Raw genomic sequence first — 72,089 nt, 5'->3', positions numbered from 1 at the left:
AGCTTATAAAAGGATAACTGTCAGTTTTATTTTGGATGAACAAAGGCGGCAACGTAAAAAGCACTTTATTGTAAAAGCATACTGTGCAATCCAATAAATATGCCATATAAATATAAAAGAGAAGAAAGTTCATAATTATCTGATGACTTAAATGTAATTTAAGTAATACTTTTAAAATGCATCTAACAGTGAAGTACTCTTTTTTGGTTGGGTTCCGAGTTCTAGCCTCTAAGCCCCCATTAGGTGATAACTTAAATCTCTCTCTCTCTCTCTCTCTCTCTCTCTGATATTGTAAGGACTTGAATGGATTAGTCATGGTCCTGTTTTTAATATCTCTCAGAATGATACAGAAAGGAGTATGTGTGGAAAGCATTAGCAAAATTTTAACAACCATTTAATGGTGCAAGCTTTTCAAAATGATTTGTTCTTGTCTGCATGGTATTCAATTGTTTCACATCCTGTCATTGCTCCTATAAGACAGTTTTGAATTTGAATCTAACTGTATTGTCACTTGAAATAGCATTTCCAAGTGTTTTGTGTTTGTTAGGTAAATCTATCAGCATCGTAATTGCTGGACTTTCTAAGTCAGGGGTATTTGTTACTTTGTTACTTTCTATGGGAGGATACTTGCACCCTTCCTTATATCTAGAAATATATATATATATATATACACACACACACACACAAACGTATATGTATATGAAATATATATATGTATATATATAAATGTGTATATACACACAGACACACAATTTTAGAAAGTTGACTTTTAACTGTAAATGCTAAATATATAACCTTATTTTCAAATGTATTTCCTAGGCAGCAAACTTGAGCCTGAAAAATGCTGCAGAGAGGACTCTTTGACAAGTTTTAAAAATCTACAGTTTGAACTGTCTATTAAAGAAAGTATTCAGATCCAGCAAATGGAAAACATATGTAAATTTTCAGAATAGGGAAAAAACATCTCCAGAACTCAGTTTTTCTATAATTTATGTTTCTACACATATCTGTACACATCTAGGCACAGACAGTTAGCTCCCTGCAAATAGAAGGTACTTGATAAATATTTGTTGATTAAGGTTAAAATATAAAAAGAAAAATATCCCAATCAGTAAAACTCTGTTTTCTGTTTTGTCGCCTGACAAAGAGATACTCATCTCTTATTAAATAGAGGAATAGACATTTTCCCCAGACTCAGGCCTTTTTAAGATTCAAAAAAACTTCAGTTGAAGTCAAGTAACCAGCCTAATTCATTCCCCCACACTGTTGTCGCTTATAAAATTATATTAATGTTCGTAACATTTCTAAGAAATAATCTTCATTTATTTTAAAACTGTAAATATGACACCTTGTAATAAAAAATCAATTCATAACTTTATTTGTAACATCATTTTGCTAGCGACTGATTTCTCTTCACTATTGTACATGACGCCTAATTCATTAAAATAACATCCTCATTTCAGTGGGTTTCGTCCAGACTCTGTAGAAAACAGACCTCAGTCTGCTGCTACTCTCTGATATACCCCATTTTCTCATCCCTCCTTTCTCTTGGCCTGTTTGGGAACACTCTCATTTTGAAAGTACAAGGAAAATTATAAAAGAAATTTAATAACAACAGAACTTCTGAGATTTCAGAAACGTGGAATTCTTAAGTTATTGAACTATGGGAAAAGCCGTAATTTATAACCAGCAAGTTAGTATGTTGTACACATCTGTGTACTGTTTCAGAAAATAAAGGTTGTTACTATAGCAACTGCCACATAATATGGAACATACGTTATTTGTGAGATGCCAGGCTTTGTGTTAAAAAAAACAACAACTCCCTCCTCATGGCTGCTCACTGATGTTTCAAGGATTTCCACCTTTTCCTTTACTATTGTAAGGGATTCTCATTTTAATACTGTTATTTAAAATATTTTTTCTTATTTTCAGTTTCCTATGCTTTCAGAGTTTGTTGGCTAAATTACTAAGTTTGCAAAGAATACTTCCAGATTTGGTGACCACTACTGAGACATTCTCTCCATCTTATTTTGATTTTTAAGGAATTCTAATTCATTTTTTAGATAGAGCAATAAGTGTGTAGTAAGGATACATATAGCTACTATGACTAGTACATACAGCTACTATGACATACTAGACAGGTGGTATGTCTATTAATAGTTTATTTGGCCCTTTTAGGGTTTCATAATTATGTATTGTACAACCATTGTGATATTTGACCTCCTTTTTGTAAAAGTAAAAATGTCACAAAGTATGTATCTACTTTATGGATATCATATTTCATCCGAAAATGTGTTTGTATGTCAATGTTGCATGTCATACTTAATTTCATTTGAAACAGTTGTTCAGACAGCACTGGTCATTTTATGATGACAAAACTTAACTCCTTTGTGAAGGATAGATTTCCAGTCTTTCTTGGTAAATGGTGTGTCAAAGAAGAAGAAAGTTGACCCAAAATTCAGAAATTTCAATTTTGGGAGAGATCCTTTTAGTTTTATAGCCAGAATAATGAATCCATAAAAGAAACAAGGTAATAATGTAAGAAAGGAGCTCCTTTGACATGTCTGGACAAGGCTTCAGGATGTCCGACTAGTTTGAAGTAGAAGTCTGAAAACAACTTGACACTTCGAGCAATGGTTTTTTGACTCTTACTGGGTCTCCTTTGTGGCAGAGATTTTTGATATGTAGATCTGATATTTTGATCTGTAGTCTGATATGACTGACTTTCTTGTGCGTGGTGACTTCTTAGTCTAGAATTAATATATAATTATGATCATCATATATGTATCTTGTCACCTTGGAGGTTCTTGGGGGCAGTTTCTGAGTTCCCTGTTGCACCAGAGGGGATGCTGAGGACTAGCTCTCCTTAGAGACAATGACTTCTCTATCTTCAAAATGTTCTGTGTCATCAAAATATACCATATCAAGCCTAAAAACAAAACAGTTCCAGTGAAAATGGCAGAATGAATAATTCTTTCCCCTTTTTTGGGAAAAAAAAAAACAAAAAAAAACCCCAAAACAAAAACTTGATAGTTTAATCAATAAACATGTATTAACCATTCACCAAGTTCCAGACACCATTTGGGGGCTATAAAGATGAGTAAGAGCGTCCTTGTCTCCGGGGGACGGACGAGCCTCATCAGGGACAGAGGCATCCCACCAGAAGAGAAGCAGCCCAGCGAGGTCCACGCTGGGACCTCGTTCTTGTGGGCCTCAGCAGTCAATATCAGTGCCTCGACAGCAGAACAGTAACTTTTTGACTGACTCAGGTGCCTTTGTAATTTAATCCACACAACACCGGTGTGAGGATTTTACTGGCAAGAAACTGAGGCTGGGAACGACATAGTCACTTGCCTGCCATGACCCAGCCAAGTGGGGAGTCTCAAGCGGGTTATACCTGAGACATTCCATCTTGACTCCTTGTCCCCATCTGCGCCGCTAGCAACCTTACTCAAGGCACCTTCCTCTCTCACAGGGCTCAGCGGCTTCTGTCTAATCGTTGTCCCTGCTGCCACTTGGTCCCCGCAGTGCTCTCCACAAGGCTCCCCAAATGAAGAACATGAAGCAGATCATGCGGCTCCCTTGTCGGGACCTTTCCAGGGCTTTCTATCACATGGGGGATAGAATCCAAGTTTGTAGTGTCTGCTGTTTGCTGCCTGCCAGCACCCCTTCAGCTCAGTTTCTGCTGCTTTCACCCAGCTTGTGCACCGGCCTTTAAACCAGAGGTCGGCCCGCTTTCTGTAAAGGGCTTGATAGAATTCTCACAGGTTTTTCAGGCCATAAAGTCCCTGTGGCATCTACCTGCTCAACTCTGCTATTATAGCTTGAAAGCTGCTACAGATGAACCGATGAGGGTGGCTGTGTTCCAATAAAACTTTATTTAATGAACAGGTAGCTGGCTGGATTTGGCCCCCACACCATAGTTCGCTGACCGTTATTTGGACTTACTGTCCTTCCTTTGTTCCTCTAATGTGCCAAATCTTCCTACCTGAGGGTCCCACACTCTGTTCCCAGATCTTCCGTGGCTATTAGCTCTCACTGTGAATGAGAGACTTTAACTTGGCCACCATATGTAAGTAGCTCTCTCTACCCCATCTGGACACCATATCATCTACATTATTGCCTTCACAGCTCCTAAACAGGCAAGACCCCATTGATTTATTTTCTTGTTTATTATCTGTGCCCCCTTTCTAAGGTAGCTCTACCGGAGGAGGAATCATATTTGCCTTGTTCACTGTGGTATTTCCACTGACTAGAGCAGAGCCTGAGGCAGAGGATAGATGCCTAGTAAATACTTTTAGTGGAAGTACAAACCTGTCTGAAACCAAAGCTTGTGTGTTTTTTTTTTAAAGATTTTATTTATTTATTTGACAGAGAGAGATCACATGTAGATAGAGAGGCAGGCAGAGAGAGAGAGAGGGAAGCAGGCTCCCTACAGAGCAGAGAGCCCGACGCGGGACTCGATCCGAGGACCCCGAGATCATGACCTGATCCGAAGGCAGCGGCTTAACCCACTGAGCCACCCAGGCGCCCCAACCAAAGCTTGTGTTTTTAATGATGTCTCAGTATTCCCTTTCTGTAAACATAAAGTCACACCAATGATAATCTGAGGAATTGAGCCCATCAGACCCATAGAGGACCTCTGTGTCCTGGCAAAACCCCACCTCCCAAGTATTTCTGGTGGACCCAAGGAATATTTCCCATGGGGATGGGGGTAAGTCCAGCATCTCACCCTGTGGCGTCTGCTGAGTCCTGACCCTTCCTATGTGGCCATCACTGCCTCTGCTGACACAGTTACCTTGTCCGCTGGGTAGCTTCACTTCAACCAGGCTCCTGCTGTCACTCACATTGCTCTGCACTCACTGGCCATCTTGGATGTCTTGTGACCTTACCTCTGGGTACCACAAAGCCCACACGGTGATGGCCACGGCTCCTGATGGTCACTACTGCTGTCTGCTGAGACTCCATCTCTCTGAGCGCCCCTGTCCCTGTCAAGCCCAGGAGCCTTCTGTTTCCAGTCCCACTAGATGCCACCACTTCAAAGTGCCGTGCTGCTTCTGGTCAATGGTAGAGGTGGGAAGAACACCTAGTTTTTGTTTTCTCTCAACTTAGTGGTTCCAAGTTAGTGCTGCATGTGCCCTAAGGCCTTATAGCATTTTCAATTTTTTACTTAACTGTCATCTCTCTTCCCAAGTATAATAGCTGGTGCTTATTATATGATACTTATTGTGTGACAGGCGCTGCTGGGGGCTTCGTGTTCATTAACTTGTATAATTCTCATGACAGAACCATGAGGTAGGAATGCTATTATTACCATCTCCACTGAAGCTAGAGAGGTTAACTGACTCACTCAAGGCAACTCGTATGTAACAGAATTGAAATTTGAATGCAGGCACTGAGCTTTAGAATTCACACTCTCAATGCCAGTTCATATGACCGAGACATGTATCCATGGGGGTGGAGTGGGGACAGGTGCAGGAGACCAGTCCCACACTGTCCTCTGATCTTCCTTCCCCTTGTCATCCCGGGGTTGTTACCTACTCAATGACCCCTCTCAGTGCCCCGTGTGCATAATTCCTGGGTGCACACCATTGAATTTTAGACCTCTGCAGATAGATGTGACCATAAGCTTGAGGGAGAACTGCTTTCCCCACACCCTTGGTCAAATAAGATGTTAAAAGTAGATGCTTGAAATGTGTCTGTAACACAAAGGAAGAATCATGAACTCTTCAGGGAAGGAAGGGAATTTGAACTAGACACTGAAAGATGAATATTGTTTTGCCATTCAGAGACTTTGGATAAAAGGGCACAACTAGACCAAGCACAGACTACAAGATATATAAGGGGTCAGCCTATGACAGGTGAGAGGTAAGGTGGGGAAAGGAGAGTGGGGTGGATCTGGAAGGGTCCTTGATGCGTGCTAGGAACCTAGGACATTATTTGGTAGGCAAGGGTGGGTGGGGATGGAAAGACAAGAGAGATGACAACAGCTTGACCCCTGAGTGCAGGAGAAAAGAGCTCTCTAATGTTCTATCAAGTGGAAGGTTTCAACTTACAGTTTAAAGTCTACTTGATGTCTGCTTGGTCTGTGGACTAACTTTTGTAGTATTGGTTGGCACAAGGCTGTATCTGCATGTTCTAATGTGAGCTAAATACTTGCAACGCCCTTTTTCAGAATCAGTTCCCTTTCGCTCATTCCTTGTGATAAAGTTTCCTTTCATTTTATGCCTGCTCCCACCCTGCCTCGGCAGGAGTGGGGGTGATTCCTGAGTATTCTATCCTTTTTATTTTTTCTAAAGATTTTATTTATTTAAAATAAATAAATATGACAGAGAGTTCAAAGGAGAGCATAAGTGGGGAGGGGAGGAGAAGCAGAGGAGTAGCAGACTCCCTGCTGAGCATGGATCCTGATGTGGGACTCTATCCTAGGACCCTGGGGTCATGACCTGAGCTGGAGGCAGAGGCTTAACTGACTGAGCCACCCAGGTGCCCTGGGTAGTATTCTATTCTACTAGTATGACCTCAAGAAATTCTAGGACTACTGTAACAGAGGACCTCAACCATGGGGGTGATGTCACACTTGGTTGCCTTGAATGGCTTCATCCAGGTTAACGAGTCTTCTGGGGACCTAAGTGGAATCTCCCAGCTACCTTCCTGCTGTGAAGGTTATGAAAGCACCAATTCTTAGTCTGAGAAGCTGCCTGCCTGGCACGGTCATCTCTAACGACTTTGGAGGCTCTTCAGTTTTCATGGACACCTAATTAAGCAGTTATTTACATTTCATTTTACTTACTCTTGTGACTCCCTTATAACCTGCACACTAATGAAGTTCTTCTGTGACATCACAATGCTCCACTGATGAAGTATGTCTTCCCTTTGGGAATCAAACGCCTATTCGAAATTAATGAGTCTCTTAGACACAAACTACTTGTGAATTTTGTCAGCTCTGTCTGTGAGAACTATTTAGACTTGCCTGACTCTTGTCAGAACAGAGATCTTAGTTTTTTGTCAAATTTACACAAAATTTTAAGGAGAGTAACCCAATCAATGTGATCTATGTGTCTCTCCCACCCCGCAAGGAGCAGGGGGTATGGGGAGTGGGAAAAGATTTCCAAGGTCACAGAGACCAGAATAGAGCTGAATGAGCCTTTTGAGGAATCAAAAAAGAAATGATCAGCCTGAAGAAACATTTACCATTCTTATAGTTGTTCTGTTTTCCCAGGGTCAATCTAGGAACATGAATTTTTCTATTCCCATGATTTTCCAAGTTTTAAAAACAGGGGGATCCTTTTATTTAAAAAATGGATTCTTCAGGGGCACCTGGGTGGCTCAGTGGTTTAAGCCTCTGCCTTCGGCTCAGGTCATGATCTCAGGGTCCTGGGATCGAGCCCCGCATCAGGCTCTCTGCTCAGTGGGGAGCCTGTTTCTCCCTCTCTCTCTCTGCCTGTTTCTCTGCCTACTTGTGACCTCTCTCTCTGTCAAATAAATAAATAAATAAAAAAATAGATTCTTCAATGATTCCCATACATAGAAAACAGGGAACGATGGAGTTGCAGTGGTCGGAGAGGATGGTGGAATTCCCAGGAGCTTGTCCCATAATGCCTTTTTCCTTACCTTACAGCTCCTCCCCCCTGCCTCCAGCTACTACAGGGCTCTGAAGAATTTGATGTGAATACCCCTGCTCTATCCCATCCATTCATTCTAACAGTTGCTCTAGGAGGTATAGCTCACATGGGAAAGGGTTTTAAGAAATATTCTAAGAATGTTCTGTTTTCTCTTCATAGTGAATTACTCTAGAGTTCCCTTGAATACCATTTTAAATGGTGTGACTTCTTCAAAATACTACAAAGTACATCAAAATGCCATGGTTCTCAGAAGCATCCCTCCTATAGGTCTTTGTCTTCTTCCAGTCTATTCATTATTCTTATATTACCTTTATTATTCTTCCCACCAAGAGGGGGAAAGAGTGCCTTTGCTCCAGCACTAATTATTGCTCTATTTTCAGTCTTGAGGGTGGGAGAGGCCCTGAATCATACAGAATATATATTCTAGAACCATGTATAAGTGAAAACCAACTTAAGGCAATTCTTAGACTAATCCAGCCTTTTTTTTTTTTTTTAAAGATTTTATTTATTTGACAGACACAGATTATAAGTAGACAGAGAGGCAGGCAGAGAGAGGAAGGGAAGCAGGCTCCCTGCTGAGCAGAGAGCTCGATGTGGGGCTCGATCCTCCATCCCAGGACCCTGGGATCATGACCTGAGTCAAAGGCAGCGGTTTTAACCCACTGAGCCACCCAGGCGCCCCTAATCCAGCCTTTCTAGAGGACTGGAAATATGACGCTTTAAAATCATCTACATTTCAAACTCAGAAGAAAAGACAAAAAACTTTATGTAAAGACAGTAAATAATGATATAATAGATTTCTATGCTGCTGTAGTTAGTTCAGTCGGTGAGAGACAGGAGAAGCGGGGTGTATGGGTGGCACAGTTGGTTGACCCCTGACTCTTGGCTTTGGCTCAGGTCCTGATATCAGGCTTGTGAAATCGAGCCCTTCGTTGGGTTTCCTGTTCAGTGTGGATTCTGCTTGGATTCTCTCTCCCTCCCCTTCTGCCCCTCCCCACCACCTCTCAAATAAATAAGTAAATCTTAAAAAAAAAAAAAAAGAGTCAGGAGGAGAGAAGAAGGGCTGGGAGAGGGGGGAGAAGGAGGGAGGGAGAGGAAGCACAACATATGGAGTGCATGGAGCATGGGGAGAGGAGGATGGCTGCCTGTTCAGGCACCTTCATTTGCTTCCAGCTCTGGGGGACTCCATCCAGAGTCTCCTTCGTGGGTAGCCCTTACCTGATGGTGGCCTCACCCCAATCCTGCCCTGATGTGACCTTCTGAGCCACTCGAAACAACTTGCACCATGTCTACCATTTGTCAAGGTTCTTCTTTATCCCTGCCTCTCTTGGCTGCTTGTGAGGTACCTTCTGGAAGAATTCCCCATGTTCCTGAGAACGCCTGCTCTGAGTCTACTCTCTGCATATCAAGGAAAAATCACTGTGCTGTGGTGCTTTTCCTCTTTTTGAGAAATGTTTTCCATGCATCCAGGAGAGAAGTAAAAAGTAAACTAGTTTTTTCTTTCTTCAAGTTTTAATTTTCTTTAAAAATTGTGTGAAAAATGCCTTTCTTTTTTAAAATTAAGAACTCATCCCTGATAGAGAAATGATTTCTCTTTGATGACTTTGCTATGCCTGCATACCATCTGTGATATTTTCCTCCACATTTTTCTTTAAAGCAAGTTAAAAGGCAATAATTCTAAGTAATAAAATTGGTGAAATCAAGCATTTGATGTGATATTATGTTTTAAAAAATAAATAGATAACAATGTAAATATTTGGATGGGAGGCAACGAAAATGATCCCCCTAGTGGTAAATGTTCTACAATTTGGGAAATACCATTCATTCTAGTAAGTGGTCTGCTTCTGGCTTATAACTTTGAATATAAACTTAGGGTCTGGTACAATATTCTACAGTGCACCAAGAAGAAAAGAAATGGGAAAGCTGGTGGACCTGGAGGTTGCCAGGAGCCGATAGGTCCCAGTATAAAATTCATTAAAATACTGGAATTTTTTCAGTATAAGTAAAATGAATGTGTATCCAACATAAATAAAATATCTACATAGATATGTATTTTTAATTCATACCTGAGTTTTGAGTGATAAGGTTATTCTAGGTCTATGGTATAGAAGATGACTGTGCACAAGAACATCATTTCAGTAATTTTCTTGTTACTTTCAGCCTGTAACTCCACACAGCAGCTCATTGTCCTGAAGGTGGTGTGATGGTCCGCTCATTGTCCCATAAATAGACAGGGTTTCTATGATTAAAAAAAAAAAAAATCATGCTACTTAATAATACTCTCAATCAACAGAGCACCTTTGTAGTTTCTCAGGAAAAAGATACAATAAGGTTATATTATTCCTTTATGTTTTTCTGTTTGCCATAGAATTTCCTTTTCAGATTCCAGGGCAAATAGAACAAAGGATCGGTTTTTATGATTTTTTTTTTCCTAAGTATTTTCTGGTGTCTCATTATTTGGAGATTGCTGTGAAAACTAGGATCAAAAACATAGATAGGAATAGTTAATTGTGTAATTCATAATAATAGCAAATTTTTCCTGTTCATAGGTCTTTTTGGATGCATTTTTTTTCTTCTGAGAAAGACTGAATGGAATAATTTTCTCCTTTTTCTCTCCTTTTCAAAACTATTGATGCGACACAATGCATGTTACATAATAATCACAGTTACCATGACTTTGGGGAAGCAGGGTTTTAAGTACACATGCTGTACAAAGGATTTTATGAAAATTTGGATTCTCATGTTTGAAGAGAATAAAAGGATTCCTTTGCTTCTTAGAAAGAAACCCTGAAAACAAACGAACAAACCGACTCAGGGCACGAACACCTAGCCAAGCCCACATCTGGGGAGAATGACGTGCCTTCAGCATGAAGTAGCTACAAGAAAAAGACATGTAATTAAGGAGGGGAAAAAATCAGAAACTGGAGCCATTAAAGAGACTGTGAGATGAGGAACACATTGTACAGGAGATGTGACCACAGATCTCAGATCTGAGAGCTGAAAGGAAATGAAACTAGTTAAAATTCCACTGCTCATTCACTCCACAAGAGAAAGAACCTTCCTGTTCAATGCCACTTGCCACTTCAGTTTTAGAAACAATTAAAAGATGCAAATATTTGTGAATTGTGGCGTATGCTGTAATCCCGTTTTGAAAACCAACAGTGCCTTGTACCTGAGGTCCTCACTGCTGGTTTTGTTGGGATTCAGGGCTTAAAGCAAACCCTTCAGAATGAGTTCACTCCTGCTACTCAGACAAAGGGACGCAACTCTGAGTCTGCGTTCTGTTTGCCTGCAAGCTGTTGCCTATGCCAAATGAGCATTTTAAAAACCATTCAAATTAAGTTGAAAATTTGTAATTATATTTTCCCTTTTAATTGTAACTTATGCAAATGTTATATTCCAGCTGTACAAATAATTTTCGCTTCAGACTACAACATCCACATTAAATCTAGCATGTAACACCCTGATAGAAGATTCTTCCCAAGCTGTAGTTGCAGATTTAGAAGGCTGGAGTCGGCGCTGTTAGTTATGGCTTTCGTTGCTGTTACCCCGCAGTTAAGTATAGATTGCAAAGTGGCAATAGAGAGGAGAGACACCTTTGCTCTAATTTGCTGGAGACAATTTATGAAGAGAGCACCGAGAAAGAGAATAGGAAGGCAAACAAACAAACAGAAAGGCACGAGGTCTAAGAAACCTGGCTGTTTGAGAAAGTGGATATTGTATCCTTGCTGTAATTGATGAAGCTGGCTTGCAGTGCATTAGTTACAGGAAGAGGTTGCCTGTGATTCATTTGTTAATTGTCACGCATTTTAAACTACTTAGTGCAAACAGAAATTGAGTATTTTCCATTTTCAATGGAAATTTCACTTGGGGAAATCATGTACAAAACCATTAAAATTTTTAACCAAGGGTGAAAGAAGCATGGATTGTTTTAAACACACACACACACACACACACACACACACACACACACACACACACACGGGATCAGGCATACATGAGAAATGAAAAAGAAAAATCCCCTCCCTCCCAAATGCAGCATACTGTTCTGATTACAAAAGTGCTTTCTATACATTAATTTGGGAAGGTTTTCATACGCTTGGTAGGCAAACACGCGGAACCCTGATGCGGAACCAGTTGATCTGTTTTTTGTGTTTAACTGTTCTGGAAGCGATGGAAGAGACGGAAGAAGAAAGTTTACTTCACATCCTCAAGTTATTCACAACCTTGTTGAGAAACAAGGCAAACTTATGGAATGAGATGGACTATAATAAATAATTCTGTGTGTTTATAGAACTAGCGGAGAGATCAACACTTCATCTCTCGGGGGGGGGGGCAAACAGCTCTAGTGTGGCTTAGTGATTTGTTCAAGGTCACAACTAATAGTGGTGAAAACATGTTTCAAACTTAGGAGGTCTAACTTCTTGTTCTTTGTCTTTTTCCATCATGAAGGCATCTGTTAATTGAAAGCTGTGCAACTAAAGAATCTATTTGCTAAGCATGGGTCCTTCCTATATTTGCCCATGAAATGAACTTCGACTCAGTTGGAAATTGTGTAGGTTTTAAAATACTTTCATAGGTCCTAGATAAAGATTGGAAGGTTTTGTTGATCTCTAATTAGCTCTGATTGTTAAGATTGATTTTTAAACTGGGAAAATCCAAGATAAAGATCCCATAGCCCTGAAAAGTATGCTGTAAATCCATACGCTTTAGGTCAAAGAGCAAGTGATTAAAAGTCCGGATTGATTCTTGCGTAAAGGGCACTGTGAGAAAATGCTAAAAACGAATGTGCATGGACAAAAACCCTGGTGGTGTGTGTCACTAGCTGGGAATGCTCATTAGACCTCATTTACTACTGCTCTTGGCACAGTCTGTTACATAGGCAGCTATGACAATGACTATACTTTATAATGCGGAGCCTGGGAACCGATGTCTACGAAAAGGACTGATGATGGTAGGATTGGTGTGTTGGTCTACATGCAGTGATTTCCTGCAGGTAAGTATGGGTGTGCTTAGTTCTTTATACACCGATTGATTCATTCAGCAGTTAATGTATGTACTGACTCATTCATCATGCATCTATGGGGGGCCTTTACCATGGTTCAGGCAAAATTACATTTACCACTGGGAGTACAGATTGGCAAAGTAAAAATGAAATAACTTATTTAATGGATATCCACTACAGGGCAGTTGCTGTCTGATGGATCCAGAAATTCTTAACTTCTGCTCTCGGCTCCCATCCAGAAAGCCAGCTGTGCTGCCTATATCCAAAGCCATGTTCGTTTCCCCAGATCTCTCAGCAGCTCTCATCTAGCCAAACTGAGTGTCAGCCATAGATGTTGACTCTTCTTCCTGTATATCTTCCCAGAAGGTCAGTTTTTAAGCCTACTCCACTGGAGGGTTCCAGCATCTTCTGTACTAGGATAGTGGGTAAAAGCATAGACCTTAGGGTTAGTTGTATGTGGCTGGTTCCACCACTCACAAGATGAAGGTCCTTACCACATATTTAGTTTTCTCATCAGGAAAATGAGTGTAATCTGGAAAGTTTGCAGCGAGGATAAAATTTAAATAAATTAATGCTTGACACTTAATAAGGCCTGACAATGGGGGCTAACCAGTGACATTTTGCTAAAATTTGTTCTTCTCTCAATACTCCTTTCCATCTGCAAGTGATGTCTCTTGCCTGCCATGTATTAGCTTCATAGGCTCATGACATTTTGCAGTGTGAGTGGTAACTTGGACATCAGGAGTGGGCAAGAATTTTCTGGCTCCCTTTGACTACTTTGATACTCTGCTAACTGATTTTCTAGTGGTGGACATGAGTGGGGCTACTGAGCTCATTTATGGCTACTTTCTGGAGGGCATCTGGAAATGTGGCCTTGCAGAAGGCTGACCTATGCTGGCTTCCATCCACAGGATCAGGGTGATTTCTGGCATGTAAATTGCTTCAGAGTTCCTTGATCCCTTCTTCCCCTCTTCTTCTCCACCTTCTCTTTCTGCTTTCATCTCTCTTTCTCTTCCTCTTCTTTCCATCTAGTCTTTGGGACATTTACAAATACACACAAACTCCACAGTTCCTGACTCAGGCATTATCTTTATTAACATTTGCAGTTTGTGAAGATAAGAGGTTTTCATGACCTCTGCAGAGCCCCAGGGGAGGCCACAGCCCTGTATTTGTAGAGTGTTCTACTTTGATGAAATGCAGATAAATTGAAAAATCTGCCAAGAATCGTTGTCCTCAGGATATTGGGAAACAAGCACTTCATAGTTAATCGTGTGTGCGTTTTTAATTGTGGCCTAATAAATTAGCTTTTCTTTTTTATGTCTTCAAATTCACTCTCAGAAAAAAATCTCAGAATATTAACATTTTTGCCTCCCATGTGGTCAGCTAATTATCCTCAGAGTAGGTGCTGGACTGGGGAGAGCAAATAACAAAATCAGGTGGAGGAGGCAGGGATTTTTTGTAAGTAGGAAGTAGGAGAAATTCTTTTCCTTCAAACCTAGAAACTCTATGAGGCTGTGGGGTAAAGAAAAATCACATACAACACACTAGCAGCCCAGGGGACTAAGATTCACAACATGTTTTGTCCAGCTTGCTAACTTTTTTTTTTTTTTTTTTCCTGGGCAAAAGGTCTCTACCCAGAGCTTCTGGATCTTTAGGGCACATAAGAATCACTGGGGTGGCTATTAAAATGCTGAATCCCAGAGAGTCTGAGTCACTGGATGACTCAGTTCGTCGGCTCTCACCCAGAAAGTCAGCTATGCTGCCCATGTCCAAATCCAGGTTAGTTTGGGATTGGATGAGTTGGGACCTGGCAGCCTGCGTCTAAGAGCATGATGAGGTACGGGGTCTGCTTTCTTCTCCCCTTTGGTTTCCACTCTTGGCTCTGCCCATCTTGGCAGGCTTGGCTAAGAAAGCCTGCGCGAGAGGAGGTGCCTGGTGAAACAGATGCAGCCGTGTCAGAAGTGTTTATTCAGAACTCACAGCACTGCCTAATACACAGTGCCATCGGGTTGTTGCTCGGGGAGACACCTATGATTCCATTAATTATTTAGGGATCCAAAGTAGCCACCATTAATGAATCTGAATGTATTACAATGATCCTAATCAGAGTAACAGATGCAAAATGACAATATGATACACACAATTTTCCCCCAGCGAGTTACACACTATTAAGGTCTGTTGCAGTCAATGAATCCAGATGCTTCCACACTCTTACTGACCATGAAAGATCCTAGTTTCATTACATGAAAGAAAATAAGTTCATCCTGTCATCTTGCAGAGTTAAAGCGGGCTCCAATTCAGCAGCTGGTAAGGCATCATAAGTTGGTTTGCAATAATCCTGCTTCCATTTCAGGATTGACTGAGTGGAAGAATTCTATTGCATCTGGGCTTATCATTCCCTTTATATTATTTTTATGCTTCCCCAGATGAGATGGTTTATTCTAACTAAGAAAGCCTCCGATGGACTAAACAAGTTTTATACACACACTAGGTGAGAAGAGAGTGAACTATTTTTATCGAGGGTAAATTCATTGAAACCAGAGTGACAAAACCAAAGTCAACCATGATAAAATGGGAAGCATAAAGCTTCTCAAGAGTATGTCAAAATTCTGATATGCATGAGGCCGTGCATGGCAGCACTCCCCCACTTGTCTTAAGGATCATACAAAAGGAAAAGAGAGAGAGAGAAAAAAAAAAACCCTAACCAGGAGACAAATATAAGCCACAGACTGTAACACCTGTGAGAGCTGCCAAGAGAAGCTGAAACTGTGTAGTAGTTGTAGAGGAGGAAACAAAAAGAAGCATCACAGATGGCAGCGAGACATCCTGGGGATGGTAGAATGTGGGGAGTGCCGGCAAGAATACTCTTCCTGAAGGCGAAGGGCTCACTTGAAGAAGTGCTAATGTTAACAGAATTGTTGAGGAATTCAGGTTAGCAGGGCTGGCATGGAAATTTGTCTCCTCTCCTGAGTTGGCTCTGACAGATACAGTAAAGGGCTGAACAAAGGATCCGAAGATGAGCTGTATTTGCAGAGAAAGGCCTAATTCTAGGGCAGCAGGGAAGGACAATGAAGCCTAGAAGGTCATTGAGGCCCGACCCCAGGAAAAGAACCTCTGGAAAATAGCTGATTTGGGAAACTGTAACTCATTCACTGATGAGAAGTTACAAAGGAAAAGGCATGGATAGAAAGATCCTGTAATGAAAACATGTGGGAAAAAGCAACAAAACTAACCAGCAGATGGAGAACACTCCTAAGTAGATAAAAATCTTGTCCTAACAATTTTCCATGAATTAAAATAAAAATATACTCAATGAAGCAATTACCTTGATGAATGAAGACCACAAAGCAGAAATAGAAGAACACAGAAGGGAGGTGGGAAGTTACTGAAAAACATGAAAATGAGCTGAAATGCAATAACTTTGCTGAGTCCTCATAGATAATAACTGACAAATTATTTTATTTAAAGCTGAGAGAGAAAGTAGTAAATGTGAAATGCTTATTTAGCAGTACAAAGATGACAAACAGAAAAATAATAATATACCACTGGGTGATGGAGGGGAGAGAGAAATAAGGAGGAGGACAAAGAGAGAGAGAGTAAGAAAACAGCAGAGGTGTTTCCTTAGGTGTTTCTTAGGTGTTACCTACGTGTTACCTAGGGCCTCATCTGAATGACTGGAGGCTGGAAACATCTGGGAGATTCTTCACTCGCATGGTTGGTTCATGGGCTGAGATGATCCAAGGCTGGGTTCAGCTGGGACTTGACCAGAGTCCCAAGGTGTGATATCTCATGTTGCCCGAGCTTCCTCATGGCATGGTGGCTTCGGGATCACCAGACTTCTTACACTGGCAGTCCAAGAGCAAGTGTTCCCAGAAACAAGGAGAAAGCTGCATGGCCCTTGCTGAGCTGGCCCTGGAGTCACATAGCATCACTTTCACTGTAGTCTGTGGGCTAACGTAGTCCAGGTCCACCCAGACTCAAGACAAGAGGCAAAGACACCACTTCTCTAGAGGAAAAAGTATCTAAGAATTTGTGCTCAGGTTTTAAGTCTGTCACAGTGTTAAAGGATTCCAATTTCGGTCTAAAAAAGCAGTTACTCAATAATATAAAAATAGACTATTATTTCCTTAATATAATAAAATATATTTGGCTCAGTGGAAATGCCAGAATCAAGCTGAATGGCAAACAGCAGAGGCATTCCTTTTAAAGAGAAGAAAAAGTCAAGGATATCTGCTATTACTAATATTACTTACCATTCCTTGAGAAGTACTAGCCAAAGCAAGTACCTGAAAAGAAGGAAATAAAGCTAACATTATTTGCAGATAATATATAATCTTTTACCTGGAATTTTCAACAGAATTAGTTGAAAAAATGCTACAAATTGAGAATTTAGCAATTAGTGAGAACAAACTTAGTACAAAGAAATTAATAGTTTTCATATACAAACAGAAGAGAGGATGGAAAAAAACACCCCATATAGTAGCAACTCATAATACTAAATACCTAAGAATCCACGTTAAAATGGTCTATTTGAAAGACAATAAAAATAATAACAAACTTTAAAACAGTCCTCAGAAAATGGAAACAACTTCGAAAACCTTGAACAGGTTGATAGAAATACTTAACATCATAAAGATGTCATTTCCCACCTAAGTTAATTCTAATCAAACTAAGAATTTGGTTTTTGAAACAAATGGTTCAATTTCAAAGTTCACACTGAAAATTAAGAGTAGCCAACAAAACTCTGGAAGGAAGAACAATGGTGGTGGTGTTGGGAGGGAAATTAGTCAGGTGATACCATGTATCAACCCATATTATAAAGCTTAAGTAGATGAAACAGTGTGGTAGGTAAATGAGTAGAAATAGATTAATGAAACAAAGCAGAAAATCACCACATAGCCAGATATCCACAAAAATAGACCTCAATGTATATGGGAATTTAATACATGGTGAAAGTAGACTATTCTAAAATTAATGTTTCAAACTGTAATGTGAAAATTCTGGGGAAAAAATTTAGATCTTCTCAACCATTATAGTAGAATACATTCCAAATGGATCAAAGATTTCAGGTACGAAAGGAAGTGTTGACAGTACTGGAAGAAAACACAAGGGGCGAAGGAAATTCCTTTAAGTCCTTAGATTGGAAAATCTTTCTGACAATAAGGTAAAATCTAAAAGAAAAGCCTGATGAATTCAACTACGTTAAGAAAAACTTTTGCATGTATAAAACACCATAATCAAAGTCAAAAGACAATATTAGTTGCAAAATTTTTCAACTTCTAAAGGGTTAATCACTCTAATATATACAAGGAAGAAATGGATAAGAAACAGGCCAATGTTATAGTCAAAAATGGAAAAAGGATATATGTAGACTACCAAAAAAAAAAAAAAAAAGAAATCCCAATAGCTCTTCAACATATAAAAATATCCTAGACTTTGTGCACAAAAAATGCAAATTAAATCTGCTCTGAGATGACATTTTTTAACCTTTCAGACTGGCAAAATTCCTTATGTTTGATGATACACCATGTTGATGAAATTGTAGAGAATCTCATCAATTGCTTGTGGAAGATGAATACAAATATTGTAACTACTATTTCGTTCTCAACTCAGTGTCTAAGAAAAGAAACTCTATACCCTCTTCTTGATCTTTTTAAAATATTTTGAAGCGAGTAAAATTCTGAAGTTTTTATTAGCTCTTCTGTATGATGATGAATTGCTAACTTAGTCATTATACCACAATGGATGAAAACCCTAGACCCTACTGGAGTAAATATGACCCTAGGAAGTCACTCTGACCTCAGTTTTCTCATTCAGGAAATGGACATGGTAACCACTTCATAAGTTTGTGTTGGGAATTAATAAGAGTTTTGAAGCACGATAGGATGAAATAAATGCTAGCTAATAATAATATTATTTCATATGATATATGTATATCATAAGACAGGTTTTTTTGAGGGGAGGAGGGAGGCAGGCTTTAAAACCTTACTAAAAATACCCCTTAGAAGATTTCTTATCAAAAAGTCTTTTTTTAAGCCTTAAAAAAAGTTATTATATAAAAATTTTATGTATAGTAATGGGCAATTTAAATGGCTATGGCAGAAAAAAAAATGAAATGATAAAAATACTATGTTACTTCTCCTTAGCTCTTATTCTACCAATGGGTTATGCGTGGCTGGGTGGACTAGAGGAAAGGACTATTTTTCCAATAGGTACGCTTTCTCTCTGCTATTTTCAATCTCATCCTCTTCTCTGTTTCCCTTTGGTCAAAAAAATCATGATGTTCATGTCTTCCTTGCCTTGGACAACATCCTCCTTTCATCTCATTGTCTCATGGAGCTGTCTTTCTTTTGGAGCTCACTAGGAAACTTTTTGGAGGAGTGTGCTACCTTTGCCACCACAGGACCATCTCCTTACTTCTTGCGGCCTGCATCCTAGCTCCCCTCCTCACACTGCAGCTGCAACTGTTGACTCCAAGGAGCCAACCACCCAATGACCAAATCAAAAGCTCTTGCGGTTGTCTTCCTCCTGGACTGCACCTGCGTTTAGCGGTTGATTATCCTTCTATTGATACACATTTTGTCCTGTTTCTCCCACCTTTCTGTCCATTTCTTCCCTCTTTTTCTGACTTTGCTTGCTTTTCATTCTTCACCCATCACATATGCACATCCCAAAGTGTAGTACTTATCGTTCTGTGTTGTTTTTTTTTTTTTTCTTCCTTGGAGATTTTCCTCAGTCTCACCATTTCAACTCCTGGAATATGATAGAATATTCTCCACAAGGAATCAGCTTCTCTCTTTAAAACTATAAACCCTCCAAGTTAAAGGCAGGGAGAAGAACTTTAAAAGGTGACTTTCTTTTGGGTAAGGTAGCTATATACATATCCCTGGTTCTTGTTCCTCTTTCCCTGTTTTTCTTAAGTTTCCTCTAAATGTTTTCTTCTTCTTTAAACATATCCATACCTGGGGTTTTCCACCATAGGGAGAGTTTTCAAGAAAAGATATTTGCAAAATTCCAAAAAGAAAAATAAGGAAGATTATAGAAACTCTATACGGCATAAGAACAAGTCAGTTTTAAAAAGACAGATTTCCAAATTTGATATTATATAAAAGAAATATATCCTTATTCAGATAGCTAGGCTTGGTTGAGATGATGGAGACTGGCATCAAAGCAGGAGAGAGGGAACAGTGAAGTAAAGGTGGATTTGTGACGTATTTATTGGAGGGAGGACTGTGATTGATTTCACTGTGCCAGTGAAGGCAAAGCAGGTGTTGAAGATGACTCCAAGATGACTCACTTGGGCAACCAAGAGAATGGTGATGATATTAATCAAAATGGATGTACCAGTAAAAGGAATTCACTCTGTAGGGAGGATATTGAGTTTGATTTAGGACAACTTGAACTTAAGCTACCGGTAGGGTCTTTGGAAGTAAGAGTCTAGGGGTGATATTATTAAAATTTATTTTGTAATTCTTCCCTTCTTGGGAGTAGAAGATCTCATTCATTTTCATAGTTTCACTACTGTCTACATAACAGTGATTCCTGTGGCAGTCATCAGTACTGGTCATCCAATGTTTTGGGTTTCTGCTTCCCAGACACATTATGGTAGGATGTACTTGCTGCTTTTTGAAATTAGGTATGACCATGTGGCTTGCTTCACTGATAAAACCCAAGAAGTGACATGTGTAACTTCAGTGTGGAGGCTTAAGAGACAATACGTTATTCTCCACATTTCCTCCTCAGTGACAAAGGGATTGTGAAAATACTTTCTGAAGCACAGCCTTCCTTAGCCAAGTGTCCTAGCAAATATGGCACAGAATACCTGCACAAGTCTTGATTTTGAAAAGTAAACCTTTGTGATTTCAAGCTGGGTGTTTGTCACCACGCCATAGCCTACCGTTTCAACTAATTAATTCCTAAATCTTTATCTTCAACCCCTCCTCTACTTAGTGATCATAAATCCACTAATTTTGCAGAGCAGACCTCACTTCATGTAATTTTCTCCTTTCCAAAAGGGTCAGTTACAAAATATAAGAGTGGATGTGATTTGCTTTTTATGTGCCTTCATAAGATCTTAGAACAACGGCTTTAAAAGTCTTTCAACCGTGATACAGAGTAGGAAATAATTTTACATTAGGACTAGTAGACACATCAGTCAGAAACAAAAACTACATGAAACAATACTGTTACTATGTGTGAAGCATGGCAGTTTTTTATTTCACTTAAAACAATTATCGCAAGCCTCTAAGTAGATGTTATGACCCAGTAATGAATCTTAACCTATAGTTTGCAAAACCCTGACTTAGGGTGCATGCTTTGGGGTTGGAATATCTAAGTTCAGTCTTGACTCTTCTACTTACTACTACTGCTGTGTAACAATCAGTAAGATGTATAACCAGTGAGCCTCAGTTATGTCTTTTGTAAAATGGGGTACCAATCACTTATTTTGTAATTAAATCAAATTAAGTGCAAACATATAAATATATAATCATTTCATAGATATATAAATATATCAATAAAATTATGTATATATATAATATACATGTATACATATACATTTATATAATATACTATATACATATACAATTATGTATATGTATAATATACACATTTAAATGTGTATATTATACACATTAAAATTGGTGGGCATATTTCCTGAAACATTTTAAGTGGTCATAAAACCCAAACCTTATTTTTGGCTGGGAAGATAAGTCCTGGTAAGATTACCTGGTAAGGTCATCCTGGTCTGAGGACTCAGCTTTTCAGGAGTGCAGTGGGACAGATGTATCTCTTGCTGACATAGCTCACCTCACTGGTCTACTTGTTCCCACAGTGGTTTGACCTCCCCGGTATATGCTCGCTTAACACAGTTCTTTTGTGCAAGTTGAGTCTGGGGCTCCCTGTGGATGTGGGACTTGTATACAGGGATCCAGTGCATGATGGGGACCGGTCTGGAATGCACTTGGGGACATTCTGCTCTTAGGACCATGTCGTATTCCTTTCTCAGCCTTCTTGCTGGTCACTTTGTTATGAAAGAAAACCTCCTTGCCTCAGGACCTAGCTCTTAATAACCCTTAACCTGATACCAATCATCAACACCCTGTGTGTCTTTTTGATGGCTGGGTTGTCTTATCTCCCCACCCTATTATCAGCTCCTAGAAGTTGTGGATAGTAGGTGCTTACTGATGGGGACGTCCTGTAATACTCTCTACCTATTTGTTTTCCTGGACACTGCCTATAGAGCTTTCAGTTCTTTGCTTAAAAACCACTTCCTCAGGGCACTTGGTGGCTCAGCTGTTAAGCATCTGCCTTCAGCCCAGGTCATGATCCCAGCATTTTAGGATTGAGACCCGCCTCAGGTTCCTTGCTCAGCGGGAGGCCTGCTTCTCCTTCCTCCACTGTCCCGGCTTGTGATTCCTCTCTAGCTGTGTATCTCTCTGTCAAATAAATACAATCTTTAAAAAATAAAAAAAATCCTTTAAAAAAATATCACTCCCTCTGTGTGCACCTATCTCGAGCTCTCAAGGTCCCTCTTGGCTTTCTTATCTTTTAATACTTTCCAAACAATTATGAAATTCCTGTCTTTCCTGCTGGAATATGGGTTTTGAGAGGGCTAGAGATGTTCTGATTGGTTGTAACCTAGGACGTACTTTTTATTAAGGAGCATTTTGGTATATATCATTCTAGACCAGACATCACATGCTTGAATGTCTGGAAGGACGACACAGCTCACATACGTGAGGCAAGTCAGCTGGTGGGGTTTGGGGATTTGGTGGGCTTTACCCAAAGGGGTAGCTACTACTTTACATCAACAGAACATTACCCAGAGGAAGTAGCCTCTCATGGCTAAAAGTTCTGATTTTTTTTCTTAAATTTGAGATCTTCTGGATTTTAAACGTTGGCAACTAACATTTTTTGGAGTAAAAAACAAAACAAAACAACCCTATAGGCTGCCTGTTAACAATTTACATTACGTATAATGAATAAATGCATACATGTAAAATATATATTTTGGGGGCACCTTGTCGCGGCCGGTGAGACAAATCGACCAGGAAACGTGAGGGTAAGAGGATGGTGAAAAGAAGTTAAAGAGACAAAGAGATGGGGCAGGAGGAACACTGAGGAGGATGTCCAACAGTGCCGAGTTTATTCAGGGAAGGGAGGCATTATATAGCCAATAGTAACTATCTTCAGCTGGTTACAGAGAAGACTTTGCTACGTGCACAAAAACCCTCCAGACCAGGCCTGTTTTGCCCACTTCGGATCAACACCTGTAGGCAATGGCTGATGTTAGTACAATTGTCTCGTAAGAAGTAAAACCTGAGAGTGATTTAGGAGCTGTGCTGGAACAGCAAGGACCAGTTAAGAGCTTATGACCCCAACCAGTTGGCTCTCATCTAACTAGTAAACGTGTGGGAAGTCACGTAGGCGAGCGCACAACACAGAGCACAGACCCTTTCTCAGTGCAACTCAACTTTTCCATCCTAATAAGCCTTTTGTTAGGCTATTCGGACTTTAAAGGAGACACAAGTCAGGCCTGGTTTGGTCCTTGTCTCAAGCCTTATCGTGGCCTCCCACAGCACCTGCGGGGGGGGGTCAATCAGTTAAACATCTGACTCTTGGTTTCGGCTCAGGGTTGTGAGATGGAGCCCCACGTTGGGCTTTGTGCTTGGTGTGGAGCCTGTTTTAAGATTCTCTCTCCTCGGGGCACCTGGGTGGCTCAGTGGGTTAAGCCTCTGCCTTCAGCTTGGGTCATGATCTCAGGGTCCTGGGATCGAGCCCCACATGGGGCTCTCTGCTCAGCAGGGAGCCTTCTTCCTCCACTCTCTCTATCTGCCTCTCTGCCTACTTGTGATCTCTCTGTCAAATAAATAAATAAAATCTTAAAAAAAAAAAGATTCTCTCTCCTCAGTAGACAAACCATAAGAGACGCTAAATCATAGGAAATAAACTGAGGGTTGCTGGAGGGGAGGGAAGTGGGGGGATGGGGTAACTGGGTGATGGGCATTAAGAAGGGCATGTGATGTAATGAGGACTGAGTGTTCTATAAGACTGATGAATCTGACCTCCACCTGAACTACTAATACACTATGTTAATTGAATTTAAATAAAAAAGTAAAAAACCAAAGATTCTCTCTCCTCCTCTACTCCTCTCCCATCTTTCTCTCTCTCTCTCTGTCTTAATGTATTTGTTTAATCTGATTTTTAAAACTTCTTTCTGAGCATCTTTCTCAGTCAATCTTACATATAATTTTCAGTTCCCTTATTTGTCAGGTGGGGATAAGATGCTATTTCATAGGACTGTTGTGAGGATCAAGAGAAATTGACCATGGAAAGCCCAGCGAGGAAAGCTGGGTCCACAGTACGTGATTCACAAATGGGGTCCCTCTTCCCTCTCTTGTTCCATCTTGTCAGAGAATCAGTAGCTCGAGACCTGGCTACAGAGAGTGTGTTCCCTGGGATGCTCTGGGAGGTCTTAATACATATCAGGGTGGCAGGGCTCCTATGGGCAAAGAAATTTGGAGATTGTGACCTGAATCAATTTAAGCATATGTCTTTACAAAGGACTTCTTAGAGCTTTAATATGCTAATGTGCCTCCTAACTCTTCAAAAAGGGAAAAGAGATGCAATATTCCTCACATTTAATTGAACTGAATGAGTGTCTTACAAAGTATACTCCGTGAAATGCTGAATCCACTGGAGTCTGGCTTTAAGCCTTCCTGGGGTGCAGTGGCCACAGCCCAGGAAACAAGCTTCCACCGTGTGGGCAGCGTTGCCCAGCTGCCTGCCTCACCAGCCTGCATTGGGTTGACCCTCGAGTTCTACAGAGTCAGAAATCCAGGGCCCTCAAACAACTTCATTGATTCCGCAATGCTTTTGTAGGGAAGCCATAAACAAATGTACCCACGGAACAGCAGTAAGTTGATGCTGTCTAGTGAACCCACCCTCTCCCTAGCATCGATTTGTATCTTTAACTAGCTTTTCTCCCCGAAGAACCAATGGAGGCGATTTTATTTCTGTGGATTCCATTCTTAAGATCGTTATGTTGATTATGTGTATTCTCTTTTTTCGTGTAGATGTTTGAAATTTCCCTAGGAAACATTTTCTTCTGCCTAAGATTGCACAGAGCATCGTTTTAACACATAGTAAATGTTGCTGAGTAGAAAAATGCATGCGTTACCACGTATTTTTGCAAAGTAAGAGGTTTATATCTTTGTAATTATTTTCAATGTGTGTTTATTGATTTTTATAATACAGGGATATTAACTTGAAAGAGAACAAATTACATACAACAAATTAAGCACTTGCATGGATTAGAAAATGAAGGTAATGCACTCAAGGCATGACTAACACGTGAGTGTTGCAACATAGAAAAACTGTGTGGTTTCATCGCATCTGGGAGGGTTTCATCCAGCCACTCGTCTGAAAGGCTCTTTAACTAGAATGCAGGTGCAGGATGGAATGCATTCATGGAATCATAGTATTTGAGAACCTCATCTAGGGAAACTGAGGACAAGATGAGTTAAGACCTCATACACAAGGTCACAGAATATTGAAGCATGGCCAGAGTGAGAAGCTAGGTTTGGGGACACTGGCCCCATGTTGACTTTCCAATCACACATGGTGTCTTTCCCCAAGGTCCGGTGTTACCGCTTATCAGCTGTGTGTCCTTGGGCAAGTCACTCTTTCTTTGTTCATAGAATAAGAGCAATACCTGACTGATGGGATAATGTGCATGGACACAGCTTTAGGTTTAGTGCAAATTAATGCCCTTTGAATAACACTTCATTCATTTATCTGAGATGTATTTATTGAGTCTCTACTAAGTTTCAGGCATTAGTTTCTTGGAGAACAGATTTTTCCTTCCAGTATGGATATTTGCTGAAAGCTTTAACATAACTTCCATGGCACATTTTTAAGTGTGTAGGCATAATATGTCACATTTGAATAAAAACCTGTAAAGAGGATACATTTAATAATCTCCAAATTCTAAAACCCCAAGACTTATAATATGATCCTAGAACCCCTTGGACTGAAGTTGCTATATAAACTACCTCATTAATGTCACTAACATTGCCATCCCCTGATGTTTTTTTAAAAAGGGCCGTGATAAGTGACTCTTACCCTCCTAAATACTGGATCAAATTTCCTGGAAGGTGGAGTGCAGCTATCCCAGTGGGGCAGTGCTTTCAAATGGTCGAGTTTAGGGATTTCCTATTTATGCTATATCATAGAGTTTTTCTTTCAACTTGCTTTCCTCTCAGTTCAGTGACCTTGTTTCATTTATAGGTGAGGGTTTTGGGAAAGATGATTTCAAAATGGGGGATAAAAATTCATCAGGATCCTGGAAAGATTCATTACATGGTGACCATACCCTGCATCTGCTTCTCTGTAGAGGCTGGAGTTGAATTTGTAGAAATAGAAGACATGGGGAGTAGCGATCATTTAGGTCATATATCATTTGTTCATCAGTGGTGGGCACTTAAACCAAAGATGATCTTAGATCTGCTTGTGGTTTTTTAGAGCTCAAAGATAGGGTTGGAAGGAGTAGGGTGTGGGAAACAGTATTAGATTCTTTTGAACATCCTCTTCAGCAGGACCTGATGTGTCCTTTAATTTCTTAATGTGACAGGTTGGTCCATGACATATCTTGGCTAACTCTGGGCAGGGGAAGTTCTGCTCCAGGACTATAAGAGAGTGAGTGGGAGTCCCTGGAATTGCCTTACAGTTTCAGCCTGAGAACTGGGGGATTTCAAGCAGACCACACCTACTCTTTAGAGGAAGGTCATCTCTAGATCTTTCTGGTTGATTTCATTTTTGATTGCCCTTCTGGGTTCTAAATGCACAGAAATAGTGCTGGTTCCTAGAACACTTTTTCTTAAGTTGTTTTGAGCAAGTGTCAACTTTACTAATAAATTGGACGGATTTATTCTTCAATTCATATTTGGCAACCCTGGTATTTCAATCAGTTTCATAGAGAGTCAATAATTACTCATTGGTACTTGCTGTCACCGGATTCTTGGCTATGTTTCCCTCCCTTTCATTAAATATGAAAATATATTTTCTAAACTTTATTGTATTGCCTCAAATCTTTTTTTAAAGATTTTATTTACTTATTTATATGAGAGTGAGTGTGTACAAGTATGAGTAGGGGCAGGGGTAGAAGGAGAGACAATCCCAAGCAGACTCCTTCCTGGGTTCAGAGCCTGATGGGGCACTTGATCCCACAACCCTGACATCATGCCTGAGCCAAAACCAAGAGTCAGACGCTCAACCGACTGATCCACCAAGATGCCCCATTGCCTCAAGTCTTATATATTATGTTGGTAAATGTGATGTCTTCTACAGGATAGTCTCCAACTTATAGATTATTCCTTCCCTATAAATTTACTTATTTATTTTTTAAATGCTTATTTTGTTCTTAGAAAGCACTTTTCCCAAAGAAATATCATACATATGGAGAGTTTGCCATATAACTATGTTCATCTATAATGCACCTGAAATACTGTACATTTATATTGAAAAGTAGAGGACACAATTACTGAAATAGCAAATAAAACTAAAAATGTAAAAATTGAAAAAGAAATCAGTATTTATTTACATTAATTGCTGCATGTAGGGAAAAAGGATTTTAATTAACAGGGAATTTTTAAAACTTCAGAACAGCACCTGAAAGGGGTTTTCAGGATCATTAAAAGGGTTCATTATGTGGGTTCTTTAATACATCAGCTTTTGTTTTTCGATCGTTTTATATATGTACTAGCAACATTATTCTTATATGACCTCAGCTATGCCCAGGTCAACTCTTTGGCTTCATATATCAATTGAAGAGATGGGATGTGATAGGAATCCATAAAAGAATTCTCATTGAGGGGGCGCCTGGGTGGCTCAGTGGATTAAGCCGCTGCCTTCGGCTCAGGTCATGATCTCGGGGTCCTGGGATCGAGCCCCGCATCGGGCTTCTGCTCCGCAGGGAGCCTGCTTCCTCCTCTCTCTCTGCCTGCCTCTCTGCCTACTTGTGGTCTCTCTCTGTCAAATAAATAAATAAGATCTTTAAAAAAAAAAAAAAAGAATTCTCATTGAGCCTTGAAGATCCTGAAAAGAATGTACCTCAAGGATTAGAAATAGGGCTGCTATGGACTGAATTGTATCTCCTTCCCCCCACCTCACCCCTTCATATGTTGAAGCCCTAACTTCCAATATGATGGTATTTAGAGATGGAACTTTTGAGCAATACTTAGAGTTAGATGAGGTCATGAGGCTTTACTGTGATATTTATATTTGGAATTTGAAGCTTTATGTTTGTTTGTTTTTCCATGTAAAACCCATGGCTTTTCGATTTCTCTCTTTTTTACACTAGAACATTATGAAATAAGGGTGCCTGGGTGGCTCAGTGAGTTAAGCCTCTGCCTTTGGCTCAGGTCATAATCTCAGGGTCCTGGGATCGAGCCCCGCATCAGGCTCTCTGCTCGGGAGGGAGCCTGCTTACACCTCTCTCTGCCTGCCTCTCTGCCTACTTGTGATCTCTCTCTCTCTGTCAAATAAATAAATAAAATCTTGAAAAGAAAAAAGAACGTTATGAAATTGCTTTTAGGACCCTGTAATAGGACACTGTGGGATGTGCCGTTCTTTTGTTTAATGGTTTTTCTAAGCTTTGGTTCCTCTCTCTGGATAACTTTCATATTTCGTGCTTAAATGAGGCATCACAGAGTCTTATGTGATTGTGTAATAAAGTAGCCTTATTTAATTAATTTAATAAACTAGCTATTTGTATTACAAGAAAAGAAGTCAAAGCCATGGAAGATTCATTGTAGTCGAACGTGAATCTGTTGGACCCAGGATAAGATGTTGCTGAAACAGCCTTCCCACACCTCCCCTGTGAGTTTGGAGGGGAGTGACTGTGGATGGGTTTTCAGAATTTTTTCTCAACATTTTATAGGTGTTCCCAAATGTCTTTGGCTGCTCTAACATATGCATGCTTTTTTCCATTTGTCTCCTAAGGTTCTTTTAGGGATCAAGTGAGATAATGCTCATCATGTAAGCACCTTGTAAATGGTCAAGTTCTATGCATGCGTTAATTCTTCTCTGCTTTGCTACTTAGATACAATGGCTGTACTCAAAACGAATGCACCATGCACCGAGGGCAACTTCCAGGACCATGAGCTACCGCTCTGCAGTCTCTCCTGCTACACTCCCGGGCTTACTTCTTAGTGAATGCTAAATGCATGTGGCAGGATCCTGACCCCAAATCATTACAATGGATAGACTGTGCGCGCAGAGCTTAAACTATACGTGTGCTTGCTGCAACATGATGGATATAACTGCTTGCTGAGAATTTGATTTATTTTCCAATAGTTTAGCATCCCTCTGCTTTTATCTGATATGACTATTTTACAAGCGTGTGTACCAAGCATGGCTTCAAAATTGCAGGTTATGAAATACAGAAAATGGAACAATTGCCGTGCATAGCAGAAATCTTCCTGTTCAGCCTGTGTGCTGTATATTTTAAAGTAAGATGGACTGCTGAATGGTGATGGGGGCTTGCCTTGGGCTTCATCATTTTTCCCCCTACAGGTAAAAGGAAATGCAAGACTTTCTTCTTCATTTTCGACTTCATATTGTTAGTTGGTTTTTCACAGGTTGGTTTGTGATGATGGGTTTTTGCCTTATCATTTGTTGGTATAATAAAAATGACATGATGATGGGGGAAGAGAGCAGTTCCCTTTTAGGATGGAACAGAGCAGCTGATACTAGCGATGAAAACGTAGCCGGCTGATGGGGATGCCTCCCCCTTTCCCATTTCACCACAACCCAAATCTCTATTTTTTTCAATAATACACTTGCTGGCGGAGAAATGCACATCAGAAACTCGCTGCTATTATGTATATGCCTATGTTTGTGTGTAGAAGAGGCTGGCTGGTTGGCAGGCTGTGTAGCTGTTGTACCAGAATAGGGACACAGGTCCTAGCAGGATAGCTTACTTTGTTGGAGGTTGTATTTATTTCAGGGTTCTTACCTCAAATATCCCTTCTTTCCCCCTGGTCAAAACGGACTCTGGGTTGCAAGTAATTGGCATCTAAGAACATAACAGATCGAGAGCTGGGTTGACTCTGATAACACCAGTACTCTGCTGGAGGTTTCCTTCAGGTGAGCTGTGCGGAAGGGATTGCTGGGCAGTGTGGGACTGTGATTGGCATCATTCAGTTCAGACTTAGGCAGAAGCCAAGCGTGACAGACCTGGGGAACGTGTGCTGGTGTAGCGGAGGGAAGGTGCGTTAATGGACAGTGCAGGGGCTACAGAGATCAGGTGTGCACCTGCTCATTGGATGTATCTGGGATGTCAGTCCCCTGGGACCTTTCACCTGGCCCAAGTCTTCACCTCTGCATTAAAACCCTTGCTGAAAACTCAGATGCAGACCTGAAGGATAGCTATCCCGCTTTCGTGGTTAGACAGCATCCTGTTAAGTATCTTTCGTCCCATGCTTTGTCACTCCTGAGTTTCTTCTGCTTTAAGGACAAGAGTATCTCTTTCCATTGTTCTGCTGTTACCTTGGATGACAGATCCCTTGATTACTTGAAGTAAGTTAAGTCTATACAGAGAAGTTAGCAGTTATTTTGGAGAAGCAGATGGTTTCCCATTTCTTTTTGATAATGGTGCCTTCAGTAGCTTTTCATATAAAATACATGCTTAGGGGTGTCTGTTTGGCTCAGTTGTTAAGCGTCTGCCTTCAGCTCAGGTCATGATTCAAGGGTCCTGGGGTTGAGCCCCGCCTTGGGCTCCCTGCTCAGAGGAAGGCCTGCTTCTCCCTCTCCCACTCCCCCTGCTTGTGTTCTCTCTCTCCCTGTCTCTCTCTCTCTGTCAAATAAATAAATAAAATCTTTTTTAAAAGCCACATGTTTAAACTTTATTGAGCATTTACTATGTTTCAGACACTACTCTAAGCCTTTTACATGGTCTTCATTACACTTCGATGAAGTAGATGCAGTAATTATCTCCATTTGCGAAAAGGAAACTAGGCCATAGAGAGTGTCTAAGGTCACACATCTGTGAATGGTAGAGAGGGATTTAAATCGGACCATTTTGAACTTGGGGTCTGAATTCTTCACCCCTACTTGAGATTCCTTGTAATGCTATTTGTCAGGCACAACTAATGTTTGGCAAATGTTTCCAGTGTACTGAATTCTGATTTAGGAGTTATACCTAAAATAGGTCAAATAGCTCATGGAACTTTCATTCTAGGGATATGGGGAAGTTCAGACATCAAACAAACAAACAATTTTAAATAGGAATAAGAAAGTATAAAAAACCAGTATAAAAAACTCGAGTGACTGGTGGAAAGAGAATGAGCAGGAGGAGATATTTCTTAGGAGATGGCATTTGAACTTTGACCTCAGTGAGAAGGAGCCAGACAGACAAATTTGTGGGAAGAAGGAGCGAACTGCAAAGGCCAAGGCCATGTGGTGGGAAGACACGTGCTGTGTTCAAACACCACAAAGCAGGTCACTGAGTGTACTGAGCGGAGGGGAAATAATGAGAGACTTGAGCCGGACATGAGCAGGAACAGATCTCTTGGTGAAATGAAAGTGTCTTCAGGAATGACACCTCCCGTCTCCCACAGCTCCGGGTGCCGTGCTTTACACTTGACGCGATGCTTAGCTACTTGTGATTCCCCAGACACCATGTTTTTTCACTTCTCCGTGGCCTGGCCTTCGCCTCTCCTGCCTTCCTTTGACACTCAGCTCAGTACTCATTTCCTGTGGTGGAGCTTCTCAAATTGGGCCTGAGTTTTGCTCCTTCTCTGGATTTCCCTTCATTTCTGTCTGAACACTTAGCATGCCTTTCTAATTTTTCATTTCCCTGCTACTCTGAAAGAATAAGAGCTACGCGAGGGCAAAGAGTATGTCTTGTTCGTCTTCAAATCCCCAGTGCCCAGCACATGAAGGCAAATTAAAGTGAAGAATCACAATATCTCAGGGCAAATGGAAGCATAGCAAATTCAGTGGCGCTTGGAGTTTCCAGACATGGGTGTTAGATCCGGTTGTTATTCTTCTGTCCCTGGTCTGTTCTGAGGGTTGGCTAGGGGTTCCTAGCCTCTGAATAATGAGAGATGATCTAGTCATTATGGCTAACGTCACACCTATGTTATCCCGTTTACTTGTCTCAATAACCAATGGGAAAGGCACTCTTATTTTCCATTTGACAGTTGAGGTACCTGAGGATGAGGGGTACTGGGAGATTTCCCTGAGGATGCGCACCCATTTAGAGGTGGAGCTGGGATTCAAGCTCAACTTTGACTCCCAGGCTCGTTCTCTTGACTGTGATGCCCTGGAGCCATTTTAGGCAAAAGCTGATTCAGCTTGTGTTTTCATCAAGCGTGGCCTGATGGTTCTGGAAGCCCCTAAGATCGCCCAGAGGATTTAAATGGAGCCAAAAATACTCAACAGCATCCATCACTTTGAAGGGCAAAGGATTCTGGCCCCCTGATCATCCCTGCCCAGCCAGCGGATGACCATCTTCCTAGATCTCTGCACACGCTGGGCGCATTCCTGCCTCAGCGCCAATGCTCCGAGTGTTGGCCTTTCACATGCCTTCCTCTACCCCCTCCTCCTCCAAGGCTTTGCTTACTGGTGGCTTGAACTTCTTGTGGCAGAGATAATTAATAGTAACTAATAACTATAATAACTAATATAAAGCTACCATTTATGGAATTCTTACTACATGCCAGATAGCATCTCATTTAATGCTACAATACTTGGGAAGGTTGGTGCTATGACTCTCTGTATGTTACAGAGGTGGGAAAAAATGTAGGGAGGTGATCTGCTGGAAGAAGGACTCCAGTATGGCAGAGGGTTTTTTTCCTTCTCTTCTCTCCACTCTCTTGTTCTGTCTCTCCTTCCTCCCTTTTCTTTTTCTCCTTCTCTCCTCCCTTCTTCCCTTTATCTTCTCTCTCTCCCTCCCTCCTCCTCCTCCTGTCTCTCTCTCTTCTTTCTCTACTAAGCATCATTGCCCTTTTCTGTAGCTAACAGTTAGTTCCCCGATGGCATTGGGAATTCCTTCCCCCATGTTGGGTGCAGTGTTGGTGAAATAGTCAGTCGAGAGAACTTCCACTCCTTCCTCCATGCTGTCACTTGCTCCAGCCCACCAGTGATGTGTGACCCGGTGTGGGCCAATCAGTTTTTCGCTTGACACACTAAAATATGGCAGAATGGTACCTGGACGGAAAAGCAGCTGGAGATGATTTAGCCAAGCTGTGCCCCGTCGGGATATCAATTTGCTGCCGCCACCTTGATCCCTGGAGCAACTTTTACTTCTGCCCCTTCTGCATCCAGTCGAAGCTACTCTTTGAATTCTGGGAGCCACCCTGCAGCTTTGTGATAAATCCCCTTTTTGGTTGAGCTCGCTGGGGTGAATTTCAATAGTTTGTAACCAAAGAATCCTATCAGATAGAACTAGTCACACTGACCTCCATCCCATATCGTGTGACAGACCTTCCCGGATCACCTTGAGCACCCCCAAAATATCTCTTCCTCCATGACTGAATAAGGTACCTGGGATATTTGCCCTAATTGTCAAGTCTACTTTCTGTCAATTTAGGCTTTGGATCTCTTAATAACCATTCAACAAGCATATAATTGGAATCATATTTTGAGTCTTATTTAATGAGTGGTGGACATTGGGGCTCTTCACTCCCCCTTGCCCCAGAGTGTGGAGCCTAAAATCTTCTATAAGGAGGCATAACACCTGCAGCAAACCGTGGTGTTTCTTTCTGCTCCCCCCAATTTTATACAGTGAGACTTCTGGCTTCTCAGCTGAGTTTTGATCTTTGCTCTGGTGCTGCTCCTGTATAAGAATTTGTTTCGACAGGACTGGTTTCAGATGTTTATTCTATAGTTCTAAATTTAAAATTCTGTTAGTTATTGGCATAGTTGAGCTTGCCTGTGGTCTGGCTGACCCATCATCAATAAAGAAGGGATTTACATTAAAAGAATATTAGATTTAGATGATCATCAAGGACAACTTGGAAGGGAAAAGAAAGTAACAACAAAAAAGCCCTATTCTGCAGCCTTAGGGTGAGGAAGGTGGGCTGGAAAAGAAAGAGTAATTGCTCCATTTGGTTTTCTAGGAATGGTGGCGTTCTTCGGGCCTGAGTGTGTGATCGTGCTCCTCAGCAAGGAAAATCTACCCTTTTCTAGCATAGCTGGGTCATGTACACTGTTGCCTTCCTCTCTTTACCAACAGATTCTGCAGATCCTCCAGAAGACTGAGTATGGGATACTTGACAAATTTTAGGGTCAGCTGGAAATGGGTAAATGTCTGTGGATGGACTCATTGTCCACCTTCTTCTATCTCCCTAGAGGGAATTATTGTTTTCGTTCAGTACTTGCTCTTTTTTTTTTCCCCTGGTAACAACAATTTGATTTCATTTGGGACCATTTCACAGTTTATGTGATTCAGTCTATACCCTCCCTGTCAGCCTCTCGGTGGGCTCATGCACTAGCCACATTAGCCCCTGGGTCATGGCAACGACATATAATCCTAAGATTTGCTTCTGAACTTCTGGGAGGAGTCCCTCCAAGCAGGCTATGGGATGATAGGAAATGGCTGCGGAGCTGCTGGCAGGTTTTGCTTGCTATGCAGTGCAGGGGAGGATGGCATCGAAAGAGGCAGCTTTCTTTTCTTTTTTTTTAAGAGGCAGCTTTCTGATGACAGTGTTGGAACACCTGAATCCAGCCTTGCCAATCCTTGTAGCTTTTCACTGACGTGAGCCTATACATTTCCTTTTTGTCTCAAGCATTTTGGTTCCTAACAGATCCACCTACCAGGACTCCTGATTAGCTTTGGGATCATTGTACCTCACCGAAAAGAGGGCTAGTAAATTTTAGAGACAGGAATTCTCTCAGCCTCCAAAGTGCTTCTTGTATCTTTCACTATGCATCTCCAGTGGAGAATAGTCAGAGAAGGGATATAATGACTTCTTTGTCAAGTTCAACTAAAATAGAAAAGATCTGAGCAGGTGATTGAGGTGTCAGCCCCTGCAGATATGTCCCCACAGTGTGGGAGGAGCTTCATGGCTTGGATTATTATAGCAGAGTAACGCCTAGATTGTCAACAACAATTGTATGAAAGAAAAGAAAAAATCTCCTTTCCCCTTCTCCCGATTACTTCCCTTTACATATGTTTTGATGTTGCAAATATTGCAAAAAAAAAAATTATTGCAAAAAATAAGCTGGGGAAACTTAAATTTTCCCACCAAAGAATAGGCATCAGAGTTTCTGTATGATCTCAGACTTTTATTTGAGTGACTGAGAACGACAAGGAGCTAGCGTAGGATTAAGGGATGCCCCCTTCTCAGTCACCACCAGTAGCATCCCCTGTCTTTCCTTTGATGAAGTCTCCCAGATCATGATAGGCTTCTCCGGAGTTGGGGTCACAGTGTCCAGCAGAACGAGTGCTCTAGAATATGACATAATTTGACTTATCCTCAGAAATCAACTTGTCACAAACCTAAATTCTTGTTGGTTAACTAGAGTGACAAATGTAGAACACTTCTCTGTAGCCACTTGATTTCCTCTGAACTCACGACATCAGAGAAGCGGAGAACAGTTACTCTGATTGAAGGCTAAGTCACATAGAGAGGCATCTAAAAACTGGATGAAAATGAAGATACAACCCAGAAAATGGAAATGCAGAGAAAGCTTGGCATGGAGGTGTACAGAGCCCGACAAGCTGACTGTGAGCGAAATGGAAGGTATCAGGATGTTATTGGTGAGCGAAGATAATGGAGAAGGGGAAAAGCTCCAGGGAAATGAGACTTGACTTGCTCTCAGAACTCCTCTGGTGCTGGGGGTTGATTGGCTAAGGATAGTCTAACACCTTGGTGACATTAAAAATAAGTGGCATTTGTAGCTTTCTTAGGAGAAAAGAAAACAGAAGAATGTACGGATCCTTTGAAGTTGTCTTAGGAAACTGCATTATATATTGAAAACGGAATGATGTTTAGATTTAGGAATAGGGTAGAAGCAGCAAGTGGAGTATTTCATATGCCACAATTTCCCTTCACTTAGTAACTTCTCTACACTTCTGGCACTAACTTTGTTTCTTATTCACATCGATGTGTACATATTTGCACAAATTTGCATTACCCAGGGTGCTGTGATGAAAAATTTGTAGATTTTCTTTCTTTCTTTCTTTCTTTGGTCCTTGCTGCTCTACTTTAGGTGGGGGAGTAGAGTTCTAAAGTGGCGGCGAGGCACTGTGTGTAGCAGACCCTCTTGCAGTCACCACTTCACGGAAGCAGGGGATATATGCAATTAGAATGGATTTGGGGGTTGGAACAAACTGAATCTCAATACTGATTCCACTTAATTATTAGACATGATAACTTGGACAAGTGACTTTTTCTCAGAGTGTTAGTTTCCTCACCTGTAAGGCAGGGATAATAATGCCTTTCTTTCAAGATTAAATGAGATGATGTACACATGTCTGCAACAAGGCTGCCATCTTGGACACAGACTGTGATGTGAATGGTGCCTTCTAGAGTGGTGGGATGAAACTCTGGTCCCCATGGCCTTCAGTTATCTGAGACCTACCTTAACTTTAAGGTAAACGGAAAAGGACTTGAGCTACCATCCTTAAGACAGAGGTACGACCAGCTCCTTTCTCATGTTTCCTAGGATTCTCTGTGGTGCGGTTGGTGGGGACTCGCATTTGCCTCTTGCCTTCAACGTGGTTCCGGCTGAGACCTTATCTGCCACCTTGTTTTCCACAGCTGCTGTTACAGATACAGTCCTTTTTCCTCCTTTCCCTAAAGATAATACCACATGCCTCCAGAATTTACTGAAGATTTGGGTCATGCAGCAGAGCTACAGCATGGAATAGGAAATACATTTCAAACGAAATATTTGTTTTTACTGGTCTCAAACTCCCTGCCCATTCTGGCCCAGGGAATTCCCATTTGCTGTCTTGCTTCTTTAGCTTTGGTAGCCCCTCATCTCTTGGGGTCCGCTCCCATGGTCCCTTCCACCTTTTTGCAGATGCTCATATTTCCAGGTCTCCTAAATCCCCATCTCTACATCTGCCACTGGAAAGCGGAAGCATTTTCTCACCTGATGATGCCGTGTATTTAATACTCCCATTTTACACAAGGCCTTAAAGTCCACCGTTGTTGAATCTGAAAGTGCACCTGGGACTCCATCTACCCGGTAACGAATGCCTGTCCCTTCTTTAATATGTAGAAGTGCTGCAGACCCCTCTTCTGTCAAACACTGATTGTTCCTCTACTCATTACAACAGCAAAAGACTAAGCCTAAGTAGATGCTCAGCAAACGAGAGCTGCTCACAGGATGAAAATAATAGTATTGACGATAAAAACAAGGCAGACATGCAGTTTGTCTCTTGTCTGTAGAGCCTGTGGCTCTTACGCTGACACCGAGGGAAGAGGAAGACGTCGGCGGAGGAGGAGCTCATCCAACAACCAGCTGCTGTTCCAGACACCTCAGTAAACAAAATTTCTCAGATAAGATGTTCACACGGCTCAAGTTTGTGTCTTTGTATTACCCGTGGCACAGATGATACTTGGCTGACTCCCCGAAAAGTGATATAAGAGGGGAGAGGCATCCTCAAAGAAGGAAATTTCTCTAAGTATTGTGGATCACAGCTGTGTAAAGCCCAGCTTTTTCTAGAATTGGTCTGCACAAGGCAGAAGGTGGACTTTGCCCCTTCCTTCAGCTTTTTGGTCAAATTTGCCTTCTTGCTGAGGAGGCCTTCCCTGACCACCCTTTCTGATTTGTAACTCCCTCTCCTCAATGTTCGCTCGGCCCATTTTTTTTTCTCTATTTTTCTCTAATGCACTTATCACCAGCTGGCAAACTGTACTGTGTATTTGTCCTGTCCTGTGGTCTCTCTGTTCCCACTCTAGGACGTAAGTGCCACATGGGGTGTGATTTTATTCTGCCTTATTCATTGCTGTGTCCTGGAGCCTAGCACAGAGCCAGGCATGTTGTGGTCTCAGTATAAGCTTGTTGAATGTTTATTGGCTCCCTGACTGAGAACCTGATAACAATGTCCCATTCTTCTATGTGCTGCTTTATTTTTATTTTTATTTTTTTTTAAAGATTTTATTTATTTATTTGACAGAGAGAGAGATCACAAGTAGGCAGAGAGGTAGGCAGAGAGAGAGGAGGAAGCAGGCTCCCCTCAGAGCAGAGAGCCCAATGCGGGGCTCGATCCCAGGACCCTGAGATCATGACCTGAGCCGAAGGCAGCGGCTTAATCCACTGAGCCACCCAGGCGCCCCAGTGCTGCTTTATTTTTTACAGAGAGCCTTCATGCACCTCATCTCAGTTCACCTCCTACCAGTTTGGGGAGGGGGCAGAGAAGGAAGGCAGACTAGCATTGTGACGTGAGCTCTCTGGGTCATTGAGCTTATGAAAAGTCAACCTGGGGGCTTGAGCCCTTCTCTTTTGACTCCCAATCTCAGTGTCTTCTGCACTGCATCTACCAAGTCACAGCAAACAAGGGCTGTTTGCATAAAACATAACAAATACTTTGGGGTAGAAAGAGTGATGGAAGCATTTTGGGTTAAGCATCCCACAGCATCTCTGTTGTCCCATTATCCTAGTCTGAAATGCTTGGCTGAGTGGTTCTTGCCTGCCAAAGTGAGGCCAGGTACCATATACATCATAATGGCTCCTCACCAGCTGCAGTCTTAAATGTGGAGGCTCCATGCCAAGTTTAACAAACACAAACCAGACTCACTGTGGACCTTTCATGAGCATATATTAACTAGTCCAACAGGATGGGAGTGGGGGGCACAAGAAGGAGTAAACCCCTGAGAGTGGATGGGCGTAGGGGCTCCTGTTCATAATAATAAAGACATTTGTCCAAAGATTTACAGTCACCACACTTCTTTAACATTTACCATCAAATTTGATTTAAAATAATTTTTTTAAAAAGAAAGTCTCTTGATTAAAAGGGAAGCAGACATAAATTTGTCTGCTTTACAGATGGGGAAGCTGAGGTCTGGACAGATTGGGCAATTAGTCTAATGCTAGATGCTTTGTAAGGGACAGAATTGAATTTTCAGCTGAGGAGTTTTGAAGCTAAGATTGGTGGGTTTTTCTTTTTATGTCGGAGTGTTTCTCAGGGTTTAGCATCAATAAGAATCACATGGAGAGTTCAAATACCCCCACATATTTTGATTCAGTAGATTTGGGTGACATCCAAGAATTTGCATTTCTTCTGAACTCGCAGGTGATGCTGATGCTGCTGATCTGCTGATTACATGTTAAGTAGCATTGACATCTATATTGGAGCAAACTTCACAATTTCCTATGCATTTGGGTTTCCTTCTAGCCACCTCCCCCAACCCTTGTATTACACATTTGACAGAGGTTCCTGCTCTACACCCTTGCCTACTCCATTCCAAGGAGCTGGCCTCTATACTGTTTTTTGAGCACTCCATGCATGATCCTACCCCAGGATCTTTGCACTTGCTTTTTTTTTTTTGCCTAGAATGCTTTTACCCCTAGAAAGCCATGTGACTCATACCTTCTTTTGCTTCAGCCTACTCAGATGTCACCTTTGCAGTGACACCTTCCTGACTACTCCCATCCCTAGCACTCTGTATTACTTTCTATAGTGTTTATCGCCTTGTAATATACCATTATATATTTATTTACTATAAATATATTTATATTAAATATAATTATATTTATATTTAATATAAATATAAATATTTAATATTTATATATATTTAAATATAAATATTTAATAATTTAAATATTAAATTATATTTAATTTGTTCATTGTCTACTTACCTACTCTTTTGAAAGAGTGTCAACTTTGAGGATAGATCTTCATCTTCTCACCATATTCCCAGTGTCGAGGACAGTGCCAGCCATAGAGTGGGCCCCTAAAAAGTAGTTTCTGAAGGAATGGAGACAAGGAGGGAAGGAGAGAGCAAAATAAGGACTCTGCCATCTTGTAAACCCAGATTTTCTTATAAATAGAAGAAAATTTGTTTTTGTTTACTTAAGTGAGAAAATAAGAATATATTTTCAAACCCTTAATATATTTATTTAATTTTGAGAAGTTAAAAAATTGTAGAAAAGCACAAGGAAATCACCCAGGTATATATCACACACAATTAACAATTGTTGCCATTTTGTCGGATTTACTTCAATATTTAATACAATGAATAAAATTGTTAAGTTCACACGCCTATTGTCTTATTCCCCTCACCAGCTCCCTAGGAGGTGGTGCGGGGGAGGGTGGGGAACCCTCTGTCATGAATGTTGAGCATTTTCTTCTAGTCAGTGCAAATAAATCTTATGCAGTATTACGCATCTCATAAAACACAACTTGATGCAAAAAGAAACTTGCCGAATGAATTTTTATAGTACAATGCACTTACTTGAAATACACACCCACGACTATATCTTGTTCAGTCATTAAACTGAAACTTCTTTAAGTAGAAGAGAGCACGTGGATTAAGTTTTAGAAAGATCAGTGCTATTTAAGAATAACTCTCCATAAAGAAAATCTTTATAATGGAGAGAAAATAATGATATAACCCTGTTTGAAATGATGTCACTTTCATTTTACATGTTCTGTTGAGTTTGTGAGGACTTTAAAAAACTTTATGGTGATAAGATCTAGAAAAATGCTAACATAGGTGGGTTTGATTTTATTCATTGATATAATTGTGCAGTTGAAAGAAGCCCTTGGAATGAATTAGATGCATGATTGATTAATGATTAACTTCATTCATTCTTGGTGTATGGTACTTGGGGATAAAGCTTTCCGTACTATGTTTGTTTGCAGAACTCTATTTACCAAACCTTTGGTCTTGGTGACTATATAAATTGGCAATTACATGCACTTTAAACAGAGGAATATTGCGCTGAATTAAATTGTACAGTGGTTTGGTTTGAACTTGGTTCATGCTAGCTAGTCTTTTGCTTATTAAATCTGTGCAGTAGGTATAAAATCTTTATATTATCTGAAGAGCTTTACTCTTTTACAAAACAAGCACGTTATCAGATGGTTTCTCAGAGTGTGAAAAGAATAAGAAATTAAAATGTATTTGAATCATGAATCACATTTGATAGCATATGTTCTTTTCTCTTTGCTTCGTTTATGCATGAGGCTCAGTACCGGGAAGTGTGTCCAAAGGCTGCTGTGAAAGTATCCCTGCTGTCTAAGGAAGGAGGAAGACAGGCTCAAGGACTCTGAGGTTTTGCTCAATGCTGCCTCTTGCAGGCAGGAAATATTTCTTTACCCGTTCATACTTTTTAAAATATTTCCCTAGAGTTTGCATTCAATTCTGAAATATTTGCATTTAAAATATACATTTATTTAAAGTTCCTAGTTAAGTCAATTCACTTTTTAAAAAAATTTATTTATTTGAGAGAGAAAGAGAGAGAGAGAGATAGATCATGAGTCGGGGGAAGGGCAGAGGGAGAGGAGCAGACTCTCCTACTGAGCAGTCTGTTGCCAGGACTCCAGCCCAGGAGGCTGTGATCATGACTTGAGCTGAAGGCGGAAGCTTAACCGATGGAGCCACCCAAGTGCTCCTAATTCACTTTTTTATCCTCAAATCTTGACACAAAATGGATACTCCACAGAACATGAACCCTGCTTATCCTGGCATTCTGTCACATTTCCCAGTTGATGGGAACAGTAGGGTGATAAACAAGACTCAAGTATTATGTTAAGTTTGAGAAAAAACCGTATTTTCATTGCCTAATTAATTATGCTTAAAGTTATCTTACTGGTAATGGATTTGAGTTTTTTGGTTTTTTTTTAATATATTTTATTTATTTATTTGACAGACAGGGACCACAAGTGGGCAGAGAGGCAGGCAGAGAGAGAGGAGGAAGCAGGCTCCCCACTGAGCAGAGAGCCCGATGCGGGGCTCGATTCCAGGACCCTGGGATCATGACCTGAGCCGAAGCCTGAGCCTTCAACCCACTGAGCCACCCAGGTGCACGAGTTTTTTGTTTTTTAAGCCAACTGTTTTCATCTGTCTGTCTTGGTTTGTCCATTTTATAAAATGCAGCAAGAAAAATACTACGAGTTCCCTCAATTAAGGTAACCACATGGGAAATTATATGAGCAACTGCTGACATTCACTGTTTGTTGATGGTGTGTCAGGCACTGTTCAATGGCTCCGTGTGCTGCTTGTGGATTCATTTTTTCTCACGAGGGCTGCGTGTGGCAGCCACTTTTATCATATTCACGTTTAGAGTAAGAGTCCACAATGCTCGGAAGTCAGGAGATCACTTTACTAAAGTACAGAATTTTTCAGGAATTCTCATAATCATGACCCAATAAGTTTTGGAAATCCTGCTTATTATATAATACTGGAGAGTCACAATGACAATATAATATAAGCTCTGGAAAGTGTTGCGGTGAAAAATAATAATAATCTTTCCTTAATTTTGTTAAATCAAAAATTTCCTAAAATAAGTTGATCCCAGGTCTCCTTTCCCTTGCTCCCTCCTGCAGAACAGCATTAGTACCTCTCAGAATTGGTGTCCTCAGAACAAACTTGGAGGATTAGCTGACACAGCTCCATGGTTCTGGAAAGGGACGATGGGGCCTGCGTGATTGGGGGACAGGAAGACTTAATCATGATACTCCAAAAAATTGTGGGAGCAGTTTGCTTTCTGAATCTTGGCATGGCTCTTTGGAGAGAAAGAAAGCTAGTTAATTCAACACAGATGAGAATCTATCCATAAATTAATGATAGCTGAGAATTAGGGAAGATTTTTCAATTTAATCAAATAAACGTCGAGCACTTCCTATATGCCAGATGCTGTTCTAGATGTTGGGAACATAACAATGAGTAAAACAGACATGTATCCTTGACCTTATGGAGGAGATGAGGCATAAACAAAATACTTAAGTAAATTACCTATTACATGAGAAAGAGAATTATCTGAAACCCAATTTTTTAGATTTCTGATAAAATGCTTCCAGAATACTTTGCTAGATGAGAGCTGAGGCATAGTAGGGGTGAGACAATAGGAAGATCCACCCCAGGGAAGGCCAGAAGGGCACACGCTATCCATAGAGTAACAAAACAGTGATGGAATGGACAAAAAGTTCATTCTAATGATCACCACATAAGTTCTGCTTCTAATGATCACCGTACTTTTAAAAAATGTGAGCAACAGAAAGTTCTTCCTTGAGAAAACCTTTTGTTGATCTATAGGTCTAAACAGTTAGTATGGTTACTGTTCAGTGATAATAACCATGTAAACTCCAAAGGAGCCTACATTTACTACTTCTCCTCCCCCTACTCCTTCCTTCCCCTCCCTCCCCTCCCCCTCCCCCTCCTCCTTTTTCTTCTTCTTTTAAGATTTTACTTACTTAATTGAGAGAAAGCACAAGTGGGGAGTGGGGGGCAAGATGGAGAGGGACAAGCAGACTCCCCGCTGAGCAGGGACTCGATTCTAGCACCCTGAGATCATGACCTGAGCAGAAGGCAGATGCTTAGCCCACTGAGCTGCCCAGGTGCCCCTCACTACCTATTCTTTAATAAACATTGTATTGTACATGAAAATTAGTGTAGATGATTCCTACTTGTTAAGTGTCCTGCCCCACCCCCCTGAACAAGGAAATGTGGAATTATTAGCGTGTGCTTCAGGGGCAGCGCATGTCTTCTATCCCCTATTTAGTCTGTAAATAGTAGGTTTGACAGAAACAACAAGAGCTGAGCGATGGTTGAGACAAAGAAATAGAACTCAGGTTGTATCAGTTCTGTCCTTCCTTAGGACCAGATTTTTTTCTGTGTTTGCAATTTAAAACGGCGAAACAAGAGCATGAGGAGTGAAGCAGCATGTTTTTGCTTGCTAAGTGAAAACTTGAGTTCATACATGAGATTTTCTATCTCATGTGAATAGTATCTTTAAAATAGAAATTTGTTTTTAGAAAATTCTTATTTATTTATTTTTCTGTCTCTCATCTTTATGTGGGCTGATCCAAAGTGTTCGGGGAAGGATCCTGTGCTCTGGTCTCAGTCAGTGATGGACAGGAAATCCAGGTCAATCCCAGAGGGCCAGGTGGTCGGAAGGTGTGGGTTGCCTGCCCTTCCCCTGACCTGCAGATGCACCGTCACTACACCCATGCGATTTCCAATACTTGCCTTGTTTTTAAAGAAAACTCTTATTAGTTGTCATTAAACTGCAATTTGTTCATTTCTGAGGAAAACATTATGTAGATATAACCTTTTCTCTTTTTTTCCCAAAATACATAAATGTGATGAAGTTATTAACCCATTGCTTTCATTTCGTTTTTGTACTGATATTTATTTCATTTTTGTTTTGTTCATTGTTAAATTGTATTACTGGCATGTGTATGGATAGAAAGATCGATGAAAGAAAATGTACACAGTTTCTGATTCTCCTCTGGTCATCATTATTATTAATTTCCTGACTATTTCTAGAATGAATTCTATTGTAGGGAGGAGAGAGAAAAAATAATCTGCTCTGAGTGTTAAATACACTAGTTATATCACTGCACTTGAATGAGATTAAGGTTCCCTTTTGGAAGGTTAGATCTATCTGCTCAGCTAATCATCTGTCCTGTGACAGGCCTGATCACTTTTCACCAAACATCCTTTATTGTACCTAGTCTAACAATATTATCTAACCACTTCCCCGGGCTAGAAACATGTCTCACAAGAGAGAAATCTTGGAATGGGCTTTCTCAGGAGGCTTTTCCCTTGCGCTAAGTTTGAAATGACACTTGGGCCTGAGTTTACAATTAAGTAGCCTAAAGAGTTGCTTTACATTCACTTAATGAGTCTATTGATAAAAAACAGAAAACAAGTGCAGTGAAGGAAATGGGAGAGTTTGCCAGGCAAGTATCTGCAGGAAGAGTATTCCAAATAGAGGGAATCACATGTGCAAATGCCCGGGGGTAAAGAATTGCTGGTGAGCTTGAGAGAAAGGCAAAAGGCCAGTGTGGCCGGTGTGGAGCAAGTGATGTGGTTGGAGGACCTGTGGGGAATTGTAAGGACTGCAGAGGTCCTGTCGCTTCTCAGAAGTTGTTCCTTATTTATGATCTTGTTTAAAGCCGTGTGTTTTTCCTCCACTCCTGAGGTGGTTTCTTCATTTAAATTCATATCAAGTTTTAGTCACACCTCTTAATATTCTGTTTTGACCTGAATCTTTGTTTTCTAGTCTTATTCACCTTTTCTGGAGCTTAAGGGCACAGATGTACTTTATCCCCCTTTGTAATCTCATTCATTCACTTATCCATTAGAAATTTGTTGAGCACTTACTATGTGCCAGGAACTGTGCTAGGCCCCTATTAAAGAGTATAATCTTGAAACCTTTGTCACCCCAAAATATGCTACTTTGGCATACTGATTTTACTGAGCTGTAGTGGCAAATGCAGGAAGGGGTTTTCTCCAGAACATCCCTTTTCTGCCCAAAGACAGAGCCTCCAAAAAGAGCTCAGTTGTCATTAATGGCCTCTTAAGAGTCTCATCAAGATTGTCTCTTGTCACAGGAGAGGAGACAGGAAGTTAATACCACACCCAGACAAAGTTTGTCACAAACTATCACACCTCCTATCAATTTTTCTGAGGGCCTGTTCATCTTCCTTAAAAACCATTCACTGTCCTCTAAGTTGCCTATAACCTCCCCTTCCCTTTCTCTAGTAAAATGGTTTTTAAGTCTGAATTCTAAGCTACTTCTTTGAATTACTCATTTTCCTTTCTGTGTCTCCCATGTAAACATGTGGTATACCTGTTTATCAATGTCTATTTGTTTTCTGTTATTTTATTAATATGCTTTTATTGGAGGGGTTTCGGCCCAAATTCAGAGAGGTAGAGGGAAAATTATTTTTCCTTCCCTACATCTTCTACTCTCAAGGAACTCATCATTTACAGGAAGACATGAGTAAAGCAAGTATCTACAGCACAATATAAAAGGTATCATTGGAACATAGGGCGTCTCACAGAGGAACTAGAGAAAGGACAGTTGTGCTCAGGGAAGACTCCCAGAAGGAGGTGATGATTTAACTGCACCCAGAATCCACTGGAGGAATTCTCTCTTATTGAGATCGTGTTTTGAGGTAACTCTCCTGTAGCATAGGGGTGTGGGTGGGGGAGGGAATGTGCAGTCTCTTTGCTTTTGAATAAGGCTTCCTAAAACTGCAGCTCAGGCTTGGGTCCTGTTACTGGGAGGGACATGGTCATCAGTCGTAACCCTTTCTTGGCTCAGTTCTTTCTTTCCTGGTTGGAATGTCCTTTTCTATTCAACCAATGTTTTTCAGCAGTCTGACTAATAACTCAGGGTGAATTATTTCAGGGGACATGGCTTCCCTATAGTTTTGGAATGTTTTTGGTTCACAGTGAGATTTTTGTTCTAAGGGTAAGAAAGAATTTTGAGCTGTATCTCATGAATATTCACAACCTTCCTGTGAAGCTAATAGCCAACTTGAAATCATTTGAATGTATTGTTTTACTTTTGTAGATATAAAAATGGAGACACAGGTTGGGTAAATGCCTTTGCTAGTGTCCCATGGATAGTTGATGACTGAAGTGGGAGCAGATCTGCAGATTAATAACTTGGGGTCATTGTCCATTAGCCTGTGCCAGGTGGCCTGGAGCCAAAGACCTTACCTTATCATAACTGCAAATTTCTATACTTTTGTGTTTAAAATGCAGAAAAATATGATGCATTAATTTGCATTATGTGTTTTTTATGTTGTTGTTGCTTTTATGTGTATGTGCACGTGTGTGTGAGTTTTTCTTTATTTCTTTTTTTTTTTTTGAGTGAAAAAAGAGGTCTGTGTGTATGTATTATGCTTGACTTGGAGACTTTACACTGAGGTCATTCATTTGAATGACTGCATAATTATTCACCCTATTAAGTGCTTTGAGGGTATTTGTTTTGTTTTAATATTCAAGCACCCATAACACCTTCTAGCCAACAATAGGAAGTTATTTACTGTGCATATACCTTAAAGTACTTTGAAAGTACTAACTTATTCTTCACTCTCAGCTTTCAGGAAGAGGACAGTATTGCCTATTTTCTTATGTTCAGGGGACAAGCCTTTGTAAATGAGACAGCCTGCCTCCAGTGCTCAGTGAAGAGCCTGACTAGTGCTTTGTAAGACCCAAGATGGCGTCCCCTCTAGGATAAAACACATAATGGTAGAGTTCTCCAGCTTGTTGTAAGCAAAAAGCTGTAACTTGAAGGAACCAGGGGAAGACAAGAGGAGAGAATTATCTTGATTCTTCTCACCCACTGGAGTTTGGATGGTTTTGGGCTGGATTGAAACTCCTCTATCCCCTGCAGGAACAAGATCTTGTCCAGGTCAACAACCTGAGGGTTTTGAAGGGTCAGGGGTGGGAGGTTGGGGCAACCTGAGGGTTTTGAAGGGTCAGGGGTGGGAGGTTGGGGGAACAGGCGGTGGGTAATGGGGAGGGCACGTTTTGCATGGAGCACTGGGTGTTGTGCAAAAAGAATGAATACTGTTACACTGAAAAAATAAATAAAATGAAAAAAAAAATCAACTTTAAAAAACAAAACAAAACATTGAGTGGGGGAGAGAGGTTTTCTCTAGGATAGTCTTCAAAGTGTTGTTGAGCAGGGTAAGTTGCTCTGGTGAGAAAAAGATCTCCCAGCCAAAAGATCTCCTGCAACATTATTTAAATTCCATTCAGGAGCTACATTCTTTAAATTTGAATTCAGCTTCTCTTAAGCTCCCTGACTTGAGTACTCAAGAAGTATCTGTAGATTTATTCATTTCTTTGGGTTAAGTGATTGCCCTCTCATTTGGCCTCTTTAAAATGCAGGCTCCCTGGGGAGATAGCACATTAAGCTGTTAATATTTACACCTTAGCCGCTGTAGATTTATAACATTCTTCTTCTTTGATGAGGGGCTATTCATGCAGCAAATGGGGACTGAATTGATGCTTGAGTGAGAGGTGCTGAAAATGGGGAAAACATTTAATCCCTCCCCCAGTTTGGGGCCTGGAAGGAGTGGTATGGGTGGGGTGGGTGGATTGGCTGAGGGCATTGGTGCCTCTGAAGTTGGATGCTGGAAGTTGGAAACCAGGAGACACAAGGGGAGAGAAAGAACTAGAACTATGTAAGAAATGCTCTTTAGTCTGGGTCCTCTTAGGAGTGGACTTCAGGCTGGGTTGGACAAACCAGAGATTGACTAGAGGAAATGTTTATGAGGACACAGGGTAGAGACAGCAGGCCAAGAGCCTGGTCTGACCTGAGTGAATGAGAGAAGGAAAGAAAGTTGGGTGGAAGAATCTTTGGCCTCTGGGGAGGCCTGTCCAAGGGTCGCCTGTCTTCCTGGGATGGCCTTGCTTTAATGTCCCTGTTGTGGTTTGTGAGCTGGGAGCAGGCAGGGGGAAGCACAGCTTCCGTGTGAACATGGTGATGGATTTCTGTCCTCCTTACGAGGAGGACAGCCGCTGGACTGTCACTCATTTTTGCACCTGCCAGCGGCAGCAGAGATCTGAGGGGGCGTATTGTTGTGGTCAGGGAAGCCTGCTTGGAGCTCTTCCTGGGCGGGCCACATAGTGTGGAGGGGAACTGCCAGGGCCTTAGCCTGCATTTGGAATGGCCAAAAGGGAAATGAAAGGAAAACAGAGATCTCTGAAGACACACCCATTCTATGGTAAGGTGCAATGTTGGGAGTGGGCAGAATGCCCACGCATTATTATTGGTCCCACTTTTAGCTCTGCTGCTTGCTAGCCGCATGGCCTTGAGAAAGATACTTTAGATCTCTGAACCTCAGTTTCCCCATCAGTAAAATGGGGATAATAATACTCATCTTGCAGGAGGCTGGGCGGATAAAGGGGGATGATGTCTGTGCTATGGCTACCCCAGAGCAGACATTTCACAAGGGGGCAGTGTTTGTGACTCTGTTTCAGGGTTGACTTAGACGTTCTGTTTGCTCGATACTTTGTGTTTTTAAAAATGTGCTTAAATATGCTTTTGTGGTAACAGGAGCATGCTTATAGATCCATCAATTGTCATATTTTGGAAGAAGACCCTGAACGGGTATGCATCTGTGTGGTCAGGTGAAAACTCTAATATGTGAACAAACTCATTTTCTGTATCAGCATGCCTTAGGCTGATTTAGTTTGGGATCACAAGGGAATTTAGCAGAAGCTGCTCTATTTGGTGGCTACTTTTTTGGACACATGTTCAAGGTGTCTTTTAACATGTCAGGATGACCAAGTTATCCCCGGTAAGAGGAGTGGCATGGGGTAGCAAAAAAGAACAGGAATCAAAAGGTAATGACAAGTCATTTGTGTAAGGCACTTCACAGTTTATAAGGTACTTTTGTGAAAATTGGGCTTCAGGGTATGATAGGTAATAGCATTCCATGCCAAAAATATGGAAACTGAAGTACTGGAAGTCTCGATATGCATAAGAATGTCTGTGTTATGCATGCCTTGAAAGGCACAGGAAGAAATCAGGGACCCATTATGAACACTCTCCCAGAAGCAAGTCAGGGTACTTTGTAGCACTTCAGCAGAATCGCAGGCATGAGTCTTGGTGTGGGGATGGGAAACTATTCTTTGGGGCTAGTCCCCGGACCTGTCCCTGAGATTAGTGTATTCCCAAAATTTGCTTTGGAAAACTACCAAATATGGTTTTAAGCAAATTTAAAGTGCTTTTAAAGAGCTATTTCTTGGCAAATAAGGATAATAGCTATGCCAATCATTTGCCCATTTGCTTTCAACTTTATTCCCTGCCCTTCTAAATCCTGACCTACATTGGAGGAAACTACATGTTCCTGGCTTCTGTGACTTTTAGGTTGTAAAGTGGTTTTGATGCCGGCAGGCCAGTTCCGAGGACCTAGAGGAGGTCCTGCAGGACCAGTCAAGAGGGTCCTTGGCTTCACATTGGATGAAAATCAAATGTGAGCCATCAGGAGGCAAAAGCAGAGTTTATTAAAGTCATAGCAGATACAGATGGACCATCATCTGGGAGACTCAGAAAGGAAAGGAGCATGGGTCTGGTCTTTGTTCCGGCACTGCGGGTTTTTTTTTTTCTTTTTTTTAAGATTTTCATTTATTTATTTGACAGAGAGAGAAATCACAAGTAGGCAGAGAGGCAGGCAGAGAGAGAGGAGTAAGCAGGCTCCCTGCAGGCCAGAGAGCCCGATGCGGGACTCGATCCCAGGACCCTGAGATCAGGACCTGAGCCGAAGGCAGTGGCTTAATCCACTGAGTCACCCAGGCGCCCTGGCACTGCGGGTTTTTATTGATGATTGTGGTCTGGTGCAGGTGTCCTCTTGGGCATCTAGGAACTGGTCAGAACGAGGACAAGGCCCAGCTGTCCATCATAAGTCATTTATTCCCTGAAACAAGGGGTCCTGGTCTCAAGATGTTTAACAGTGGGCTGGAATACTCATATGATAGCTTCACCATTCTCACCTGGTCCTTCCTCAGATGTTCTCTATTCTACAGAGACCATTAACTCCTTGTTGCTTACGAGGAGGACAGGTACTATTTGCATTCTGAGTCTTGTATAGAGTGGAAGGCTGGTACAGGTCCTAGCAAGAAGAGAAGCCGGGTAAGGAGCAAAGGGGAAACAACAACAACAATAACAACAACAACAACAACACTCCCCACAGCTTTTTCGCCAACAAGGTGCTTTCAGCTTTCTGTCTCATAATTAAGATGAGTATTTACCCTGATTTGTTGCCACTGAACTGGGGAGACCCTGGGGCCTGGGGCCTTGAACCAGCCAGACCCAAATGAGTCAGGAAAGGTTCTTGGTCTTGTCATCAGAATAGATTAAAGGACAGACACGCAGCACCGTGGACAAGTGACACAAGCAGGTAAGTTTATTAAAGCGAAAACCACCCTCTCCGGAGACAAAAGAGCAGGTGAGAGAGAGAGAGAGAGAGAGAGAGAGAGACACCTCAGTAGCGGGTTGGGTTTCTATCTTTTATTGACATTGCTAAGTAGGCAGCAGAATATTCATTGCCGGGGGTGGGACGCTGTTTTTTCTTCCCTGTTTGTTTGGGGGGCGGGGGCGTCCCCGCATGGCATCTGCCATCTTGGTCCTGCCTTTTTGGGCCGGCTTCTTGTGACGTGCTGCCAGGACACGCCTCTGACGTTCTCCAACCTGGCTGGGACTTCCTCGTCGCTGACCTTGGGTATGCTGCTAGAACCTAACTAACTGCCTACCAGAACAGATTTACAGGTGAGCAAGGAGAAACCCAAAGCTCCAGAAGTATGATGCAATCCGTTCAAGGTCAAACAACTAGCTAGGAGCTGTGCTGAGCTTTAAAGGCGGGCCCTTAGATCGACCCTGTGTCACAGTGCATCTTACGACGGCCTCCAGGAGCTCCTCACCTGCTGCTCAAGGGCATGGCCTGTCCTCTGCAGGTGACGTGGGCATACTTGGAATGGTACATTTCCTTCACAGGTGGTAACTTTGTTTCAGTTTTTATTTTTAATCTTGCTCCCCCCTTCCTTCCCTTCCTTTCTTCATTTTTTAAGATTTTATTTATTTAGAGAGAGAGTGTGAGCAAGGGGAGGGTCATAGGGAGAGGAAGAGAGAGAATCTCAAGCAGATTCCACGCTAAGGGTGGAGCTGACCAGGGACTTGATCCCATGACCCTGAGATCATGACCCCAGTGGAAATCAAGAGTCCCACGCTCAACCGATTGAGCCATAGCGCCCCTGTTTCATTTCTGATTAAAAAAGCAATCTGGGGGCACCTGGGTGGTTTAGTCGGTTGAGTGTGGGACTCTTGACTATGGCACAGGTCGCGATCTCTGAGCTGTGGGAACCAGCTCCATGTCAGGCTCAGTACCAGTCAGCTTGATTCTTTCTCCCTCCGCCTCTGTCCCTGCTTGTGTGCTTCCCTCTCCCCCAATAAATCTTAAAAACAAACAAACAGAAAACCTAAACTCTTGGCAGAGATTATAGAAATAATAGAAAATAGAAAAAAACCTCACACTTAATAAAACCTTCATCTAACAATTGTTATTAATATGTGGGCATTTTTTTCTTCCAGTCCTTTTTCCTATAGAAAAAAATACCTTTGAAACTGTTTTTGTATAATTTGAGGAAAAAGTTGACTATGATCAGGGCTTATGTCTTGCAAATACAAGCATGTGAAAAGAGAAACTAATATATAATAAAAATGTTGTGCTCTGTTGACCGCATTGCCCTGAAAGTTTGCTCGCATGAGGCACTATAGATATTTGGTCAGGTAGACCTAAGGTTAAAGAGGAAGTGTAAAATCAGCAAAACACGGGCCTGTGCATACCCTGGAAATGTGCCTACTAAATCTTATTCAGTGTGTGTCAGACTCCTTACATTTCGGTTTTCCCAGAAGATGACTTTGGGATGAAATACTGGAGCTCTTTCAACTGGAACAAAACATTCTCTATTTGTTATACCAATAATGCTTTAACTTCTTGCATTTTACTAGTGTTCTCCACCTGAATTCTCCCTATCCACCTAGAAAAGCAAAACCCAGCAATAATTCAAACCCCTGAGGTCCGTTATGAAAAACATGTGCAGTAGAATGGCTGCATGCTAAGGTAGGCACCAGGGAGGAAATCCCGAGTTTTATTTCCTGAACTATCTCTGCTATTCTGTCATGTGGTGGGTGGTTCACTCCACTCTTTGCCTTGCTGCAGTGTTTCCAGAGAGGCGAGCTGGTGACGTGTCTGGCAGGTTCTATTGTAAAGACATTGGGGGAATGTGGAGGATTAAAGGAGGAACGATGTTTGATGCTTGTACCCTATTTCAGGTTGGACTCAATTCTGAATCCTAAAAATGAACTATGACTTAGAGGCAGTCATTTGGGATGCTTTTGTGAGTTTAAAGGTTTGCCTTGAGGTTCTCCCTAAATTACAAAGGTTTGTACCCATTCATCAGTCTTGAAGACTTTTTTAGAGGTGTCATTGTGCTTAGGTGGGTTTTCTTTCTGTTCTACAGTTTTTAGCTTCCTCCATGATTGCCCTGTTGACTCTGCCCCCTCCCCAAGGACTGTCTCAACAATTACTTTGACGTAAGGTATGAGAAAGAAGGTGATTAAGGTGGCCAGAGGCATCTGCCTGGATGGGTATGGATGGATTTCACCAGTGACATAGGGAAATTGTAGAGCTGGTAGATGTTCCATCAGGAGGAAGAGAAGGAAAAGAGGAAGCAGGGCCCAAAGGCATCATTGAAAGCTGCAGGTGGGAGTGAGAGGCAGCTCCTTGACCTAGACATAACTAAAAGAGACTGATGAGGATTGCTATATACTTTGTTTCAAGAGGCTGCTTAATTGAAATCATGAGGTCAGGGCTGGAAAAAAGAATCAGCTGCAGTCTCTTTGTGGCAAATAAAGATCCTATGAGGAAACGCAGTTAAGCCTGGGATCAAGGAATTGGAACAAGGAAAGTTCTTGATTCCAGCTTTTACTGTGTTAGCTCATGGCAATCTCTGGCATTGATGAAGATCCCTGGTGGGGATATATATACAAATAAAATGACTTCATTGTTTTCTGGGCTGGTGGAGGAGGAATCAGAAACCTGATACTTTGTAAGACCATGGGATAATCAAACAATAACATTCCCCAGGATGGTCTATCTGAACATAGGAAACATCTTCCTAAAATGCCTGTTTTTCCTGTTTCCCTTGAGGTTTCTCATAGTTACATGTTCAGTTTTTTTGTGTATTTATATATTTTTTTGTCTGTTTGTAGTTTCTTTCAGAAATAGTTGTTTCTTGGTGACTGTGTTACACACTGATATATTATGTCCAGCACAATGGACACCTGTTATTTGGGAGACCGAGAATGCCCTTTCCTTGATCCCCCTTACTAGGGGATAGTACACCCCTTATGATAGAGACCAGATCATTTCACCAAAACCCGTTTCCTCTTTGTCCTGTGCTCCTTGTGGAGAAGAGTCATCTGGTCAGAACTGTGTCATGAGCAAGACATAAACTTTCATCATGTTAAACCACAGAGACATAGGGGCTTATCAGTTGCCAGTAATTAGCATTACCCTAACTTAAACGTCTTCTTTTTTGGGAAGTGCTTTTCTTCTCTGCAGATATAGTCAAAGCCATGCTCTTAAAGTCCACAGCTCATCCCCATACCCAGATACGTAATTGATTCAAAGGTGGCATCTGAACTAAACTGAGCCAACTAGTATCCTATCCCAGGATTTATGAAGTCAAACCAAGAGAGATAATCAGGTCTTCTCTAGTGCTGGAAGATGTAAGATGTTAAGTCAAAAACCACCAGGAGTTAATGTGAGGGAAAATCGACACAGAGAAAGCCAGAGAGAAGAGGGCAAAGGGGAGACAGGTAGGGAGGGAGATGGAGAGAAAAATGAGAGAGACTTCTTTTTTGACTCTGTGAGTCCTCTCGACCTTTGCCCACCTTACATCATTGTGGTATTCTCTAATATTTTCCCAGTACATTCTCATTTGTTTTCTAAGCAAGTTTGGGTTAGTTTCTGCAATTTGTGACCAAAACTATAGTGGCCAGCACGTGTCATAGACGGTTGCTTATTGAATTGTAATTTTATGTTAAAGTTTATTATAATAGATGCCCAAAGACTCAATCTCCAATGAATATTTAAATATACTTATTCACAGGCATGTGTTTATCCCACCTTCTTGGGGAGGGTTTTATGCTGTTTTTCAGGAATGGATAGTTGGTAGGGAAAACAGAGTTTGAGGAGCCCAGTGGCAGAGAAGGCGTGGGCAAAGGAGTAGGGCAGCGAGGACAAGCAACGATCAAAGCCGAGATTTTGCTATGTTGGAGAGTAGAGAGAAGAACAACCTTCAGGTATTTCTGCGAGGCAGATATTTGTGATTTTGGTGCCATTTTATCTGAAGGCAAAGGGCTCACAACATGCTGGATACCAGGGAGGGGTCACACTGTAATTTATCCCAGCCAAGAGGAAAGCCATAGCTCTTCTTAGGTGTCTGTAATAAGCCATTTCTGTAGCACGGCAAGGTTCAGCTCAGGACAGGGGGCCACCAGATGTACCTCAAATGTTTCTGCTAGAATTCGGATAATCACATTTGAAGACACTATACTGCCTCACATCAGGGGTGAGAAGTGTATGTGCAAAATAGTGTAAGCTCTGAAGGGCTGGGAGGAGAGTTCCCGGGCATTGCAGAGGAGGGCTGTAATGAGGAGTGTTTTCCTGCTGAGAAGCACCAGGATGTGTTTATTGATTGGAGGTGAATGCAGGGAATGTAAAGTTGGGGAGTTTTGCACTTTAATCTGACATCTGTCATTCCTGGAAGAACGAACCGTTCAAAGTAAAACCTTATCCATATTGATGTGTAAGAAGAACTCTGGGTTAGCAAAAATGGGGCCCATGAGATCGGCTCTGGGAGAGCTAAGACAGAGCAAATGTCTTCCCAGGAGTCTTAACTTGTGGACCAAGAGAACTGCCTTGTTGGAAAGCAGCTAATAGAATGCTGGGCGCAAAATGGAGATTCGAAAAGCTTTCGTTCTCTTCTCCTTTCGAAGAGTAGAGGAAGCTTCGAAAGCACACAACGGACTTCTAGAGAGGAAAAATAGGTGGGAAAACCACAGATATGTGGTTCTGGTGTGCAGAGAAGTTGAATTTTCCATTTGGGGAGAGGAAATTTTTTGGGGGTGGGTGGCAGGAGATGAGGAAGTGAACACAGAGTAGTTGCATTATTATTATTATTATTATTATTTTAACTCTCAGCTTTGTAGAAGGTGAAAAGTCTACCCAGACCCAGGTTCCCCTGATCTCCCTGTGCCTCCGTGGTTTTTGGCAATGTTGCTGTTTGGCCCAGCAGCCCAAATCCGCATGCCCCGGCAACCCGGCTTTATAAGGTGTAGCTGGTCTCGGGCCCTGTCTCAGGTAAGTAATGGGCACTTTGGGCTGCAATTTCTATTCCTGAATAGGCCTCCTATCTCAGAGTCATGCTTCAACAAACACTCAATTAAAAGGAAAAAACCTCCGGGTGATGGAAGGCACCCTATTACTGAGAAGCAGGGGATGTTTACTGAAGAAAGCGACTTCTCCCTAGTTACTAGTAGCCTAGCGAAGATTTATGAGCCAGTTTGTCCCACAGCAATCAAACTTGAAATGTGAAGTTTAAACCGGTGCGTTTTTTTAATCAACAAAACAAACTAGGTCATGAGAGTTGCTTAGAATTAGGAATTAGGCAAAGCAATGGAGTGTTAAGGCCGTGGCTAAGAAGGAGCTAGGCCTGGGGTGGTTGTGGTAGAAAGATTCCCTAATTTGTGCACCAGACACCTACAAATGAGAAGTCAATATTATTTTTTTATTAAATGCCCACTCACAGCTCACAACTGTCTGAAAAAAATACATTTTCTCTTTGGAATACAGGAGTAATCAGAATTTATTCACGAGGGCTGACTCTGAGAGTTTTGATGTCCAAGGGCAATCCTGTCTGATTGATACCGCTCAAATGGCAATATTGTTTGAAGAAATGTAGTTAGAGAGATGGCAATTTAAAGGCTGTAAAAAGTTACAGGCAAAGTGAGTGTAACGTTCCGTACTGATTTCTGACACACGATACTACACAGTACTGAATTGCCAGTAACTTGTCAGTTTCGTTTTCCGAAGATGGAGGGTCTGAAAGGAAAGGGAGGAGCAAATGTGGATTTCAGGTGTGTTAAATACACCACAGTTAACTGTTTTTTCCCTGGAGGACTCTCTGTGGCAAATGAGAGTTCTGGTATCTAAGACTCCGGAATGTTAACAAACCATGGTCACTTCTGTCACGGGTGTTTCTTTGAGAAATAGATGTTTTCCCTCAAATGGGATTTTGTGAGTAGGAACTCTGAGCAGTCCTCTCTCCTTGGCCCCAAAGAGGGCTCTCCTGACAGAAAGTTGCCTGCATGTCACCACGCATGTTCTGAGCAAGGCATTCTCTTCACTGCTCTGTCTCAAATCCAGCATTGCCTGTGGCACGCTCTCTAAGGAAGGCTTAGGGGTTAAGAAATTTAAAAAAATGGAGGTGGGGGGTGTGGGGGACAGGAATTAAAACATTAACACTTGTTCAGTCACTTTAAAATTCTCAACATGTTTTCTCATTTGGCCCAAACCAAAACAAAGTCACCCACCGGTCGCTGTGCTAAAAATAACGGGCCTAGGCACTATACCCTTGAAGCAAGCAGGTCACACAGTAGGAGATTTCTGTGGGGTGAAGCCTGGAGTCTAAAGGAAAGTGTCACGGAGGAGTTGAAAGCAGCACCACCTCAGTGAATGAGAAGTGTAGGAATCCAAGGTGAAACTGCCAATTGAAAATGGCCTTTTCAAAAGGCCTGGATTGGGGGCCGTAGCTAGGGAGTTCCTACAGTAATGAAGCCTCCATCAGCCCCGTCCCTGTTACTCCTGCTGGCCTTGGATCACCCAGCAGTGTACCACACTGGATGCTGGGTGCCAGAAATAAAAGGGGGAACAACACATCTGCAATTCCTCTCCTGAGGGGGCTTAAAGTCTAAAGGAGAAGAAAGGTAGGCCCAAGTAAATAGCACCCAGAATAATTCCAAGTTGTGATAAAGTGCTGTGGAGAAAACAATCAATTCTGAGTTAGGGGATCCCATGAAGGGACATGATTTTCATAAAGAGGGTGGGCTATACTTTTGGAGACACTGACACACAAACAGATGTGTCGTATGAGGAGAAGGGCTTGCAAAGTCTGCTGGGGGAGAGGTTGGTGAAGTACTGAAAGAAGGCAGTGTGGTTCTGAGTATACTCATACTGAGAGCAGTATGCCTCTGGAACAATTAAACAAAATGGAACAACAACAACAATGAGAAAACCCAGCCGTGGCTATAAGTTCCATTTTAGTCACTCACCTATCGTCACTGTGCTCTTCACACTCCCTAGGCTTCCATTGGAATGCCCTTTTAGGGAATCTGTCTTCTTTAAATTATAAGTGACAGAAACCCAAACTGAACTAACTTGGGCAGTAAAGGGGAGTTACTGAATTGTTAGCAAGTGAGGGTGCAGCCGACTCTGAGACTGTCATGGAACCTGGAACCTGGGGATAAGGGTCATTAAAGCACTCCTTCTTTTTCTGCCACATGGGTCTCCTTCATTTCCCTCCAGCAGACGGGCTTATCCCACAGATGACCAGGAAGTAGTGCTTCCAATAGCAGCCTGGGAGTTCCTACTGGTACCCTTACCAAATTTGCCACCAGAGAGGAAGGGGGTGGTCTTCTCTTAGTTCCAGTTTGACCCACCCTGGGTGAAGGCTCTACTTTCCTTGGCCTGGGTCACATTCCTCCAAGGAGAAAGGGTGCCATGAGGAGCAGACTGGGGGAAAGACCATCACCCCTACAGAGTGAGATATGTGTGTGTGTGTGTGATGCTAACATGTGAGTGTGTAGGAGTACATGTGGGAAAGTGTAATCTGGGTGTGTGAGTATGTATGTGTGTGTCAGTATATTCTGACAATACATGGGTGTGTGTATGTGTGAGTATGTTGGACAGTTTGCTCTCCTGGAGCAATTCATATGCATGTATGTGTGTAAGGGTATGTGTATGAGTCTGTGTGAATGGGAGTTTGTGTGTGTGTGATTGTGTGTATAGGAGTACACGTGTATGTGAATTTGTGAGTATATATGCATATGTAAGTGTTACGGGTTTGTGTCCCAATTATATGGGACCTTATTTGGAGACAGGGTCTTTAAGAGGTAATCAGATTACAATGAGGTCATTAGGGTGGGCCCTAATCCAATATGGCCAGTATCCTTATAAAATTGGAAACTTTTGACTCAGTGACAGTCAAAGAAAGAAGATAATGTGAAGAGATCCAGGAGGAAGACAGCCATCTCCAGGCCAGGAACGGATTCTTCCTCTTTCCACACCTTGATTTCCAACTTCTAGCTCCAGAACTTTGAGACAATAAGTTTCTGCTGTTTAAGCCACTCAGTTTGTGGGATTTTGTTGTGGCAGCCCTAGCAAACTAATACAGCGAGTACGTGTATGACTATGGGTATCTGGGTATCAGTGTGTCTGTGTGCATGTGTGTGTGCATGTGTGGAGACCGAGAGTTGACTCCAGTCACAATCAAAAGGTGTCCATCATGCCTCCTGTTATTTGTTTATCTAATCCTAGTCACATTCGATAGCCCATCAGAAATCTCCCTCTTCCTGGACATCTTTCATGGGTTCTCAGTTCTCTAGGAGCAGTTCAGGCTTTCCACCTCTTAATTGTGTGATTCACAGTCACTTTGAGGGAAAGAATCTTCCTCATTATTCGCTGAATCCCCAATATTTGTCATATGACCCTGCACATAATAGGTACTCAAATAATATTAATTTTGTTACTTAACCTTTTATTTGAAATTTTTACTGTGAAGTGAAACAAATCCAGAAGAGTATACAAACAAGACTTTATAGGCCAATGTCTGATCACAGAGTTAACTCTGTGTCACTACTACACACGGGGTGGGGGGGAAGGAGCCAGTACTGCCAGTGTTCTGAAGGCCCCTCCCCTGCTACACAGCTTCTTCTGGTTGTTTATCTTCCATTCCCCTCAAGGGTAGCCATCCCCCAGATTTTTATGATCATCACCCTGTTGGTTTTCTTGATAGTTTAACCACTTGAGCTGGCATTCCTAAATATCATTGTTGAGTTTGCTTGGCCCCTAGGGAAAAGGTGTTGACCCTCACCAGTAATCAAGAAAATGCAAATTAAAAACATGATGTCACAACACTACACATAGCAGGCTGATGAAAACAAAGATGACTGGTAGTAGCCACAGGGAGGTTAATGACTGGAGATTGAAACACAGCTGAGAATATACGTATAAAAACAGTTTAGGAGAGTTGGGCTCTGTCTCAAGTTGAACTTCTACAAGCCCTATGATCCCATAATTCCCAACAGAATTACATGCACATGTGCACTGAAGGCATGCACATAAATATTCATGGAGCATAATTGGTAATAATTATGTGATGGGAAAAATGTTTTTGCTTTTTGTTTGGCACAACCTGATTATTAGTGACGTTAAACACCTTTTCATGGTTATTGGTCCTCAGTGGCATGGATTCTTTGATTGTTCCGAAGGCTGTAGTGATTCCTGTTAGATATCTAAGTGGAGATGTCCTGTAGGGAGTTGGGTGTATGTGGAGTCTGTGGGAGAAGCCAGAGGATACAGACATGCACTTGGGGCCATAACACATAGTGCTAAAAGCAATAGAAGAGGGAAGATCATTTGAGGGGTATGAGTATTGACAGAGAAGTGGTCCGAGGACTGAGCCTCGTGTAGGAGTAAGGAATCCAGTAAATGAGAGTGGAGGTAACAGACAGGGAGGTAAGAAGAAAACCAGAAACATATGATATTCCAAGTATAAGGGGGAGAAAATGTTCCAAGAAAAAGAGAGTGGTAAGTTATCAAATGATGCTGGAAAGCCAAATTAGATGAAGACCAAGACAAGTCTTCCATATTTGGCAATATACAGAACTCATTAGAGATCTTTTTTTTGTTTGTTTGTTTTTCCCATTTTATTTATTTTTTTCAGCGTAACAGTATTCATTGTTTATGCAAAACACCCAGTGCTCCATGCAAAACGTGCCCTCCCTATTACCCACCACCTGTTCCCCCAACCTCCCACCCCTGACCCTTCAAAACCCTCAGGTTGTTTTTCAGAGTCCATAGTCTCTTATGGTTCGCCTCCCCTCCCCAATGTCCATAGCCCCCTCCCCCTCTCCCAATCCCACCTCCCCCCAGCAACCCCCAGTTTGTTTTGTGAGATTAAGAGTCATTTATGGTTTGTCTCCCTCCCAATCCCGTCTTGTTTCATTTATTCTTCTCCTATCCCCCTAACCCCCCATGTTGCTTCTCCATGTCCTCATATCAGGGAGATCATATGATAGTTGTCTTTCTCCGATTGACTTATTTCACTAAGCATGATACGCTCTAGTTCCATCCACGTCATTGCAAATGGCAAGATTTCATTTCTTTTGATGGCTGCATAGTATTCCATTGTGTATATATACCACCTCTTCTTTATCCATTCATCTGTTGATGGACATCTAGGTTCTTTCCATAGTTTGGCTATTGTAGACATTGCTGCTATAAACATTCGGGTACACGTGCCCCTTCGGATAACTACGTCTGTATATTGCTGGGTCATAAGGTAGTTCTATTTTCAACATTTTGAGGAACCTCCATGCTGTTTTCCAGAGTGGTTGCACCAGCTTGCATTCCCACCAACAGAGTAGGAGGGTTCCCCTTTCTCTGCATCCTCGCCAGCATCTGTCATTTCCTGACTTGTTAATTTTAGCCATTCTGACTGGTGTGAGGTGATATCTCATTGTGGTTTTGATTTGTATTTCCCTGATGCCAAGGGATGTGGAGCACTTTTTTTTTTTTTTTAAAGATTTATTTATTTATTTATTTGACAGAGAGAGATCACAAGTAGGCAGAGAGGCAGGCAGAGAGAGTGAGAGGGAAGCAGGCTCCCTTCAGAGCAGAGAGCCGGACATGGGACTCGATCCCAGGACCCTGAGATCACGACCCGAGCCGAAGGCAGTGGCCTAAACCACTGAGCCATGTGTCTGTTGGCCATCTGGATGTCTTCTTTGCAGAAATGTCTGTTCATGTCCTCTGCCCATTTCTTGATTGGATTGTTTGTTCTTTGGGTGTTGAGTTTGCTAAGTTCCTTATAGATTTTGGATACTAGCCCTTTATCTGATATGTCGTTTGCAAATAACTTCTCCCATTCTGTCAGTTGTCTTTTGGTTTTGTTAACTGTTTCCTTTGCTGTGCAAAAGCTTTTGATCTTGATGAAATCCCAGTAGTTCATTTTTGCCCTTGCTTCCCTTGCCTTTACCAATGTTCCTAGGAAGATGTTGCTGCGGCTGAGATCGAAGAGGTTGCTGCCTGCATTCTCCTCAAGGATTTTGATGGATTCCTTTCTCACATTGAGGTCCTTCATCCATTTGGAGTCTATTTTCGTGTGTGGTGTAAAGAAGTGGTCCAATTTCATTTTTCTGCATGTGGCTGTCCAATTTTCCCAGCACCATTTATTGAAGAGGCTGTCTTTTTTCCATTGGACATTCTTTCTGGCTTTGTCGAAGATTAGTTGACCATAGAGTTGAGGGTCGATTTCTGGGCTCTCTATTCTGTTCCACTGATCTATGTGTCTGTTTTTGTGCCACTACCATGTTGTCTTGATGATGACAGCTTTGTAATAGAGCTTGAAGTCCGGAATTGTGATGCCACCAACTTTGGCTTTCTTTTTCAATATTCCTTTGGCTATTCGAGGTCTTCTCTGGTTCCATATAAATTTGAGGATTATTTGTTCCATTTCTTTGAAAAAAATGGATGGGATTTTGATAGGGATTGCATTAAATGTGTAGATTGCTTTAGGTAGCATGGACGTTTTCACAATGTTTATTCTTCCAATCCAGGAGCATGGAACATTTTTCCATTTCTTTGTGTCTTCCTCCATTTCTTTCATGAGTACTTTATAATTTTCTGTGTATAGATTCTTAGCCTCTTTGGTTAGGTTTATTCCTAGGTATCTTATAGTTTTGGGTGCAATTGTAAATGGGATTGACTCCTTAATTTCTCTTTCTTCTGTCTTGTTGTTGGTGTAGGGAAATGCAACTGATTTCTGTGCATTGATTTTATATCCTGACACTTTACTGAATTCCTGTACAAGTTCTAGCAGTTTTGGAGTGGAGTCTTTTGGGTTTTCCACATATAGTATCATATCATCTGCGAAGAGTGATAGTTTGACTTCTTCTTTACCAATTTGGATGCGTTTAATTTCTTTTTGTTGTCTGATTGCTGAGGCTAGGACTTCTAGTACTATGTTGAATAGCAGTGGTGATAATGGACATCCTTGCCGTGTTCCTGACCTTAGCGGAAAAGCTTTCAGTTTTTCTCCATTGAGAATGATATTTGCGGTGGGTTTTTATAGATGGCTTTGATAATATTGAGGTATGTGCCCTCTATCCCTACACTTTGAAGAGTTTTGATCAGGAAGGGATGCTGTACTTTGTCAAATGCTTTTTCAGCATCTATTGAGAGTATCATATGGTTCTTGTTCTTTTATTAATGTGTTGTATCACATTGATTGATTTGCGGGTGTTGAACCAACCCTGCAGCCCTGGAATAAACCCCACTTGATCGTGGTGAATAATCCTTTTAATGTACTGTTGAATCCTATTGGCTAGTATTTTGGCGAGAATTTTTGCATCTGTGTTCATTAAGGATATTGGTCTGTAGTTCTCTTTTTTGGTGGGATCCTTGTCTGGTTTGGGGATCAAGGTGATGCTGGCCTCATACAATGAGTTTGGAAGTTTTCCTTCCGTTTCTATTTTTTGAAACAGTTTCAGGAGAATAGGAATGAGTTCTTCTTGAAATGTTTGGTAGAATTCCCCTGGGAAGCCGTCTGGCCCTGGGCTTTTGTTTGTTTGGAGATTTTTGATGACTGTTTCAATCTCCTTACTGGTTATGGGCCTGTTCAGGTTTTCTATTTCTTCCTGGTTCAGTTGTGGTAGTTTATATGTCTCTAGGAATGCATCCATTTCTTCCAGATTGTCAAATGTGCTGGCGTAGAGTTGCTCATAGTATGTTCTTATAATTGTCTGTATTTCTTTGGTGTTAGTTGTGATCTCTCCTCTTTCATTCATGATTTTATTTATTTGGGTCCTTTCTCTTTTCTTTTTGATGAGTCTGGCCAGGGGTTGATCAATCTTATTGATTCTTTCAAAGAACCAGCTCCTAGTTTCATTGATATTTTCTATTGTTTTTTTGGTTTCTATTTCATTGATTTCTGCTCTGATCTTTATGATTTCTCTTCTCCTGCTGGGTTTAGGGTTTCTTTCTTGTTCTTTCTCCAGCTCCTTTACGTGTAGGGTTAGGTTGTGTACTTGAGACCTTTCTTGTTTCTTGAGAAAGGCTTGTACCGCTATATATTTTCCTCTCAGGACTGCCTTTGCTGTGTCCCACAGATTTTGAACTGTTGTGTTTTCATTATCACTTGTTTCCATGAATTTTTTCAGTTCTTCTTTAATTTCCTGGTTGACCCATTCATTCTTTAGAAGGATGCTGTTTAGTCTCCATGTATTTGGGTTCTTTCCAGCTTTCCTCTTGTGATTGAGTTCTAGCTTCAGAGCATTGTGGTCTGAAAATATGCAGGGAATGATCCTAACCTTTTGATACCGGTTGAGACCTGATTTGTGACCCAGGATGTGATCTATTCTGGAGAAGGTTCCATGTGCACTAGAGAAGAATGTGTATTCTGTTGCTTTGGGATGAAATGTTCTGAATCTATCTGTGATGTCCATCTGGTCCAGTGTGTCATTTAAGGCCTTTATTTCCTTGTTGATCTTTTGCTTGGATGATCTGTCCATTTCAGTGAGGGGAGTGTTAAAGTCCCCTACTATTATTGTATTATTATTGATGTGTTTCTTTGATTTTGTTATTAATTGGTTGATATAGTTGGCTGCTCCCACGTTAGGGGCATAGATATTTAAAATTGTTAGATCTTCTTGTTGGACAGACCCTTTGAGTAGGATATAGTGTCCTTCCTCATCTCTTATTATAGTCTTTGGCTTAAAATCTAATTGATCTGATATAAGGATTGCCACCCCAGCTTTCTTCTGATGCCCATTAGCATGGTAAATTGTTTTCCACCCCCTCACTTTCAATCTGGAGGTGTCTTCGCGTCTAAAATCAGTTTCTTGTAGGCAACATACTGATGGGTTTTGTTTTTTTATCCATTCTGATACCCTGTGTCTTTTGATTGGGGCATTTAGCCTATTAACATTCAGGGTAACTATTGAGAGATATGAATTTAGTGCCATTATTAGTCTGTAAGGTGACTGTTACTGTATATTGTCTCTGAACCTTTCTGATCTACTACTTTTAGGCTCTCTCTTTGCTTAGAGGACCCCTTTCAATATTTCCTGTAGAGCTGGTTTGGTGTTTGCAAATTCTTTCAATTTTTGTTTGTCCTGGAAGCTTTTGATCTCTCCTTCTATTTTCAATGATAGCCTAGCTGGATAGAGTATTCTAGGCTGCATGTTTTTCTCGTTTAGTGCTCTGAATATATCATGCTAGCTCTTCCTGTCCTGCTAGGTCTCTGTGGATAAGTCTGCTGCCAATCTAATATTTTTACCATTGTATGTTACAGACTTCTTTTCTCGGGCTGCTTTCAGGATTTTCTCTTTGTCACTAAGACTTGTAAATTTTACTATTAGGTGACGGGGTGTGGACCTATTCTTGTTGACTTTGAGGGGGAGTTCTCTGCATCTCCTGGATTTTGATGCTTGTTCCCTTTGCCATATTAGGGAAATTCTCTCCATTAATTCTCTCCAATAGACCTTCTGCTCCCCTCTCTGTTTCTTCTTCTTCTGGAATCCCAATTATTCTAATGTTGTTTCATCTTATGGTGTCACTTATCTCTCGAATTCTCCCCTCATGGTCCAGTAGCTGTTTGTCCCTCTTTTGTTTGGCTTCTTTATTCTCTGTCATTTGGTCTTCTATATCACTAATTCTTTCTTCTGCCTCATTTATCCTAGCAGTGAGAGCCTCCATTTTTGATTGCACCTCATTAATAGCTTTTTTGATTTCAACTTGGTTAGATTTTAGTTCTTTAATTTCTCCAGAAAGGGCTTTAATATCTCCAGAGAGGGTTTCTCTAATATCTTCCATGCCTTTTTCGAGCCCGGCTAGAATGTTCAGAATCGTCATTCTGAACTCTTGATCTGACATATTACCAATGTCTGTGTTGATTAGGTCCCTAGCCTTCGGTACTGTCTCTTGTTCTTCTGTTTGTGGTGATTTTTTCCGCCTTGTCATTTTGTCCAGATAAGAGGATATGAAGGAGCAAATAAAATACTAAAAGGGTGGCAAAGACCCCATAAAAATGCGCTGTAACCAAATGAGAAGAGACCCCAAATTGTGGGGGGGAGAAAGGGGATAAAAAGAGGTTCAGAAAAAAAAAAGAAAAAAATAAAAAAAAATAAAATAAAGAAAAAATATAAAAAAGAAAGAAAAAATATATATTTTAGGTAAACTCGTCAAAAAATGTTAAAAAAGAAAAGGGTAAAAGTTTTAAAAAATTTAGCAGAAGAAGAAAAAAGAAAAAAAATTGAAAAAAGAAAAAACAAAAAAAAAAATTGAAGTAGCCGCAAGACTAAAGAATCATGGTGAGAAAGCCATGAGTTCCGTGCTTTGCTTTCTCCTCCTCTGGAATTGCTCTGCTGTCTTAGGAATTGAATCTGCTTTCTCCTTGCTAGATGAACTTCGTCCTGGCTGGATATTTTGTTGATCTTCTGGGGGAGGGGCCTGTTGTAGTGAGTCTCAAGTGTTTTGCCGGAGGCGGGATTGCACCGCCCTTACCGGCAGCCGGACTAAGTAATCGGCTCGGGTTCGCTTTTGGGAGCTTCTGTTCCCTGAACGCTTTCCGTAGAGTTCTGGAGGACGGGAATGAAAATGGCGGCCTCCTAGTCTCCGGCCCGGAGGAGCCGAGAGCCTGGGGCCCCACTCCTCAGTGCGCCCCCAGAGGACAGCACCCAATCACTCCCGTATCCCCAGCCTCTAGCTGCGCTCCGAGCTCACCCAGCCCACGACCAGTTCAAGGTAACCCCGAGCTGAGAGTTCAGTCCTTGGCTCTGTCTCTGTAGCCGGCTTCTCCGTTCTGATACCTGCGAGCTCTGCGACACTCCGACACCCCCCGATCCTTCTGTGACCCTGCGGGACCTGGGGCCACGCTGACCCCGCGTGGGCTTCACCCTGGTTTAGCCTCTGGAGCAATGTCCCTCAGTGGAACAGACTTTTAAAAGTCCTGATTTTGTGCTCCGTTCCTCCGCTGCTTGCCGGGAGCCGGCCCCTCCCTCCGCGGTCTATCTTCCCGTCGTTTTAGATTCACTTCTCCGCCAGTCCTACCTTTCAGAAAGTTGTTGATTTTCTGTTTCTAGAGTTGCTGTTCTTCTTCTCTTCGATCTCCCATTGGATTTGTAGGTGTTTGCAATGTTTAGATAAGCTATTGAGCTAATCTCCTGCTACCTGATGTAGTCTCAGCCTGCTACTTCTCCGCCATCTTGACTCCTCCTTCTCATTAGAGATCTTAAAAGGAGTGGATTTAGTGACATGGAGAACATATTAACCCCAGTGGAAGGGGTTCAAGAAAGAATGAGGAGTGAGAAATTGGGTATAGAGAGCATGTACACTCTTAAATAATTCTGCTGTGGACAGGAGCTAAGAAATGGCGAGTGGCATTAACAGGACTGGGGAAAGATGCAGGGCCAAGGAAAGGCTTCTTCTTTTTTTTTTTTTTTTTTTCAAAATATTACAATGTGTTTGCTGATATATATGATCTGGTAGGTGGCCAAACATGCTTACTCAGGAGAGACTGGAGATTATTGCTGTTTCTAAGTCCTTGAGCAGGCAAGAGGGGATGGGTCCACTGCCTAAGGGAAGGGAGGGGCCTCAGAAAGGACATACAGTTCAGTCACCATTATAAGAGGGCAGGTGAAATGTGTGCCCAGTGGGAGATAGGATGTATGATTGGCTGCAGGTTCTCTTCTGTGTGTTTCTTTTCTTCTTCTTCTTTTTTTTAAAACTACAATAGGAAATGAAGTTGTCACCTGAGGGAAGAATGTATAAGATGTGTTGAGTTCTAAGCGAAGGGTGTGTGAGATATACTTGTCTCAGAGGGCAGGAGAATGAATTGACTAGGACAGTATGCTGGAATTCCTGCTTAATGTGGAGGGCACATTTGACGTTTGTGGTCATGGTTTTAAAGGGGGCGTAGTTAGAAGGGTATAGACTTTTCCCTGACATTTAGTGTTGGTTTGGGTGTAGGCATGGTGTAGGCAGAAAGCCGAATTTAACCAGGATTGCCATTTTTGTCAGCTGAGTCTCTGGTGGGAGAGATGAGCAGGAGAGCCAGGAGAGTTTATGAGGGGATGATTTTAGACATGGACTGTGGGATTTAAGCTGGGCATGGAGGGAAGTGAGAACCTGATGGGCAGGGCAAGAGTGGTGAGACCCATGATTTGGATATACTAAGGGAGCCAAAGCATTGGAGTTCAAGTAAAAGAAGAATTGTGCTGAAAAGATCATGAGTTATAATTGTGAAAGGGATACTTGAAATTGAAAATTTGAAGTGAAAATTATTGGTGATAAAAAGAAAGAGGGTGTGGGTCATGAAGGTGAGTGGCTGGGGTGGGATACAGGATAACTCCAATGGATGGTAACAAAAAAAGAAAAAAAAAATCAAGGATCTATGTCACTATGAAACCCACCAAAAAATATTACAGAAATAAAAGTGTGGAGAGAAAGAGAATGACCAAGGGAGAAATTCTTTTAGTTGGCAGAGAGGAAAGGAAAGTAGATCATTGCAATGAGAAGTGTAGGGTGGTAAAGCCGAAGTTTTCAGGGCAGAATTGGGAGTATTCAGCTGGATGTGGCAATGAGAAATGAGATCTGCCCCTTCCTTCAAGACAAATGGTATCAAACAACCATCCCTTGAGGGAGCTGCAGAGAAGGCTGTACCTTTGGGATCTAGTTGAGATACCAGCTGGAGTGAGAAAGTAATGTTATTCAGAGAAGTTAGTCCTGACAAGTCCTGAGTTCTAGAAGAGCCAAGTGAAGCGTCTGGAGGGTGGCGAGGGGGAAAGAAGAGTGGGTTATATTGGAGGATAGAGACTACTATATTGGGTCAAGAAGACTCAAGAAGGGGTGGATAATTAATTTTAAGCAGAGTTTCGAACTGGTCACTCCGTGAGTGAGCAGTGGTCCTGAGGGGAAGTGATGCCTGAGTGTCCTACCAGTGCTCACTTCAATCCTGTTGTAAGTAGGTCCAGGCCAGAAGAGAGGAATTTTAACTCTTCAGTCGTGTTAGTGAGATGTCAAGGCTGGGGGAGGGGGCAATCTTCCCAGTGTAAAGTAATCTCATTGACACGGTTAGGGAGAAATAAGAGCATTTAAGTGAAGAAGGCTCTGGGTCAGAATACTTACTGATTTTTGTTTGCTGATCTCAGAAGAAAATACTAGGACAAGGTCTTCTGTTGAAAAAAAAATTGTTTAAATCATAAGCAGATGAAAATGCTTTGATACTCAGAGAATATTCTTGTCTTTGATGTTTTTAGCAGCTTATATTTAACCAGCTATAATTCTTTTTAGGCACCATTTTGTTCAATCTTTTGAAACTGAAGATTAGTCTTTCAATGAGAAATCTGCATTTCATTGTAAAGATGGAACACAATGCCTTTGGCTCACTTAGTCTGTGGAGAGGCAAGGTTATTTTGGTAATATATCTTTAGCATATTGTAAAACAGTGATTGTAGCAAATTTATTTCAGGCAAGACAGACTGAGACATGCTCATGTATGTCTCAGAGACCACAAAAGCTATAACCTTCATTTCCAGTATTTCAAGTAATAAAATCTCAGAAGTGACGTCAGTCATCTTTGATTTCAAGTTGGGTGGCTGTGATGAACCAGTTGTGGGGGAAGGGGGGAGTAACTTCACAATGAGAAATTATTGTAGTTGGAGTCAGCAGCAGATCTCTCTGGTATAGAGATGTTTCTTTACTTCCTACTTTCGGAAAATACAGAATCTTAAGAATTTTCCCATTAGATCAGACCAGTGGTCATTTCAGCCTCAAGTTCTACATATTGTACCTTAGTAGAAATTGTATGTATGGGAAAAGGTTCATGTCCTCTCCATGGCCTCGGCCTCATTCCCAAATTTCTGGCAAAGAAGCATCGATAATTACATCTACCATTAGCCATATGGCCCTGACCATTTGACCACCATTAGGGATTTTGAATCTATTCTCTTTGTGCATTCTTGCTTCCCTTGTCCTAACTCAGGCCCTCAGTGTCTTTTAGCTGTCTAATTACTGTAACTGGAGAAAAGGTAGGTCTGATGACTTCATTCATTCTGGATCAGTTATAAGGGAAGGCTTTTTTGAGGGGTGGTGTTTGAATTAGGTATTCAAGAACAGTCAAAAGTTTTGAAGGATATTCTAGGTGGGGTGGATGTTTTGAGTGAAGGAATCATGATGAGAAAGCACAGGGCCCATTTGGAAGGTGCTAAACTGAGCAGTTGAGCAGAATTTCCTGTTAAGGAAGGTGAGGTAGAAGGTTAGCTTAGGGCAGGATTTAGTTGAACGCTGATTGTGCAGTGAAGGAAACTGGGCTGGAGAGTGGAGAACCACTCTCCTTCTTCATTTTTGGCAAGAAAGACTAGTTTTTAGTTCCCTCGTGTCTTAGATCACGCTGAGGAAGAAATTGGGGCAGGGCTTATGGAGGACGGTGGTTATAGTAAAAACCTCTCCTGGAAGAGAATCCTGCAAATAGTAATAGTGGGAGAGGGGACAGCAGTAACAAAATCTGCCAAGGAGACCCACCAGCTAATGTGGCTCTTAGTGCCAGTGGGAAGACACTTAGAAGTCAATAGAACACCGCCTCTATTTGCCTTCAGCAGGACTTTGGAATATTTTCTTGTTATAATGAACTTTTTGTTGTAATTGCTGTAGACGAATCTGGCCTGAGGACTCAATTTTGCTGCAATAAAATGTCATAATTTGTAAAAACCCAAGCCTGATAGAAGCCTAAGTAGAAATACAGGCTCTAACAGAAGTTCTAATTTTGCCCAGAAATAGGACAGCAAAGCAATCTCTACAAAAGAGACTTTAGGCTAACAAAGGAGATTGTTTTACAAGGTGAAGGTGGCCAGTGGCACATTCAAAACGTTAAAATATAAAAATCCAACACCCACTTTACTGTTTTCTGTATTGTGCCTAGTACCAAGCCTGACTGAATAGGTGCTCAAGGAATGTCTCTTGAGTGAACGAATGTGAAATGTTATGGGCTCGGGAAGTGATACTTAAAATATTTACTTGGCTTACAATTTTTTTTTTATTGTATGTACTATGACTATGCAGTAGAAATAAAATAAAACAAAAAATACTCCACCATCTCCTCCAACTTTTAAGGTTCTCTAGACTAGGACAAGGAATAACTTGACTAAGAATCCATAAAGCAAATAGATTCTGGACACTTGATTCTGGCTAAAGTATCATAAATGTGTTGAAGGCATCATAGCAATAAGCAAAGACAAGACACTGATATGTTTTGAGTTCATTAGGAGAATGTGGATTCTGGTTACCAAAAGGTTCAATTTGATTTAAAAAAAAAATGCAAGTGTTACAGCAGATTGATTTACATCTCACTGTTGGCTCTCCCTGGAACCTGTTACATTTCTGAGTTCCAAAGCCTTTTCACTATTGACAGTGTCGGTAGGATATGTAAGGTCCAATCTTGGATCAGTCGTTGGGCAGTGGATCAGGACAGAATCAGGGTAGAATTACATGTATTAGCAGCTACAGGCATTCACAGGTTAAGGGTCTTACCCTCAAGTTACCATCCACCCATGAAGAAGTGGGGCTTGGGATATGGAATCAAATGTAGTTGGCTCTCAGGTTGTAAATACTGTGTTTCTTGCAGGGACTGCAGTATTATGACAACATCCAGCAAAGCCAAAGGGCTGAATATAAAGGTTTGGCTTGACAGGGGAGTGAACAGAGGTTCCTCTTTAGCAGGCTCAACTTGAACCTGCTAAAGTCTGATTGAAAGAGAAAAGGCAACAGGGCTAAGGTGGGAGAGTTTTCTCCCTTCCGTGCTTGGGGAAAAAAACTACTTGTGCCCTCCAGCATACTGGAGAATGGAATTTTTTTTTTTAACTGAATTTGTAGTTGTTATAAAAAGAAGTTGAAAATATATTGTCACGGAAGGTACGTTGGGATTCTTCTCCTGGGAGAGAACGCTCCTACTTAGGTGAGGGGTGTACCTGGGATTATAGGTTGAAGGTGCAAAATGAGAAGAAACCTTTATCTCGTGGTTTCTTTATATCTCCTCCAGTGAATTCTGGCTTTCGATCAGAAAGAGCAGATGGATTTTCTTGCCTTACAGCTTCCGGGGAGACATGCTGTGGGAGTCTCTCTGCTTCGAAATAATTCGTGGATGTTTTGTGAAACCTTTTGACCTGGCTGGGAGCCTGGGGCTTTTGAGCATTCAAGAATAATAGGCAGCATTGAAAAGGAGTGGATAGAATGTTTTATTAACTGTAGCTATTTTTATTAACTGGAGTCAGGGGAATATCAGAAAGGATCAAAATTTAGGAATTCTTTGAAAGCCTTTATTTTACATTGGTTTTATTTTACATTGCTTCGATGCTTTACTCCATGGTATAACAGACACTGCATTTTCTGCCCTAACAAATGAGAGGGCCAGGACGAAGCTTTGAAATTTTTATTTGTTGTTGAAAGTGGGGGGAACATGGAGTGGAAACGAGATAGAGGGAGAGGGAGAGATGAAGAGGTAACGGTGACTTTTTTGAGAGCTGTTTCTTTCCTTCAAAATTTCTGCTGTTCAGAATAACGTTTCAGCACTATTTTTTCTCTCTCCTAGTCATATTCATGTTGTAAGTTTTGTCTGTGTTTCAGT

The sequence above is a fragment of the Meles meles genome, chromosome 1 (genome assembly GCF_922984935.1).
Source record: "Meles meles chromosome 1, mMelMel3.1 paternal haplotype, whole genome shotgun sequence".
Classification (NCBI taxonomy): domain Eukaryota; kingdom Metazoa; phylum Chordata; class Mammalia; order Carnivora; family Mustelidae; genus Meles; species Meles meles.
Note: the sequence above shows the minus strand (reverse complement) of the source record.